The 72,089-nt window shown below is 44.8% G+C and overlaps 5 protein-coding genes across 5 annotated transcripts in view; 3 read left to right on the top strand and 2 right to left on the bottom strand.

Moving 5' to 3' along the window:
• Window positions 1-7,158: 7,158 nt before the first annotated feature.
• On the top strand, window positions 7,159-8,004 carry LOC120018927 (P2Y purinoceptor 13-like). The gene has a single exon (XM_038962140.1). It carries the CDS (start codon window positions 7,159-7,161, stop codon window positions 8,002-8,004), a length of 846 nt encoding a protein of 281 aa, XP_038818068.1.
• Window positions 8,005-32,443: 24,439 nt separating this feature from the next.
• Window positions 32,444-37,021, top strand: LOC120018725 (P2Y purinoceptor 13-like). The gene is made up of 4 exons (XM_038961927.1): window positions 32,444-32,725; window positions 33,566-33,765; window positions 33,869-34,258; window positions 35,857-37,021. Exons 2-4 carry the CDS (start codon window positions 33,583-33,585, stop codon window positions 36,322-36,324), a joined length of 1,041 nt encoding a protein of 346 aa, XP_038817855.1. The 5' UTR covers window positions 32,444-32,725; window positions 33,566-33,582; the 3' UTR covers window positions 36,325-37,021.
• Window positions 37,022-38,946: 1,925 nt separating this feature from the next.
• On the bottom strand, window positions 38,947-46,335 carry neu4 (sialidase 4). Its single transcript, XM_038962139.1, has 4 exons — window positions 46,132-46,335; window positions 40,763-41,018; window positions 39,818-40,640; window positions 38,947-38,953 (listed from the first exon to the last, which is right to left on the bottom strand). The coding sequence occupies exons 1-4, from the start codon at window positions 46,333-46,335 to the stop codon at window positions 38,947-38,949; spliced, it is 1,290 nt and encodes a 429-aa protein (XP_038818067.1).
• A 2,857-nt stretch (window positions 46,336-49,192) lies between these two features.
• On the top strand, window positions 49,193-49,759 carry LOC120018878 (cell wall protein DAN4-like; the record flags this gene model as incomplete). The annotated part of the gene is made up of 1 exon (XM_038962099.1): window positions 49,193-49,759. A coding segment is annotated over one exon (567 nt), but the record flags the coding sequence as incomplete, so codon positions are not given.
• Window positions 49,760-71,804: 22,045 nt separating this feature from the next.
• Window positions 71,805-72,089, bottom strand: part of srprb (SRP receptor subunit beta) — a 2,686-nt gene continuing 2,401 nt past the window's right edge. The window contains exon 7 of the mRNA XM_038961925.1: window positions 71,805-72,089. This exon is cut by the window's right edge and continues 856 nt beyond it. The gene's annotated coding sequence lies outside the window, so the exon portion shown is untranslated.

Here is a 72,089-nt window from a genome sequence, read left to right as displayed (position 1 = left end):
GCATGTTTGGACAGTAGGCCGCAGGGACTGAATATGTGTGCATTAGGAGAAATATTAGCTTTCCGGTGTTTTCCATATTGTATTGCTATGGTGTGTTTATGTTTGTTTGTATGTTGAAATCACAAAATGAATTTCCATGTAAATGGACAAGTAAAGTATACTTCATATCATATACTATTTAAATTACATGCCAATAAAGGAATAAAGTGGTCCTATTAGGTTTCAGATATATTTCTGGTTGTCAGGTTAATCTAAAGTATGTCAAAACAAGACTATATTGTATTAAATAATGTTGGGTAAGTGATACACTGCATTAGAGAGTCACAATAACATTATCACCTGTTCTCACTGTTGCTTTAGTGTCACTCTATTTCCCTGAATTTCCCTGGATTTGCATCTGTCTGGACATGTAGAGCCTTCTTGGGTATTTCAAGGGAAATTCAAGGTGTGAGTCTCATGAATTGTACACTGGCATTGTGGAAGAGTTCCACACCACAGTACTGTCCTGTCTGATCACTGATTCTCTTCAGGTAGGTGGGTAAATCTTTAGTTCCCTTGTGTCTTCTTATCTTTACTCTGAGCTGTGTTATGCATTGCTTCATCAAGGTACACTTAAAATAGATTATGATGGGGTTTATAAGTATAGTTAATAAATTGTTATTTATTTGTTTACTGGTTCTATAGTATCTGACTATTTAATAAAGAGTTATAAAACATTCATGATTATTTGCCTTACACAGATGTGTGGGTTGTCTTCTCTTGTTGTCTCAAGACATTTCTATTCATGGAGAAAAAAGGTTTTATGATTTCATTAGTGCTCAAAAACAGGTATTTGAAGTGAGTTTCGTAACATCCATTCAAATGAAATATGATTCAGATGACACCAACTACATTGACTTGAAAAATTATATTAACTACTAATGCTTAATAATGCTAATGAATTAAAGAGCCTAGACAGAGGAAAACACACATTAGTACTGCTATCTAAACACTACAACTCTCAGCATTCACTCCAGTCTCAGTACTTCAGTCCTACTTCAGCTGGTTGTCACTTCAAATCATTAAAATAACTCCCTATAGCAAATAGTCAGATGATTATATAAGGTATCCTTTATGCTCAATACTCAATTGATGTTGTATTGTACACTAGTTGAAAATGAAAAATAATGAATGTGTCAAGCAACGTACACTCCCTTGTTACTGCCAATGGTTCTCACGGCTTTGGCATCAATTGTTAAAGAAAGAAACTTTGAAAGTCATAAACAAAAATGGCAAGTCTATTATGTATGTAACTTAGATAGAGATATAGGTGGGGATAGTTCAGTGATGTAGATACAGGTCTATAAGCTAATGCTAACTAAATATAGGGATAGAGGTGGGGATAGTTCAGTGAGGATGTAGATACAGGTCTATAAGCTAATGCTAACTAAATATAGGGATAGAGGTGGGGATAGTTCAGTGATGTAGATACAGGTCTATAAGCTAATGCTAACTAAATATAGGGATAGAGGTGGGGATAGTTCAGTGATGTAGATACAGGTCTATAAGCTAATGCTAACTAAATATAGGGATAGAGGTGGGGATAGTTCAGTGATGATGTAGATACAGGTCTATAAGCTAATGCTAACTAAATATAGAGATAGAGGTGGGGATAGTTCAGTGAGGATGTAGATACAGGTCTATAAGCTAATGCTAACTAAATATAGGGATAGAGTTGGGGATAGTTCGGTGATGTAGATACAGGTCTATAAGCTAATGCTAACTAAATATAGGGATAGAGGTGGGGATAGTTCAGTGATAAAGATGCAGGTCTATAAGCTAACGCTAACTGAATATAGGGATAGAGGTGGGGATAGTTCAGTGATGTAGATACAGGTCTATAAGCTAATGCTAACTAAATATAGGGATAGAGGTGGGAATAGTTCAGTGATGTAGATACAGGTCTATAAGCTAATGCTAACTAAATATAGGGACAGAGGTGGGGATAGCTCAGTGAGGATGTAGATACAGGTCTATAAGCTAATGCTAACTAAATATAGGGACAGAGGTGGGGATAGTTCAGTGATGTAGATACAGGTCTATAAGCTAATGCTAACTAAATATAGGGATAGAGGTGGGGATAGTTCAGTGATGTAGATACAGGTCTATAAGCTAATGCTAACTAAATATAGGGACAGAGGTGGGGATAGTTCAGTGATGTAGATACAGGTCTATAAGCTAATGCTAACTAAATATAGGGACAGAGGTGGGGATAGTTCAGTGAGGATGTAGATACAGGTCTATAAGCTAATGCTAACTAAATATAGGGATAGAGGTGGGGATAGTTAAATGAGGATGTAGATACAGGTCTATAAGCTAATGCTAACTAAATATAGGGATAGAGGTGGGGATAGTTCAGTAAGGATGTAGATACAGGTCTATAAGCTAATGCTAACTAAATATAGGGATAGAGGTGGGGATAGTTCAGTGATGTAGATACAGGTCTATAAGCTAATGCTAACTAAATATAGGGATAGAGGTGGGGATAGTTCAGTGATGTAGATACAGGTCTATAAGCTAATGCTAACTAAATATAGGGACAGAGGTGGGGATAGTTCAGTGATGTAGATACAGGTCTATAAGCTAATGCTAACTAAATATAGGGATAGAGGTGGGGATAGTTCAGTGAGGATGTAGATACAGGTCTATAAGCTAATGCTAACTAAATATAGGGATAGAGGTGGGGATAGTTCAGTGAGGATGTAGATACAGGTCTATAAGCTAATGCTAACTAAATATAGGGACAGAGGTGGGGATAGTTCAGTGATGTAGATACAGGTCTATAAGCTAATGCTAACTAAATATAGGGATAGAGGTGGGGATAGTTCAGTGAGGATGTAGATACAGGTCTATAAGCTAATGCTAACTAAATATAGGGACAGAGGTGGGGATAGTTCAGTGATGTAGATACAGGTCTATAAGCTAATGCTAACTAAATATAGGGATAGAGGTGGGGATAGTTCAGTGAGGATGTAGATACAGGTCTATAAGCTAATGCTAACTAAATATAGGGATAGAGGTGGGGATAGTTCAGTGATGTAGATACAGGTCTATAAGCTAATTTATTTGTATTTATTTCACCTTTAATTTAACCAGGTAAGCTAGTTGAGAAAAAGTTTTCACTTACAACTGTGACCTGGCCAAGATAAAGCAAAGCAGTGCGACACAAACAACATCACAGAGGTACACATGGAATAAACAAGTGTACAGTCAATAACACAATAGAAAAAAGAAAGTCTATATACAGTGTGTGCAAATGGCGTGAGGAGGTAAGGCAATAAATAGGCCATAGTAGCAAAGTAATTACAATTTAGCAAATTAACAATGGAGTGATAGATGAGCAGATGATGATGTGCAAGTAGAAATACTGGTGTGCAAAAGAGCAGAAAAGTAAATAAAAACAACATGGGGATGAGGTAGGTAGATTGGGTGGGCTATTTACAGATGGGCTATGTAGAGCTGCAGCAATCGGTTAGCTGCTCAGATAGCTGTTGTTTAAAGTTAGTGAGGGAAATGTAAGTCTCCAGCTTCAGCAATTTTTGCAATTCGTTCCAATCATTGGCAGCAGAGAACTGGAAGGAAAGGCAACCAAAGGAGGTGTTGGCTTTGGGGATGACCAGTGAGATATACCTGCTGGAGCGTGTGCTACGGGTGGGTGTTGTTATCGTGACCAGTGAGCTGAGATAAGGCGGAGCATTACCTAGCATAGATTTATAGATGATCTGGAGCCAGTGGGTTTGGCGACGAATATGCAGCGAGGGCCAGCCGACTAGAGCATACAGGTCGAAGTGGTGGGTGGTATAAGGGGCTTTGGTGACAAAACGGATGGCACTGTGATAGACTGCATCCAGTTTGCTGAGTAGTATTGGAAGCTATTGGAAGCTGAGTAGTATTGGAAGCTATTGGAAGCTATTTTGTAAGTGACATTGCCGAAGTCGAGGATCGGTAGGATAGTCAGTTTTACAAGGGTATGTTTGGCGGCGTGAGTGAAGGAGGCTTTGTTGTGAAATAGGAAGCCGATTCTAGATTTAATTTTTGATCAGAGATGTTTAATATGAGTCTGGAAGGAGAGTTTACAGTCTAGCCAGACACCTAGGTAATTGTAGTTGTCCACATATTCTAAGTCAGAACCGTCCAGAGTAGTGATGCTAGTCGGGCGGGTGGGTGCAGTCAGCGAACAGTTGAAAAGCATGCATTTGGTTTTACTAGCGTTTAAGAGCAGTTGGAGGCCACGTAAGGAGTGTTGTATGGCATTGAAGCTCGTTTGGAGATTAGTTAACAGTCTTTCAAAGAAGGGCCAGATGTATACAGAATGGTGTTGTCTGCGTAGAGGGGGATCACCCGCAGCAAGAGCGACATCGTTGATATATACAGAGAAAAGAGTCGGCCCGAGAATTGAACCCTGTGGTACCCCCATAGAGACTGCCAGAGGTCCGGACAACAGGGCCTCCGATTTGACATACTGAACTCTATCTGGGAAGTAGTTGGTGAACCAGGCGAGGCAGTTATTTGAGAAACCAAGGCTGTTGAGTCTGCCGATAAGAATACGGTAATTGACAGAGTCAAAAGCCTTGGCCAGGTCGATGAAGATGGCAGTTATGATATTGTTTAGTACCTTGAGCGTGGCTGAGATGCACCCGTCACCAGCTCGGAAACCGGATTGCACAGCGGAGAAGGTACGGTGGGATTCGAAATGGTCAGTAATCTGTTTGTTAACTTTGCTTTCGAAGACTTTAGAAAGGCAGGGCAGGATGGATATAGGTCTATAACAGTTTGGGTCGAGAGTGTCACCCCCTTTGAAGAGGTGGATGACCGCGGCAGCTTTCCAATCTTTATGAATCTCAGACGATACGAAAGAGAGGTTGAACAGACTGGTAATAAGGGTTGCAACAATGATGGCGGATAATTTTAGAAAGAGAGGGTCCAGATTTTCTAGCCCAGCTGATTTGTACGGGTCCAGGTTTTGCAGCTCTTTCAGAACATCTGCTATCTGGATTTGGGTGAAGGAGAAGCTGGGGAGGCTTGGGCAAGTAGCTGTGGGGGGTGTGGAGCTGTTGGCCGGGGTTGGGGTAGCCAGGAGGAAAGCATGGCCAGCCGTAGCGAAATGCTAATTGAAATTGTCAATTATCGTGGATTTATCGGTGGTGACAGTGTTTCCTAGCCTCAGTGCAGTGGGCAGCTGGGAGGAGGTGCTCTTATTCTCCATGGTCTTCACAATGTCCCAAAACGTTTTGGAGTTAGAGCTACAGGATGCAAATTTCCATTTGAAAAAGCTAGTCTTTGCTTTCCTGACTATTGGTTCCTGACTTCCATGAAAAGCTGCATATCCCGGGGACTAGTGACAGTGATGAGTGGTGGTCGTTTGACCACAGACCCATAGCGGATGCAGGCAATGAGGCAGTGTTCGCTGAGATCCTGATTGAAAACAGCAGAGGTGTATTTGGAGGGCAAGTTGGTCAGGATAATATCTATGAGGGTGCCCTTGTTTACAGATTTAGGGTTGTACCTGGTGGGTTCCTTGATGATTTGTGTGAGATTGAGGGCATCTAGCTTAGATTGTAGGACTGCCACGGTGTTAAGCATATCCCATTTTTGCTCACCTAACAGAATGAACTCTGAAGATAGCTGGGGGGCAATCAATTCACATATGGTGTCCAGGGCACAGCTGGGAGCTGAGGGGGGTCTATAACAGGCAGCAATAGTGAGAGACTTATTTCTGGAGAGATTAATTTTTTAAATTATAAACTCGAACTGTTTGGGCATAGACCTGGAAAGTATGATAGATGCGGGTACAGTGGAGGTAAACCCAGGCACCGAGTGATGATAAGAGAGGTTACATCTCTGGACACGCTAGTTACGCTGGGTGAGGTCACTGCATGTGTGGGAGGTGGGACAAAGGAGGTGTCTGAGGCATGTTGAGTGGGACTAGGCGCTCCGCAGTAAACTAAAACAATGATAACTATCCTAAACAACAGTGTACAAGGCATATTGACATTTGAGAGAGCCATAAAGCGAGGCATAAAGCAATCACAGGTGTTGATTGGGAGAGCTAGCTAAGACAACAATGGGTAAGACAACAACCGCTAATCAGCTAAGACAACAACAACAGGTAAAATGGCGATGAATGGGCAGAGAGGGTCAGTTAATTACACACAGGGCCTGAGTTCTAGGCTGGAGCCGACAGATAAACAAAAAAATAAACAAAATGGCGTATCGTGACTAATGAACAGTCCAGCAGGCATCAGCTATGTAGCCAAGTGATCATAGGGTCCAGTGAACAGCAATATATGGAACAGGGAAGCCGCGGGGCAGTCTTTACTACACTAGCCCGCGGGAGACACAGCGTTTGAAGTCAGCAGGCCGGGGTAAGTAGAAGCGCCTGCTCCGACGTCCGGCAAAGGCCGGTTGAGGGCACAGCGGATGGAGTTACGTCGGCGGACCAGTCGTGGTGGTACGGCGGGACGCCGTGACGACAAAGGGTCCTGGCCAGATGGCGAAAGAGGTATTGTAGTTGTAGTAATTTTGTTTACTAGCCAGGAGATGTGCCTGGCTCGCGGCTAACTGGTGCTAGCTTCAGGGCAGGGGCGTTAGCCACTATAGCCACTCGGTAGCAGCTAGCTAGCAGCGATGATTCGATGCAAAGGTCCAGAGCTTACGACAAGTATCTGGTGGAGTAGTGGATTCTAGCCGTGTTGGGGTAGAGTCCGGGAGGCATCGGCTGTGTAGCCGATTGATCACAGACTAGGCCGGGAGGTGGGCCTGGCTCAGGGCTAGCTTCGGGGCTGTGTCACTCCGTGGCAGCTAGCTAGCTTGTTAATGCTAACAAAAGCAATGCAAATCATGTTAAATGATGCAAGGGGATTCAAAGGTTTTCCTCAGTGTCTTCATTTTGCATGTTTTCGCATTGACCTAGGAAAGTCCTAGAATAAGTTCCTCATTTGGCAAACAATGGATTTGACTGAGATATTTCCATAACTTTTCTTCTCCCTTTTTTCAGATGCTACAATGACATCTAACCTGACATCCCCCCTGTTTCTTCTGGACTGTGGCTCTTTCAATTATCACGACCTAGATGTGGTTATCCCATGTCTGTACTTTGCAATGTTCCCACTTGCCTTGATGTTGAATGGGGTCGCGTCCTGGGTCTCCCTGCACCTGAGCTCAACCTCCACCTTCATGGTGTATCTGAAGAACCTTGTGGCCGCTGACCTTCTCATGACCCTGACCATGCCTATTGTGGCGGCCAGTAAACTTCCTACGTCATCTGTGGGGATACGACTGTTCTCCTGTCGCTACTCAGGTGTCATCTTCTACACATGCATGTACACAAGCATCACTCTACTGGGCCTCATCAGTCTGGACCGCTTCTTCAAGATCGTCAGGCCCTGTGGCAGGTTGTTGGGTCAGAACCTGGTCTTCGGTAAGGTACTGTCTGTCTCTGTGTGGGTGGCGCTGTTTGGAGCCACTGCTCTCCCTACCATTATCCTGACCAATCAGGGTGCCAGCAACAAGACGGATGCCTCCTGTATGTCCATGAAGAGCCCAGCCGGGGTCAGACTTCACACAGTGGTGGTTGTGTTCATGGATGTCTTGTTCTGGGCCGTGAGCATACTGGTTGTAGTTTGCTACATGTGCATCACCAACAAGGTCCTCCAGTCCTTCAGAAACTCCGGCAGCGAAAACAGCCAGGGCAAGAAAAAGACAAAGGTCCGTGTCTTTCTGGTTCTGGTCGTGTTCTCTGTGTGCTTCATTCCATTCCACATCGTGCGGATCCCACGCACCATTCAGCAGACCGACAATGTCATGGGCTGTTCTCAAGACTCCATCAACATCGCTCAAAAGGTGACCCTGTGGCTGTCCACCGTCAACATCTGCCTGGACCCACTCCTCTACTTCTTCCTGTGCAGGGAGTTCAGGGAGAAACTTATGGGGATGCTGAACAGAGGAGGGATCCTTCACAAATAACATCAGGCACCACAGAGAACCGCTCAACATAGACAGGGAGGAGTATCATCCAATTGGACATTTCTCTAATTGAGACAAAAACATATTGTAGGCTAAATAGGGGATTTGAATAAAATGTCCTGAGGAAAACTAAACAACTTTGTCTTAGATTGGTTTTCTTTTGTTCTATACTTGTTAAAATGTTTCTACCCATATTTGTTGGAGAGCAAGTTGGATTACTGTGATATGTGGTTGTCTCACCTAGCTACCTTAAGATGGATGCACTAACTGTAAGTCACTCTGGATAAGAGTGTCTGATTAATGACTAAAATCTAAATGTAAAATGAATTTGGTCACACAAGCTGTTATTTCACTGTTACTTTAGCTTGTTATCACAGGGCATGTAAAGCCACCCATTGGGTATAAACTGGTTGAATCAATGTTTTAACGTAATTTGTCAACGTATTGTGACGTGGAATCTAGGTGAAAAAATACATTGGATTTGACGACCAGGTGCTTTCGCTCTCTGAGGCTGACATGATGAAAACTCTCAAAAGAGTGAATAATCACCAACTGACCAACTGGCAGATGTCTTCTCAGATATATTCAACCTGTCTCTGTCCCAGGGTGAAGTCCTAATCTGCTTTAAGTAGACCACCATTGTCCCAGTGCCCAAGAAAAACAAGGTGACATGCCCAAATGACTATCGTGCTGTTGCCCTCACCTCAGTCATTTTTTAAATTTTCTTAACCCTTATTTTTCCAGGTAAGTTGACTGAGAACACATTCTCATTTACAGCAATGACCTGGGGAAGAGTTACAGGGGAGAGAAGGGCGGATGAATGAGCCAATTGTAAACTGGGGATGATTAATTGACCATGACATTGTGAGGGCCAGATTGGGAATTTAGCCAGGACACCGGGGTTAACACCTCTTAACTTCTCTGCGCTACGGATCCCTTTAGCGGGATCATTTTCCTAAACAACCGCTGAATTGCAGGGCGCAAAATATTACTAACAATATTTATAATCATGCAATCACAAGTGAAATATACCAAAACACAGCTTAGCTTGTTGTTAACCTGTTTGGGCTGCAGGGGCAGTATTGAGTAGCCTGGATAAAAGGTGCCCATTTCAAACGGCCTCGTACTCAATTCTTGCTCGTACAATATGCATATTATTATTACTATTGGATAGAAAACACTCTCTAGTTTCTAAAACCGTTTGAATTATATCTGTGAGTAAAACAGAACTCATTTTGCAGCAAACTTCCTGACAGGAAGTGGAAAATCTGAAATCGATGCTCTGTTCTAGGGCCTGCCTATAAATGTCCTTGATATATATCAGTATACATGCACTTCATACGTCTTCCACTAGATGTCGACAGGCAGTGAGAGAAGAAATGGAGTGTATAACTTGATCTGGGGTCGAATAAAAGCTCTTTGTATGACGTGACACCAGTTTCCTGTTTTCTGGAGAGTGCGTGAAGGGACCTGGTTTTGCCTTCTGTAAAGCTGTCGTTATAGAAGACTAATATCTCCGGCTTTGATTTTATTTGATACATGTGACAATATCATCGTAAAGTATGTTTTTTCAATATAGTTTTATTAGATTATTGAAAATTTTTCGGGACGTTAGGCGTGTTGCTTTGTCTGCGTATGTTCAGGAAGCAGAGCTTCGCACCACTTTGCTAGCTTTCCGTGCTAATTGACTGGAGAAGAGGACATTCTAAATCCAAACAACGATTGTTCTGGACAAAGGACCCCTTGTACAACATTCTGATGGAAGATCATCAAAAGTAGGACCCATTTTATGATGTTATTTCATATATCTGTCGTACATGTGTACTAGTAGTTTGCGGCCAGGTTTTGGGCACGCTCTCGCCATAACGTAAACTGCATATCGTAATGAAGTTATTTTTAGAATTCTAACACGGCGATTGCATCAAGAACTAGTGTATCTATCATTTCCTATACAACATGTATTTTTTAGTTATGTTTATGAATAGTTATTTGGTCAGAATATGTGAGTGTCAGAAAAATATCCGGACGTTGTGGGAAAAAGATGCTACGTTAGCACAATGTATAACCACTGATTTCAGCTCTAAATATGCACATTTTCGAACAAAACATAAGTGTATGTATAACCTGATGTTATAGGACTGTCATCTGATGAAGCTTATCAAGGTTAGTCAAAAATTATATATCTTTTGCTGGTTTGTTACGATCGCTAACTTTTGCTGCTGGGGAATGGCTTGTGTTTCTGGCTATTGTGGTAAGCTAATATAATGCTATATTGTGTTTTCGCTGTAAAACAAGAAATCGGAAATATTGGCTGGAATCACAAGCTGTCTTTCATCACTGTCTTTCATTTGCTGTACACCATGTATTTTTCAGAAATGTTTTATGATGAGTATTTAGGTATTTGACGTTGGTGTCTGTAATTACTCTGGCTGCTTCGGTGCTATTTCTGACGGTAGCTGTGATGGTAGCTGCAATGTAAAACTGATTTATAGGTCAAATATGCACATTTTTCGAACAAAACATAGATTTATTGAATAACATGTTATAAGACTGTCATCTGATGAAGTTGTTTCTTGGTTAGTTTGGTTGGTTCTTGGTTAGTTAGGTTGGTTTTGTGCATGCTACCTGTGCTGTGAAAAATGTCTGTCCTTTTTTGCATTTGGTGGTGAGCTAACATAAATATACGTGGTGTTTTCGCTGTAAAACATTTAAAAAATCGGACATGTTGGCTGGATTCACAAGATGTTTATCTTTCAAATGCTGTATTGGAATTGTTAATGTGTGAGAGTTAAATATTTCTAAAAAATATATTTTGAATTTCGCGCCCTGCACTTGAGCTGGCTGTTGTCATAAGTGTACCGACCTCGGGCTTGCAGCCAGAAGAAGTTAATCCACCTATCGTGTCAGATTTTGAAAATATGCTTTGCAGCGAAAGCAATCCAAGCTTTTGTGAGTGTATCAATCAATGCTACAACAGCTAGCCCCAAATTAGCATGGTCACGAAAGTCAGAAAAGCATTAAAATTAATCGCTTACTTTTGATAATCTTCGGATGTTTGCACTCACGAGACTCCCAGTTACACAATAAATGTTATTTTTGTTCGATAAATATTACTTTTATAACAAAAAAACGTCATTTGGGTTGCGCTGTCACGCTCTGACCTTAGTTCTTTTGTTATTTCTTTGTTTTAGTATGGTCAGGGCGTGAGTTGGGTGGGTTATCTATGTTCGTTTTCTATGTTGGTTTTTTCGTTTGGCCTGGTATGATTCTCAATCAGAGGCAGGTGTCGTTAGTTGTCTCTGATTGAGAATCATACTTAGGTAGCCTTTTTCCACCTGGGTTGCGTGGGTGTTTATTTTCCGTATCAGTGTTTGTTCCATACGGGACTGTGTTCGGTTTTCATTTATTCTCTTGTTCCTTTTGTTTTTCTGTGTCCAGTGATATTTCATTAAAATATATTATGGACACATACCACGCTGCGCATTGGTCCGACATTTCTTACTCCTCATCAGAGGAGGACGAAGAGAACCGTTACAGAAACACCCACCACCAAAGGACCAAGCAGCGTGGTAACGGGCAGCAGCAGCGATCGCAGGACTCCTGCACCTGGGAGGAGATTCTGGACGGTAAGGGACCCTGGGCACAAGCTGGAGAGTATCGCCGCCCCAAGGCTGAGCTGGAGGCAGCGAAAGCGGAGAGGCGGCGGTATGAGGAGGCTGGAAGCCAGAGAGGCAGCCCCAAAAATGTATTGGGGGGAGGGCACACGGGGAGTGTGGCTAAGTCAGGTAGGAGACCTGAGCCAACTTCCCGTGCTTACCGTGGAGAGAGGTGGTCCGGGCAGGCACTGTGTTATGCGGAGAAGCGCACGATGTCCCCAGTGCGTACGCATAGCCCGGTGCGCTACATTGCCGCTCCTCGTTTCGGCCGGGCTAGAGTGGGTATCGAGCCAGGTGCGATGAAGCCTGCTCAGCGCATCTGGTCTCCAGTGCGTCTCCTCTGTCCGTGTTATATGGCACCAGCCCTACGCACTGTGTCTCCCGTGGGTCTGCACAGCACAGTGCGTCCTGTGCCTGCGCCCCGCAAGTGCCGGGCTAAAATCAACATCCAGCCAGGACGGGTTGTTCAGGCCCTTAGTTCGAGACCTCTAGTGTGCCTCCACGGACCGGTCTATCCTGTGCCTCCTCCAAGGACCAGGCCTCCAGTAGATCTCTCCAGCCTGGTGAGTACTGTGCCTGTTCTAAGAACCAAGTCTCCTGTGTGTCCCTCCAGTCCGGATGCTCCAGAGCCTCCCTCCAGTCCGGACCCTCCAGACCCTCCCTCCAGTCCAGCGCCGCCTGAGCCGCCCATCTGTCCTGAGCCGCCTGAGCCGCCCGTCTGTCCTGAGCCGCCTGAGCCGCCCGTCTGTCCTGAGCCGCCTGAGCCGCCCGTCTGTCCTGAGCCGCCTGAGCCTCCCGTCTGTCCTGAGCCGCCTGAGCCGCCCGTCTGTCCTGAGCCGCCTGAGCCGCCCGTCTGTCCTGAGCCGCCTGAGCCTCCCGTCTGTCCTGAGCCGCCTGAGCCGCCCGTCTGTCCTGAGCCGCCTGAGCCGCCCGTCTGTCAGGAGCCGCCTGAGCCGCCCGTCAGTCCGGAGGCGCCTGAGCCGCCCTTCAGTCCGGATCCGCCAGAGTCTCCCTCCAGTCCGGATCCGCCAGAGTCTCCCTCCAGTCCGGATCCGTCAGAGTCTCCCTCCAGTCCGGATCCGTCAGAGTCTCCCTCCAGTCCGGATCCGTCAGAGTCTCCCTCCAGTCCGGATCCGTCAGAGTCTCCCTCCAGTCCGGATCCGCCAGAGTCTCCCGTCAGTCCAGAGGCGCCCCTCAGTCCAGTGGTGCCCTTTACTAGGGTCTCGAATCCAGGGTCGGTGATGAGGGTCGCCGCTCCTAAGGTATCATAGAAGGGGGCCGAGACTATGGTGGAGTGGGGTCCTCGTCCCGCTCCAGAGCCGCCACCGCGGTAAATGCCCACCCAGACCCTCCCCTATAGGTTCAGGTTTTGCGGCCGGAGTCCGCACCTTTGGGGGGGGGGGGGGTACTGTCACGTTCTGACCTTAGTTCCTTTTTTATGTCTTTATTTTAGTTTGGTCAGAGCGTGAGTTTTTCTATGTTTTGTTCTATGGTTATATTTCTATGTGTTTGGCCTAGTATGGTTCCCAATCAGAGGCAGGTATCAGTCGTTGTCTTTGATCGGGAGCCATATTTAGGTAGCCTGTTTTCCTTTGTGTTTTGTGGGTGGTTGTTTCCTGTGTCTGTGTTTTCACCATACGGGACTGTTTCGTTTTCGTTTTGTATCATTTACGTTGTTATTTTTGTATTCTTAGTGTTCAGTTATTAAATTGAATATGGACACTTACCACGCTGCGCATTGGTCCTCACCTCATTCCAAAGACAAGCATTACACAGTGAGCATTCTGCACTGTGCTCTGGCAGTCATCTTTGCAGGACGGCCACTCCTAGGGAGAGTAGCAACAGTGCTGAACTTTCTCCATTGATAGACAATTTGTCTTACCGTGGACTAATGAACATCAAGGCTTTTAGAGATACTTTTGTAACCCTTTATGTCTTCTGAGATCTCTTTTGTTCGAGGCATGGTTCACATCAGGCAATGCTTCTTGTGAATAGCAAACTCAAATTTTGTGAGTGTTTTTTATAGGGCTGGACAGATCTAACCAAGATCTCCAATCTCGTCTCATTGATTGGACTCCAGGTCAGCTGACTCCTGACTCCAATTAGCTTTCGGAGTCATTACCCTCAGGGTTCACATACTTTTTCCATCCTGCACTGTGAATGTTTGAATGATGTATTCAATATAGACAAGAAAAATACAATAATTGGTGTGTTATTACTGTGTTTGTCTATTGTTGTGACTTAGATGAAGAGCAGATCAAATTGTATGATCAATTTATGCAGAAATTCAGTTGATTCCAAAGGGTTCACATTCTTTTTTTGGCCGCTGTATTTTCTTTCAATTGTTGATATTTGGTTGCACTGACAACCAAACACAATGTAATATTACTTGTGCAATACAGTAAAGAGCAGTAATAGGTTAAGGCCATCTTACAAACTAATGTAACAGTATTTTTTCAACACACTATTGTAACAGTATTTATTCAACAAACTAATGTAAAAGTATTTATTCAACAAACTAATGTAACCGTATTTATGCAGCAAACTAATTTAACAGTATTTATTCCACCTTAAAATCAGTAACACATCCATGGCGACTGAGGTTATTGTAACTATAAATGTCTTATGTAATAATAGAAAACGTGTATGTTCAAGATAGAGTGCAAAGGTCGCAGGTCGGTGGAGATCTTCACAACTGCTGTAATAATCTGTGTAGAATATTGAACAGCGTTGATCACATCGCACCATGTACTTTAATGTAATCTCATTCTCAACTGTAATCCAGGTTATTGGGTTGTGCTATTAGATGAAGCACAGTGATAACACATTGAGTTGATGTATAAATACTAAATATCTGACATTGTGTTCCCATTTGAACTTTGTTGTGCTTTTAGATAGTTGAAAGCATAGTATTAACACATTGAAAATTCAACTAACTTTTGGCTGTCTTTTTGAGTGGGTGATTATTATAAGGGCACAAGACGAGACCCAAATGCAGACACAGGAGGCAGATGATTGAGCTCCGATATTTATTAAACCAAAAGGGATGTCGGGGACAGGCGAGAGTTCATAAACCAGGTCAGAGTCCAAACAGTACCAGGGTTTAGGCAGGCTCGAGGTTAGGACAGGCAGAGTGGTCAGGCATGTGGATACGGTGTTAGGGCAGGCAGAGTGGTCAGGCAGGTGGAAACGGTGTTAGGGCAGGCAGAGTGGTCAGGCAGGTGGAAACGGTGTTAGGGCAGGCAAGGGTCAAAACCAGGAGGGCTAGGAGAAAACAGAGACTTGGGAAAAAAATATAGGAGCTAGGAGAACCGTTGGTTGACTTGGCAAAACAAGACAAACTGGCACAGAGAGACAGGAAACACAGGGATAAATACACCGGGGACTAATGGGGAAAACAAGACAAACTGGCACAGAGGGACAGGAAACACAGGGATAAATACACCGGGGACTAATGGGGAAAACAGGAGACACCTGGAGGTGGGAGGAGACAATCACAAAGACAGGTGAAACAGATCAGGACGTGACTAACCTAAGAACGGCACTTGCCATTGTAGTCACTTGAGTCCATCAAAACAATGATAATAGTAGTGATAGTAAATGGTATTTCATATACAACACACAACTGACCTTTTCAAGCACTTCTGTAAATAACCTTCAATAACTTCAATAACTTCAATGAATGACCATAATAGAAGTTTGTCAGTTGGACTTTTATTTCATACAGGTTCCTCAGTGCTAGAGAAACTATTCTCATTATGGTTTTGCGTGTTTTGTAACAAACAGTTGTTGGATATTTCCAAGGAAAGAAGTGTCACTCACTGCTGGTTCCATTACACATTCTGGCCTTCTTTAAAAAAATACATTTAAAAAAACACTATTACACAGGAAGTCAGATATTTGATAACTAAACTGTGTAGCAAAATAAAATGGCAGCGACATCACAGTGGTGGAAAAAACTCGAGCTTCAGCAAGCTCATTTCTCATAGTAGTGGTATAAAGTCCTTAAGTGAAAAAAAACGTGAAAGTACTAGTTAAGTAGTTTTTGGGGTATCTGCACTTTACTTTACTATTTATATATTTGACAACTTTTACTTCACTACATTCCAAAAGAAAAGAATGTACTTTTTACTCCATACATTTTCCCTGACACCCAAAAGTACTCATTACATTTTGAATGCTTAGCAGGACAGGAAAATGGTCCAATTCACACACTTATCAAGAGAACATCCCTGGTCATCCCTACTGCCTCTGATCTGACTCACTAAACACAAATACTTTGTTTGTAAATTATGTCTGAGTGATGTCTGAGTTTACCAGTGGCTATTCGTGAATTTAAAAAAACACAAACACTTGTGCCGTCTGGTTTGCTTAATAAAAGGAATTTGAAATGATTCATACTTTTACTTTTGATACTTAAGTATATTTAAACCCAAATACTTTTAGACTTTTACTCAAGTAATATTTTACTGGGTGACTTTCACGCATTCTTGAGTAATTTTCTATTAAGGTATCTTTACTTTTACTAAAGTATGACGATTGGGTACTTTTTCCACTAAAGGTTTCAGCCCTTAAACTCTCAGCCACATGTTTCAGCTGCATGTTACACAGAATTATGGTGAGTTTTAGAGATTACACAACAGAACAAACCCTTCAAGTCAAAGAAACACAGAAGCACAACAACACACACACACACACACACACACACACACACACACACACAAACACACAAGCAAATTATAATAGAGGAAAACCGAGGCATTGAGATATCCTGCCTGTTGCATGCTTACTCCGACTCTACATTGCGTGCACGCTGTCATGCACACTACAATGCACACTACCATGCACACCACTCCATGCATACCACCACCATGAACACCACCACCATGAACACCACTACCATGCACACCTCTCCATGCATACCACCGACATGAACACCACCACCATGCACACCACCACCATGAACACCACTACCATGCACACTACCCTGCACACTACCATGCACACTACCATGCACACCACTCCATGCATACCACCACCATGAACACCACTACCATGCACACTACCCTGCACACTACCATGCACACCACTACCCTGCACACCATTACCCTGCACACTACCCTGCACACTACCATGCACAATACCATGCACACCACTCCATGCACACCACCACCATGAACACCATTACCATGCACACTATCCGGCACACTACCATGCACACCATTACCCTGCACACTACCCTGCACACCATTACCGTGCACACTACCCTGCACACTACCATGCACACTACCACCATGCACACTACCACCATGCACACTACCCTGCACACTATCCTGCACACTACCCTGCATACTACCCTGCACACTACCCTTCACACTACCCTGCATACTACCATGCACACTACCATGCACAATACCCTGCATACTACCCTGCACACTACCCTGCACACTACCCTGCACACTACCCTGCACACTACCCTGCACACTACCATGCACACTACCATGCACACTACCCTGCACACTACCCTGCACACTACCCTGCACACTACCCTGCACACTACCCTGCACACTACCATGCACACTACCCTGCACACTACCCTGCACACTACCCTGCACACTACCCTGCACACTACCCTGCACACTACCATGCACACTACCCTGCACACTACCCTGCACACTACCCTGCACACTTTCATTATTATTTTTTTTGTTTAACCTTTATTTAACGAGGCAAGTCAGTTAAGAACAAATTCTTATTTACAATGACGGTCTAGGAACAGTGGGTTAACTGCCTTGTTCAGGGACAGAACGACAGATTTTTATCTTGTCAGCTCTGGGATTCAATCTTGCAACCTTTTCGGTTACAAGTCCAACGCTCTAACCACTAGGCTACCCGCCGCCCCTAACACTACTACCATGCACACTACCATGCACACTACAATGCAACAAAGTAGACAGGGTGCTGAGGACACTGCTCACTCAATCTTTTTATTCTCTGTTTCTCTCTAAAGTACTTCTGGGCGTGAGGATGAACGGCAGCCAATCAAACCTGTCTCTGAAGTGTGTGCGTGACACCAGTGTGACGGCGGTGGTCTTCCCCTGTCTCTACAGTGCCCTCTTCCTCTTTGAGTGCGGCCGTCTGGGCTGTGATGGTTTCTCTGGCTCTGCCCAATGTCATTCTGAGTGACCGCACACCGTTGCTCTCTGGTGGCCGGCTGAAGTGTACATCTCTGAAGGGTCAGGCCGGCATGCTGTGGCACGAGGGCTTCAACTACTTCTGCCAAGCATGAGCAACATTCTTGTACACAACATGCAACAATTTCTAAGATTTTACTGAGTTACAGTTCATATATGAAATCAGTCAATTGAAATAAATTCATTAGGCCCTAATCTATGGATTTCACATGACTGGGAATACAGATATGCATCTGTTGGTCACAGATACCTTAAAAAAATATAGTAGGGGCATCAGTATCTGGTGTGACCACCACTTGCCTCATGCAGTGTGACACATCTCCTTCGCATAGAGTTGATCAGGCTGTTGATTGTGGCCTGTGGAATGTTGTTCCACTCCTCTTCAATGGCTGTGTGAAGTTGCTGGATATTGGAGGGAATTGGAACATGCTGTCGTACATGTCGATCCAGAGCATCCCAAACATGCTCCATCTCTTCAGTAGGTCCAATGATTGAGTGTAATCTGGCCCAGGAGTGTGAAGGTGAACGGAAAGGCACTGGAGCAACGAACCACCCTTGCTGTCTCTGCCTGGCTGGTTCCCCTCTCTCCACTGGGATTCTCTGCCTCTAACCCTATTACAGGGGCTGAGTACCGTCCCTAGGAGGGGTGCGTCACTTGAGTGGGTTGAGTCACTGATGTGATCTTCCTGTCCAGGTTGGCGCCCCCCCTTGGGTTGTGCCGTGGGGGAGATCTTCGTGGGCTATACTCGGCCTTGTCTCAGGATAGTAAGGAGTGGGGGCTGTGCTTTGGCAAAGTGAGTGCGGTCATATCCTGCCTGTTTGGCCCTGTCCGGGGGTATCATCGGATGGGGCCACAGTGTCTCCCGGCCCCTCTTGTCTCAGCCTCCAGTATTTATGCTGCAATAGTTTATGTGTCAGGGGGATAGGGGGTTAGTCTGTTATATCAAGAGTATTTCTTCTGTCTTATCCGGTGTCTTGTGTGAATTTAACCTTAACCTCTATGCTCTCTCTAATTCTCTCTCTTTCTTTCTTTCTCTTGGAGGACCTGAGCCCTAGGACCATGCCTCAGGACTACCTGGCCTGATGGCTCCTTGCTGTCCCCAGTCCACCTGGTCGTGCTGCTGCTCCAGTTTCAACTGTTCTACCTGCGGCTATGGAACCCTGACCTGTTCACCGGACGTGCTACCTAACCCAGACCTGCTGTTTTCAACTCTCTAGAGACAGCAGGAGCGGTAGAGATACTCTGAATGATCGGCTATGAAAAGCCAACTGACATTTACTCCTGAGGTGCTGACCTGTTGCACCCTCTACAACCACTGTGATTATTATTTTCTGATCCTGCTGGGCATCTATGAACGTTTGAACATCTTGGCCATGTTCTGTTATAATCTCCACCTGGCACAGCCTGAAGAGGACTGGCCACCCCTCAGAGCCCGGTTCCTCTCTAGGTTTCTTCCTAGGTTCTGGCCTTTCTAGAGAGTTTTTCCTAGCCACCGTGCTTCTACATTTGCAATCCTTGCTGTTTGGGGTTTTAGGCTGGGTTTCTGTACAGCACTTTGTGACATCGGCTGATGTAAAAAGGGCTTTATAAATACATTTGATTGAAATTTGATCATATTTAGCCTAATTTCAGTTTGTGACAAAATAAGCGAGTATACTGTAATGTAGAGAATCATTGTACCATCTAAACCGCTGTAACATGTATTTTTCATCACCAGAAATATTGTGTTTTCAGCTGTTTGAAGCTGGTGTACAAAACCGAAAGTAAAAGACACAAAAACAAAACTTAAGAACAAGACGCACAGATATAGAGCACATAGAACAGATTGGGTTAAACAAAAACGTACATATTGCAGCTTTAAATAAAGTTGATTTCGTCCTGTTGTTTAACTTTGATTCTTGGTGGAGATGGAGACATGAATCCAACGTTACAATTTTTAATTCGTAGACAAACTGAAATTAAATCCAGACTAAGTAAGTGGCACAAAATATATACGGTGTCAAGGAAAGGTAGGTAAACCCTTTGAAATGACCTAGATTTCTGCATAAATTGGTCATACAATTTGATCTGATCTAAGTCACAACAATAGACAAACACAGTCTGCTTAAACTAATCACACACAAACAATTACACGTTTCCATGTCTTTATTGAACACTGTGTAAACATTCACAGTGCAAGGTGGGAAAAGTATGTGAACCCTTGGATTTAATAACTGGTTGTCCCTCCTTTGGCAGCAATAACCTCAACCAAATGTTTTCTGTAGTTGCGGATCAGACCTGCACAACGGTCAGGAGGAATTTTGGACAATTCCTCTTCACAAAACTGTTTCAGTTCAGCAATATTCTTGGGATGTCTCGTGTGAGCCGCTCTCTTGAGGTCATGCGCCAGCGTCTTCATTGAGTTGAGGTTAGGACTCTAAGTGGGCCACTCCAGAAGGTATATTTTCTTTTGTTGAAGCCATTCTGTTGTTGATTTACTTCTGTGTTTTTGGTCGTTGTCCTGTTGCATCACCCAACTTCTGTTGAGCTTCAATTGGCAGACAGATAGCCTTACATTCTCCTGCAAAATGTCTTGATAGACTTGAATTCATTTTCCCGTCGATGATAGCAAGCTGTCCAGGCGCTGAGGCAGCAAAGCAGCCCCAAACCACAATGCTCCCTCCACCATACTTTACAGTTGGGATGAGGTTTTGATGTTGGTGTGCTGTGCCTTTTTTTTCTCCACACATAGTGTTGTGTGTTCCTTCCAAACAACTCAACTGTAGTTTCAATTTTTTGCCAACAGCACTTTTGGACAGCAGTGGCTTCTTCCATAGTGTCCTCCCATGAACACCATTCTTGTTTAGTGTTTCACGTATCGTAGGCTCGTCAACAGAGATGTTAGCATGTTCTGTAAGTCTTTAGCTGACACTCTAGGATTCTTCTTAACCTCATTGAGCATTCTGCGCTGTGCTCTGGCAGTCATTTTTGCAGGACGGCCACTCCTAGGGAGAGTAGCAAAAGTGCTGAACTTTCTCCATTGATAGACAATTTGTCTTACCGTGGACTAATGAACATCAAGGCTTTTAGAGATACTTTTGTAACCCTTTATGCAAGTCAACAATTAGGTCTTCTGAGATCTCTTTTGTTCGAGGCATGGTTCACATCAGGCAATGCTTCTTGTGAATAGCAAACTCAAATTTTGTGAGTGTTTTTTATAGGGCTGGACAGATCTAACCAACATCTCCAATCTCGTCTCATTGATTGGACTCCAGGTCAGCTGACTCCTGACTCCAATTAGCTTTCGGAGTCATTACCCTCGGGGTTCACATACTTTTTCCATCCCGCACTGTGAATGTTTGAATGATGTATTCAATATAGACAAGAAAAATACAATAATTGGTGTGTTATTAGTTTAAGCAGACTGTGGTTGTCTATTGTTGTGACTTAGATGAAGAGCAGATCAAATTGTATGATCAATTTATGCAGAAATTCAGTTGATTCCAAAGGGTTCACATTCTTTTTTTGGCCGCTGTATTTTCTTTCAATTGTTGATATTTGGTTGCACTGACAACCAAACACAATTTAATATTCCTTGTGCAATACAGTAAAGAGCAGTAATAAATTAAGACTATCTTACAAACTAATTTAACAGTATTTATTCCACCTTAAAATCAGTAACACATCCATGGCGACTGAGGTTATTGTAACTATAAATGTCTTCTTATGTAATAATAGAAAACATGTATGTTCAAGATAGAGTGCAAAGGTCGCAGGTCGGTGGAGATCTTCACAACTGCTGTAATAATCTGTGTAGAATATTGAACAGCGTCGATCACATCGCACCATATACTTTAATGTAATCTCATTCTCAACTGTAATCCAGGTTATTGGGTTGTGCTATTAGATGATAACAATGTGATAACACATTGAGTTGATGTATAAATACAAAATATCTGACAATGTGTTCGCATTTGAACTTTGTTGTGCTTTTAGATAGTTGAAAGCATAGTATTAACACATTGAAAATTCAACTAACTTTTGGCTGTCTTTTTGAGTGGGTGATTATTATAAGGGCACAAGGCGAGACCCAAATGCAGACACAGGAGACAGATGGTTGAGCTCCGATATTTATTAAACCAAAAGGGGTAGGCAAAAGGCAGGTCGGGGACAGGCGAGAGTTCATAAACCAGGTCAGAGTCCAAACAGTACCAGGGGATAGGCAGGCTCGAGGTTAGGACAGGCAGAGTGGTCAGGCAGGTGGATACGGTGTTAGGGCAGGCAGAGTGGTCAGGCAGGTGGATACGGTGTTAGGGCAGGCAAGGGTCAAAACCAGGAGGGCTAGGAAAAAAGAGAGTCTAGGGAAAAAAATAGGAGCTAGGAGAATCGCTGGTTGACTTGGCAAAACAAGACAAACTGGCACAGAGAGACAGGAAACACAGGGATAAATACACCGGGGACTAATGGGGAAAACAAGACAAACTGGCACAGAGGGACAGGAAACACAGTGATAAATACACCGGGGACTAATGGGGAAAACAGGAGACACCTGGAGGTGGGAGGAGACAATCACAAAGACAGGTGAAACAGATCAGGGCGTGACTAACCTAAGAACGGCACTTGCCATTGTAGTCACTTGAGTCCATCAAAACAATGATAATAGTAGTGATAGTAAATGGTATTTCATATACAACACACAACTGACCTTTTCAAGCACTTCTGTAAATAACCTTCAATAACTTCAATGAATGACCATAATAGAAGTTTGTCAGTTGGACTTTTATTTCATACAGGTTCCTCAGTGCTAGAGAAACTATTCTCATTATGGTTTTGCGTGTTTTGTAACAAACAGTTGTTGGATATTTCCAAGGAAAGAAGTGTCACTCACTGCTGGTTCCATTACACATTCTGGCCTTCTTTAAAAAAATACATTTAAAAAAACACTATTACACAGGAAGTCAGATATTTGATAACTAAACTGTGTAGCAAAATAAAATGGCAGCGACATCACAGTGGTGGAAAAAACTCGAGCTTCAGCAAGCTCATTTCTCATAGTAGTGGTATAAAGTCCTTAAGTGAAAAAAAACGTGAAAGTACTAGTTAAGTAGTTTTTGGGGTATCTGCACTTTACTTTACTATTTATATATTTGACAACTTTTACTTCGCTACATTCCAAAAGAAAAGAATGTACTTTTTACTCCATACATTTTCCCTGACACCCAAAAGTACTCATTACATTTTGAATGCTTAGCAGGACAGGAAAATGGTCCAATTCACACAATTATCAAGAGAACATCCCTGGTCATCCCTACTGCCTCTGATCTGACTCACTAAACACAAATACTTTGTTTGTAAATTATGTCTGAGTGATGTCTGAGTTTACCAGTGGCTATTCGTGAATTTAAAAAAACACAAACACTTGTGCCGTCTGGTTTGCTTAATAAAAGGAATTTGAAATGATTCATACTTTTACTTTTGATACTTAAGTATATTTAAACCCAAATACTTTTAGACTTTTACTCAAGTAATATTTTACTGGGTGACTTTCACGCATTCTTGAGTAATTTTCTATTAAGGTATCTTTACTTTTACTAAAGTATGACGATTGGGTACTTTTTCCACTAAAGGTTTCAGCCCTTAAACTCTCAGCCACATGTTTCAGCTGCATGTTACACAGAATTACGGTGAGTTTTAGAGATTACACAACAGAACAAACCCTTCAAGTCAAAGAAACACAGAAGCACAACAACACACACACACACACACACACACACACACACACACACACACACACACACACACACACACACACACAAACACACAAGCAAATTATAATAGAGGAAAACCGAGGCATTGAGATATCCTGCCTGTTGCATGCTTACTCCGACTCTACATTGCGTGCACGCTGTCATGCACACTACAATGCACACTACCATGCACACCACTCCATGCATACCACCACCATGAACACCACCACCATGAACACCACTACCATGCACACCTCTCCATGCATACCACCGACATGAACACCACCACCATGCACACCACCACCATGAACACCACTACCCTGCACACTACCATGCACACTACCATGCACACCACTCCATGCATACCACCACCATGAACACCACTACCATGCACACTACCCTGCACACTACCATGCACACCACTACCCTGCACACCATTACCCTGCACACTACCCTGCACACTACCATGCACAATACCATGCACACCACTCCATGCACACCACCACCATGAACACCATTACCATGCACACTACCCTGCACACTACCATGCACACCATTACCCTGCACACTACCCTGCACACCATTACCGTGCACACTACCCTGCACACTACCATGCACACTACCACCATGCACACTACCACCATGCACACTACCCTGCACACTATCCTGCACACTACCCTGCATACTACCCTGCACACTACCCTTCACACTACCCTGCATACTACCATGCACACTACCATGCACAATACCCTGCATACTACCCTGCACACTACCCTGCACACTACCCTGCACACTACCCTGCACACTACCATGCACACTACCATGCACACTACCCTGCACACTACCCTGCACACTACCCTGCACACTACCCTGCACACTACCCTGCACACTACCCTGCACACTACCCTGCATACTACCCTGCACACTACCCTGCACACTACCCTGCACACTACCATGCACACTACCATGCACACTACCCTGCACACTACCCTGCACACTACCCTGCACACTACCCTGCACACTACCCTGCACACTACCCTGCACACTACCCTGCACACTACCCTGCACACTACCCTGCACACTACCCTGCACACTTTCATTATTTTTTTTTTTGTTTAACCTTTATTTAACGAGGCAAGTCAGTTAAGAACAAATTCTTATTTACAATGACGGTCTAGGAACAGTGGGTTAACTGCCTTGTTCAGGGACAGAACGACAGATTTTTATCTTGTCAGCTCTGGGATTCAATCTTGCAACCTTTTCGGTTACAAGTCCAACGCTCTAACCACTAGGCTACAGTGGGTTAGAGCGCCCCTAACACTACTACCATGCACACTACCATGCACACTACAATGCAACAAAGTAGACAGGGTGCTGAGGACACTGCTCACTCAATCTTTTTATTCTCTGTTTCTCTCTAAAGTACTTCTGGGCGTGAGGATGAACGGCAGCCAATCAAACCTGTCTCTGAAGTGTGTGCGTGACACCAGTGTGACGGCGGTGGTCTTCCCCTGTCTCTACAGTGCCCTCTTCCTCTTTGAGTGCGGCCGTCTGGGCTGTGATGGTTTCTCTGGCTCTGCCCAATGTCATTCTGAGTGACCGCACACCGTTGCTCTCTGGTGGCCGGCTGAAGTGTACATCTCTGAAGGGTCAGGCCGGCATGCTGTGGCACGAGGGCTTCAACTACTTCTGCCAAGCATGAGCAACATTCTTGTACACAACATGCAACAATTTCTAAGATTTTACTGAGTTACAGTTCATATATGAAATCAGTCAATTGAAATAAATTCATTAGGCCCTAATCTATGGATTTCACATGACTGGGAATACAGATATGCATCTGTTGGTCACAGATACCTTAAAAAAATATAGTAGGGGCATCAGTATCTGGTGTGACCACCACTTGCCTCATGCAGTGTGACACATCTCCTTCGCATAGAGTTGATCAGGCTGTTGATTGTGGCCTGTGGAATGTTGTTCCACTCCTCTTCAATGGCTGTGTGAAGTTGCTGGATATTGGAGGGAATTGGAACATGCTGTCGTACATGTCGATCCAGAGCATCCCAAACATGCTCCATCTCTTCAGTAGGTCCAATGATTGAGTGTAATCTGGCCCAGGAGTGTGAAGGTGAACGGAAAGGCACTGGAGCAACGAACCACCCTTGCTGTCTCTGCCTGGCTGGTTCCCCTCTCTCCACTGGGATTCTCTGCCTCTAACCCTATTACAGGGGCTGAGTACCGTCCCTAGGAGGGGTGCGTCACTTGAGTGGGTTGAGTCACTGATGTGATCTTCCTGTCCAGGTTGGCGCCCCCCCTTGGGTTGTGCCGTGGGGGAGATCTTCGTGGGCTATACTCGGCCTTGTCTCAGGATAGTAAGGAGTGGGGGCTGTGCTTTGGCAAAGTGAGTGCGGTCATATCCTGCCTGTTTGGCCCTGTCCGGGGGTATCATCGGATGGGGCCACAGTGTCTCCCGGCCCCTCTTGTCTCAGCCTCCAGTATTTATGCTGCAATAGTTTATGTGTCAGGGGGATAGGGGGTTAGTCTGTTATATCAAGAGTATTTCTTCTGTCTTATCCGGTGTCTTGTGTGAATTTAACCTTAACCTCTATGCTCTCTCTAATTCTCTCTCTTTCTTTCTTTCTCTTGGAGGACCTGAGCCCTAGGACCATGCCTCAGGACTACCTGGCCTGATGGCTCCTTGCTGTCCCCAGTCCACCTGGTCGTGCTGCTGCTCCAGTTTCAACTGTTCTACCTGCGGCTATGGAACCCTGACCTGTTCACCGGACGTGCTACCTAACCCAGACCTGCTGTTTTCAACTCTCTAGAGACAGCAGGAGCGGTAGAGATACTCTGAATGATCGGCTATGAAAAGCCAACTGACATTTACTCCTGAGGTGCTGACCTGTTGCACCCTCTACAACCACTGTGATTATTATTTTCTGATCCTGCTGGGCATCTATGAACGTTTGAACATCTTGGCCATGTTCTGTTATAATCTCCACCTGGCACAGCCTGAAGAGGACTGGCCACCCCTCAGAGCCCGGTTCCTCTCTAGGTTTCTTCCTAGGTTCTGGCCTTTCTAGAGAGTTTTTCCTAGCCACCGTGCTTCTACATTTGCAATCCTTGCTGTTTGGGGTTTTAGGCTGGGTTTCTGTACAGCACTTTGTGACATCGGCTGATGTAAAAAGGGCTTTATAAATACATTTGATTGAAATTTGATCATATTTAGCCTAATTTCAGTTTGTGACAAAATAAGCGAGTATACTGTAATGTAGAGAATCATTGTACCATCTAAACCGCTGTAACATGTATTTTTCATCACCAGAAATATTGTGTTTTCAGCTGTTTGAAGCTGGTGTACAAAACCGAAAGTAAAAGACACAAAAACAAAACTTAAGAACAAGACGCACAGATATAGAGCACATAGAACAGATTGGGTTAAACAAAAACGTACATATTGCAGCTTTAAATAAAGTTGATTTCGTCCTGTTGTTTAACTTTGATTCTTGGTGGAGATGGAGACATGAATCCAACGTTACAATTTTTAATTCGTAGACAAACTGAAATTAAATCCAGACTAAGTAAGTGGCACAAAATATATACGGTGTCAAGGAAAGGTAGGTAAACCCTTTGAAATGACCTAGATTTCTGCATAAATTGGTCATACAATTTGATCTGATCTAAGTCACAACAATAGACAAACACAGTCTGCTTAAACTAATCACACACAAACAATTACACGTTTCCATGTCTTTATTGAACACTGTGTAAACATTCACAGTGCAAGGTGGGAAAAGTATGTGAACCCTTGGATTTAATAACTGGTTGTCCCTCCTTTGGCAGCAATAACCTCAACCAAATGTTTTCTGTAGTTGCGGATCAGACCTGCACAACGGTCAGGAGGAATTTTGGACAATTCCTCTTCACAAAACTGTTTCAGTTCAGCAATATTCTTGGGATGTCTCGTGTGAGCCGCTCTCTTGAGGTCATGCGCCAGCGTCTTCATTGGGTTGAGGTTAGGACTCTAAGTGGGCCACTCCAGAAGGTATATTTTCTTTTGTTGAAGCCATTCTGTTGTTGATTTACTTCTGTGTTTTTGGTCGTTGTCCTGTTGCATCACCCAACTTCTGTTGAGCTTCAATTGGCAGACAGATAGCCTTACATTCTCCTGCAAAATGTCTTGATAGACTTGAATTCATTTTCCCGTCGATGATAGCAAGCTGTCCAGGCGCTGAGGCAGCAAAGCAGCCCCAAACCACAATGCTCCCTCCACCATACTTTACAGTTGGGATGAGGTTTTGATGTTGGTGTGCTGTGCCTTTTTTTTCTCCACACATAGTGTTGTGTGTTCCTTCCAAACAACTCAACTGTAGTTTCAATTTTTTGCCAACAGCACTTTTGGACAGCAGTGGCTTCTTCCATAGTGTCCTCCCATGAACACCATTCTTGTTTAGTGTTTCACGTATCGTAGGCTCGTCAACAGAGATGTTAGCATGTTCTGTAAGTCTTTAGCTGACACTCTAGGATTCTTCTTAACCTCATTGAGCATTCTGCGCTGTGCTCTGGCAGTCATTTTTGCAGGACGGCCACTCCTAGGGAGAGTAGCAAAAGTGCTGAACTTTCTCCATTGATAGACAATTTGTCTTACCGTGGACTAATGAACATCAAGGCTTTTAGAGATACTTTTGTAACCCTTTATGCAAGTCAACAATTAGGTCTTCTGAGATCTCTTTTGTTCGAGGCATGGTTCACATCAGGCAATGCTTCTTGTGAATAGCAAACTCAAATTTTGTGAGTGTTTTTTATAGGGCTGGACAGATCTAACCAACATCTCCAATCTCGTCTCATTGATTGGACTCCAGGTCAGCTGACTCCTGACTCCAATTAGCTTTCGGAGTCATTACCCTCAGGGTTCACATACTTTTTCCATCCTGCACTGTGAATGTTTGAATGATGTATTCAATATAGACAAGAAAAATACAATAATTGGTGTGTTATTAGTTTAAGCAGACTGTGGTTGTCTATTGTTGTGACTTAGATGAAGAGCAGATCAAATTGTATGATCAATTTATGCAGAAATTCAGTTGATTCCAAAGGGTTCACATTCTTTTTTTGGCCGCTGTATTTTCTTTCAATTGTTGATATTTGGTTGCACTGACAACCAAACACAATTTAATATTCCTTGTGCAATACAGTAAAGAGCAGTAATAAATTAAGGCTATCTTACAAACTAATTTAACAGTATTTATTCCACCTTAAAATCAGTAACACATCCATGGCGACTGAGGTTATTGTAACTATAAATGTCTTCTTATGTAATAATAGAAAACATGTATGTTCAAGATAGAGTGCAAAGGTCGCAGGTCGGTGGAGATCTTCACAACTGCTGTAATAATCTGTGTAGAATATTGAACAGCGTCGATCACATCGCACCATATACTTTAATGTAATCTCATTCTCAACTGTAATCCAGGTTATTGGGTTGTGCTATTAGATGAAGCACAGTGATAACACATTGAGTTGATGTATAAATACAAAATATCTGACAATGTGTTCGCATTTGAACTTTGTTGTGCTTTTAGATAGTTGAAAGCATAGTATTAACACATTGAAAATTCAACTAACTTTTGGCTGTCTTTTTGAGTGGGTGATTATTATAAGGGCACAAGGCGAGACCCAAATGCAGACACAGGAGACAGATGGTTGAGCTCCGATATTTATTAAACCAAAAGGGGTAGGCAAAAGGCAGGTCGGGGACAGGCGAGAGTTCATAAACCAGGTCAGAGTCCAAACAGTACCAGGGGATAGGCAGGCTCGAGGTTAGGACAGGCAGAGTGGTCAGGCAGGTGGATACGGTGTTAGGGCAGGCAGAGTGGTCAGGCAGGTGGATACGGTGTTAGGGCAGGCAAGGGTCAAAACCAGGAGGGCTAGGAAAAAAGAGAGTCTAGGGAAAAAAATAGGAGCTAGGAGAATCGCTGGTTGACTTGGCAAAACAAGACAAACTGGCACAGAGAGACAGGAAACACAGGGATAAATACACCGGGGACTAATGGGGAAAACAAGACAAACTGGCACAGAGGGACAGGAAACACAGTGATAAATACACCGGGGACTAATGGGGAAAACAGGAGACACCTGGAGGTGGGAGGAGACAATCACAAAGACAGGTGAAACAGATCAGGGCGTGACTAACCTAAGAACGGCACTTGCCATTGTAGTCACTTGAGTCCATCAAAACAATGATAATAGTAGTGATAGTAAATGGTATTTCATATACAACACACAACTGACCTTTTCAAGCACTTCTGTAAATAACCTTCAATAACTTCAATGAATGACCATAATAGAAGTTTGTCAGTTGGACTTTTATTTCATACAGGTTCCTCAGTGCTAGAGAAACTATTCTCATTATGGTTTTGCGTGTTTTGTAACAAACAGTTGTTGGATATTTCCAAGGAAAGAAGTGTCACTCACTGCTGGTTCCATTACACATTCTGGCCTTCTTTAAAAAAATACATTTAAAAAAACACTATTACACAGGAAGTCAGATATTTGATAACTAAACTGTGTAGCAAAATAAAATGGCAGCGACATCACAGTGGTGGAAAAAACTCGAGCTTCAGCAAGCTCATTTCTCATAGTAGTGGTATAAAGTCCTTAAGTGAAAAAAAACGTGAAAGTACTAGTTAAGTAGTTTTTGGGGTATCTGCACTTTACTTTACTATTTATATATTTGACAACTTTTACTTCGCTACATTCCAAAAGAAAAGAATGTACTTTTTACTCCATACATTTTCCCTGACACCCAAAAGTACTCATTACATTTTGAATGCTTAGCAGGACAGGAAAATGGTCCAATTCACACAATTATCAAGAGAACATCCCTGGTCATCCCTACTGCCTCTGATCTGACTCACTAAACACAAATACTTTGTTTGTAAATTATGTCTGAGTGATGTCTGAGTTTACCAGTGGCTATTCGTGAATTTAAAAAAACACAAACACTTGTGCCGTCTGGTTTGCTTAATAAAAGGAATTTGAAATGATTCATACTTTTACTTTTGATACTTAAGTATATTTAAACGCAAATACTTTTAGACTTTTACTCAAGTAATATTTTACTGGGTGACTTTCACGCATTCTTGAGTAATTTTCTATTAAGGTATCTTTACTTTTACTAAAGTATGACGATTGGGTACTTTTTCCACTAAAGGTTTCAGCCCTTAAACTCTCAGCCACATGTTTCAGCTGCATGTTACACAGAATTACGGTGAGTTTTAGAGATTACACAACAGAACAAACCCTTCAAGTCAAAGAAACACAGAAGCACAACAACACACACACGCACACACACACACACACACACACACACACACACACACACACACACACACACACACACACACACACACACACACACACAAGCAAATTATAATAGAGGAAAACCGAGGCATTGAGATATCCTGCCTGTTGCATGCTTACTCCGACTCTGCATTGTGTGCACGCTGTCATGCACACTACAATGCACACTACCATGCACACCACTCCATGCATACCACCACCATGCACACCACCACCATGAACACCACTACCATGCACACTACCACCATGCACACCACTACCCTGCACACCATTACCCTGCACACTACCATGCACACTACCACCATGCACACCATTACCCTGCACACTACCCTGCACACTACCATGCACGCTACCACCATGCACACCATTACCCTGCACACTACCACCATGCACACCACTACCATGCACACTACCCTGCACACTACCCTGCACACTACCACCATGCACACTACCACCATGCACACTACCCTGCACACTACCCTGCACACTACCATGCACACTACCCTGCACACTACCCTGCACACTACCCTGCATACTACCCTGCACACTACCCTGCACACTACCATGCACACTACCCTGCACACTACCATGCACACTACCCTGCACACTACCCTGCATACTACCCTGCACACTACCATGCACACTACCCTGCACACTACCCTGCATACTACCCTGCATACTACCATGCACACTACCCTGCACACTACCCTGCACACTACCCTGCACACTACCCTGCACACTACCCTGCACACTACCCTGCACACTTTCATTATTATTTTTTTTGTTTAACCTTTATTTAACGAGGCAAGTCAGTTAAGAACAAATTCTTATTTTCAATGACGGCCTAGGAACAGTGGGTTAACTGCCTTGTTCAGGGACAGAACGACAGAGTTTTACCTTGTCAGCTCGGGGATTCAATCTTGCAACCTTTTCGGTTACAAGTCCAACGCTCTAACCACTAGGCTACCTGCCGCCCCTAACACTACTAACATGCACACTACCCTGCACACTACAATGCAACGTAGTAGACAGGGTGCTGAGGACTCTGGGCCCTATTCAATCCAAACCTGTCTGGAGATAAGATGGCCCCACAGATACACAGTTGAAGACAGTAAGCAATCAGCAGAGACAAATGATTTCTGCATGCTCGCCACTACACTGCCGCTTTGCTCTGGTTTGGCATCCTTAAGACAGGGCTTTGAACTTAGTAAAGAGAAATGGGTGAGAGGAGTAGGCCAGGGAGAGTGGATGGGGTGCGGCCCTGGGGGCCTCTTAAGATCACGGTCAGGAAGTGTGTCCTGCCTGCTGCATTCGCCGCTCGCTCACCAACTAGTGAAACTGACGCACACTGGCACAGGGAGACTGGCACCATGCCGTACTAACCTCTCAGTGGACAATTTAACAGGAAGAGAGGAGGTACAGGCTCATTCACACAGGCAAAGTCACTCATTGGCAAAGTCACTCATTGGCAAAGTCATTGGGATTGTGACGACACAGCCACACACGAGCTCTATGTAGAGACCCAGAGACCTCCTACAGAAAATACCATTACACATGCATACAGTACGCTCAAATGGACCGTTTTGTTGGTCGGTGTGAAAACCAATATGACCATTGAAAATAAAGAGAAATTGTTAAGTCTTGGAAAGATTGTAAGGGAAAAAAACAGCTGAATTGGATATTTTACTTTTACATATTGAGTGAAGACTGAGTTTGTCTCTTCATATCGAGTGTTCCCTGTGAATTTCACATCTTCAACATTAAAACTTCAATCAAAGGAGGGTAAGGACATTTTCATTAATGCATTTACTGTAATTTATGATTATGTTTGACAGTGTATAACAATTCTGCATAACAATTGAATATTTTGTAATGTCACAGGGAAGAGTATATATTCAAGCATTTCAATTTAGTTTTTTCAATTAATGGCCTACGTCACAGCACATTCTTCGTGAGCTGTCCAAATCAGACTGAATGAATGCAGATTCGTGTAGGGACATCAAGTGTATTTTCAGGAATTTGGCTCAAATCTCTCAAGTTGTAGAAACATGATTTTAAAGGGATCCATGTCTTCTGAGTATCAGTCTACAAACCCCTGAATGGATCCAACTTTGAAAATGTGCCCCGGTTGCCATAGCACCGGTTACTGCACTGAATGTGATTCTGAGCTGTTTGGCCTCTTTATGTAAAGCAGAAGACCAAGCGGATACAGAGACAGACAGACAGATGGAGGTTGTAGGAAACGACTGACACAGTAAATGTACTGTCTATCATCGGCATAAATTGAACCGCTCTGTACAGAGGACTAACCTACTTGATGTATTTACAATGTCCAAATTAATATTAAATATATTTTATAAACATACATTGTGAAGGGTCTTATGAAAAAGTACATTCTAATTGTGCTGCATATTACTTGTCAATGGTTGGAAACAGACAGGACGTAGGTTAAATATAGAGTATATTTCTGGGTGTTAAATATAGAGTAAATTAACACTGAATCTCTCTCTCTCGCGCTCTCTCTCTCTCTCTCTATATATATATATATATATATATATATATATATATATATATAATATACACTGCTCACTCAATCTTTTTATTCTCTGTTTCTCTCTAAAGTTCTTCTGGGCGTGAGGATGAACGGCAGCCAATCAAACCTGTCTCTGAAGTGTGTGCGTGACACCAGTGTGACGGCGGTGGTCTTCCCCTGTCTCTACAGCGCCCTCTTCCTGTTTGCGCTGGTACTCAACTGCCTGGCTGCATGGATCTTCTTCAACATCCGTAGCACCACCACCTTCGTGGTCTACCTGAAAAACGTAGTAAGGGAACCAGAATTTATTTTCTGTGATAAACCAATTTAGTTGTCCGACTGTCAAGAATAGTTTAACAATATGACTGATGTGATGGCCTGTCTGTCAACAGGTGGTGGCAGACCTGCTGATGACTCTGTCCATCCCGGTGAAGGTCCTCGCGGACGCCGACGTGGGCTCCTGGCGTCTGCGTGCGTTCTACTGTCGCTACTCTGCTGTCCTCTTCTACACCACCATGTACATCAGCATCCTGCTCCTGGGGCTCATCAGCCTGGACCGTTACCTCAAGATAGTCAGGCCCTTTGGGAAGTGCGCCCTCCAGAGGGTCGGAGTGGGACAGGCTTTGAGTGCGGCCGTCTGGGCTGTGATGGTTTCTCTGGCTCTGCCCAATGTCATTCTGAGTGACCGCACGCCGTTGCTCTCTGGTGGCCGGCTGAAGTGTACCTCTCTGAAGGGTCAGGCCGGCATGCTGTGGCACGAGGGCTTCAACTACTTCTGCCAAGTATGGGCAACATTCTTGTACACAACATGCAACAATTTCTAAGATTTTACTGAGTTACAGTTCATATAAGAAATCAGTCAATTTAAATAAATTCATTAGGCCCTAATCTATGGATTTCACATGCCTGGGAATACAGATATGCATCTGTTGGTCACAGATACCTTAAAAAATATAGTAGGGGCATCAGTATCTGGTGTGACCACCACTTGCCTCATGCAGTGTGACACATCTCCTTCACATAGAGTTGATCAGGCTGTTGATTGTGGCCTGTGGAATGTTGTTCCACTCCTCTTCAATGGCTGTGTGAAGTTGCTGGATATTGGAGGGAACTGGAACACGCTGTCGTACATGTCGATCCAGAGCATCCCAAACATGCTCAATGGGTGAGATGTCAGATGAGAATGCAGGCCATGGAAGAAGATACATTTTCAGCTTCCAGGAATTGTGTACAGATCCTTGTGACATGAGGCCGTGCATTATCATGCTGAAACATGAGGTGATGGCGGCGGATGAATGGCACAACAATGGGCCTCAGGATCTCATCACAGTATTTCTGTGCATTCAAATTGCCATCAATAAAATGCATTTGTGTTCATTGTCCGTAGTTTACGCCTGCCCATACCATAACCCCACCGCCACCATTAGGCACTCTCTTCACAACGTTGACATCAGGAAACCGCTCGCCCACACAACGCCATACACGCTGTCTGCCATCTACCCGGTACAGTTGAAACCGGAATTCCCCCATGAAGAGCACACTTCTCCAGCATGCCAGTGGACATCCAAGGTGAGCATTTTCCCACTGAAGTCAGTTACTACCCTAAACTGCAGTCAAGTCAAGACCCTGGTGAGGACGACGAGAATGCAGATGAGCTTCCCTGAGACCGTTTCTGACAGTTTGTGCAGAAATTCTTCGGTTGTGCAAATCCACAGTTTCATCAGCTGTCCGGAGGTTGGTCTCAGAACATCCCGCAGGTGAAGAAGCCGGATGTTGAGGTCCTGGGCTGGCATAGTTACACGTGGTCTGGGGTCGTGAGGCCGGTTGGATGGTGGAGGCGGTTTATGGTAGAGAAATTAACATTCAAATCTCTGGCTAAATCTCAGCCCAGGACCTCCACATCCGGCTTCTTCACCTACGGGATCATCTGAGACCAGCCACCCGGACAGCTGAAGAAACTGAGGAGTATTTATGTCTGTAATAAAGCCCTTTTGTGGGGAAAAACTCATTCTGGTGGTGAGCCTGGCTCCCAAGTGGGTGGGCCTATGCCCTCCCAGGCTGTGCCCCTCCCCGTCATGTGAAATCCATAGATTAGGGAAAATGAACTTATTTCAATTGACTGATTTCCTTACATGATATCAGTAAAATCATTGAAATTGTTGCATTTATACTGATTACATGTTGACACCCTGATGAAGGCGTTGGCCGATAATCGTTGGTGTATTTTAATAATGACTTAGCCAAAGACATTAAAAGCTTTTTAACTTTCGAAAGCACACGAGTGCCTGGACTTAGCACCTATTTGTGATTAAAAATGTTCCTTTAGCTTTTCTGATGATGACGTTTGATGCCTTACGGAGTTTTCTCCTCCTCTTCCCAGGTGGTGTTTTGGGGAACACTAGCTCTGATGCTGTTGTGTTACACCTTCATCAGTCGGAAAGTCTACGAGTCCTACAAAGCCTCGCGTAGTGGCTCCAAAGCGGCCAGCCGCAGGACAAAGGCCAAAGTCTTTGTGGTGGTGGGGGTGTTTTTTGTTTGTTTCGCCCCTTTTCATTTCGCCAGGGTGCCCTACACTCTCACCCAGACCCGAAACATAGACAACCACTGTCGGGCGCAAAACGCACTCTACATTGCCAAGGAGACCACTCTCTGGCTGTCTGCCACTAACGTGTGTCTGGACCCGCTGATCTATGTGTTCCTGTGCAGGGTGTTCCGGAAAAGATTGACTGCCACACTCAACCGCAAGCCCCTCCCCCAGGGCGGTTTGGAGTCGCCCACGGCAACCTCCACTCAGCTGGAGATGTCACAGATGGTACATAACAGAATGTTGGATGTCAGTTCGGCCTAGAAGCACAACGGACATGTTTTTTTTTCTTCAGCTCTATTCAATTGTAAATATATTTTGGCCTGATGTTAACCCCTGGACAGGTTGTGACCAGAGTAAAGCCCTCAAATAATTTGTGGATAAGTGGCTCTGTTACTAAGACAGTGTTGCAGGTCTAATAGGCTATAAACAGCAGTGTTCCCACATCACCTCTGTGATAGCCCATGTGTGACGAGTATTTTGGAACAAAATGGCTGGTGTTACATCAGATAACCAAAGTGCAGCAGGGCTTTCTAAATATAATGTGTACCAGACACAAGAGTCTACCCAGGCTAATGTGTCGGTCTCTAATGATAGCAAAGTCATCCTGGCGTAATTTACTGTCAGCTCTCACTTCCCTTTCCCTAATCTTCTCCAAAAAATACTTTCCTTCTTCTTCATTTCACCAGAAAGGAAAACAACTTGACTGAGTGCTTTTAGATAATGTGAGTGTGACAATGTAACATACACGCTTACGAAATGGTATGTTGTTTGTGTGTATAGTATAGGGTGATGCAGTCTTTACATGTTGTTGGAAAGCAAGACAAAAGCACAGTATCTCAGACATCTCATGCAAATACACCTATATGTACAAAAATATGTGGACACCCCTTCAAATTAATAGATTCAGCTATTTCAGCCACATCCGTTGCTGACAGCCATGCATTCTCCATAGACAAACATTGGCAGTGGAATGGCCTTATTGAAGAGCTCGGTGATTTTCAACGTGGCACCGTCATAGGAGGCCACCTTTCCAACAAATCAGTTCGTCAAGTTTCTGCCCTGTTAGAGCTGCCCCGGTCTACTGTAAATGCTGTTATTGTGAAGTGGAAACGTCTAGGAGCAACAACGGCTCAGCCGCAAAGTGGTAGGATACACAAGCTCACAGGATGGGACCGCCAAGAGCTGAAACACGTAGCGCGTAAAAATCGTCTGTTCTCAGTTGCAACACTCACTACTGAGTTCCAAACTGACTCTGGAAGCAACGTCAGCACAAGAACTGTTCGTCGGGAGCTTCATGAAATGGGTTTCCATGGCCGAGCAGCCGCACATAAGCCTAAGACCAGCCTAGAGCCGGCTGGAGTGATGTAAACCTCGCCACAATTGAACTCTTAAAGCAGTGGAAATGCGTTCTCTGGTGTGATGAATCACGCTTCACCATCTGGCAGTTCGACGGACGAACCTGGGTTTGGCGGATGCCAGGAGAACACTACCTGCCCAAATGCATAGTGCCAACTGTAAAGTTTGGTGGAGGAGGAATAATGGTCTGGGGCTGTTTTTCATGGTTCGGGCCCCTTAGTTCCAGTGAAGGGAAATCTTAACGCTACAGCATACAATGACATTCTAGACGATTCTGTGCTTCCAACTTTGTGGCAACAATTTTGGGAAAGCTATTTTCTGTTTCAGCATGACAATGTCCCCGTGCACAAAGGGAGGTCCATACAGAAATGGTTTGTCGAGATCAGTGTGGAAGAACTTGGCCTGCACGGAGCCCTGACCTCAACCCCATTGAACACCTTTGGGATGAATTGGAACGCTGACTGCGAGCCAGGCCTAATCGCCCAACATCAGTGCCCAACCTCACTAATGCTCTTGTGGCTGTATGGAAGCAAGTCCCCACAGCAATGTTACAACATCTAGTGGAAAGCCTTCCCAGAAGAGTGGAGGCTGTTATAGCAGCAAAGGGGGGACCAACTCCATAGTAATGCCCATGATTTTGGAAGGAGATGTTCGACAAGCAGGTGTCCACATACTTTTGCTCATGTAGTGTACCAATCAGTACACATACTGCAGAGGAAGAATGGTTGGTTTAATAAAGAATGGTTGGTTTAATAAAGGATGGTTGGTTTAATAAAGAATGGTTGGTTTAATAAAGGATGGTTGGTTTAATAAAGGATGGTTGGTTTAATAAAGGATGGTTGGTTTAATAAAGGATGGTTGGTTTAATAAAGGACGGTTGGTTTAATAACGAATGGTTGGTTTAATAGAGGATGGTTGGTTTAATAAATTATGGTTGGTTTAATAACGAATGGTTGGTTTAATAAAGGATGATTCAAAGTTATGTTTGTGAGCATCTAGTGGTGTTCTTGGTCGATTACAACAATCCAGCAGAAAATGCATTTCAACAGAGTTATACAGATGTAGGATCTTCATCTGATCACCCTGTTGCAGGATAACTTTCCTGCAATGCACGACATTTAAAACTTGTAGTGCATTTGAGGTTTAAAAAGGCTTATTTAGTTTGTGATTTACACTTTGTAATTTCAGACTTGATTTCCCTACATGAAAAATGTATCAACCCTTACAAAAATGTCCATTCATTATAATCCACATAATAATTCACATTTCCTATTGCAAACTGGCTCAAATTAAGATCCTATATCTGTAGGCTGCCCCTGGCTAGTATTCAATAAAACGTGGCTACTATAGCAATGTTTCTGCATTATCGTGACACAACCACTACATGTAAACACACAGTATGTGCATTAAGTCGAGGGTTACTAGGCGTGGATGGACTTGATATCAGACAAAACAAATTCATCAACAGACGTAAAACGTCAGAACTCTGTGGACCGCATTTAAATATGACGCTGTTGTACACTTTTCTCATGAGCTTCAGAAGGAAACGAGCAGAAAACACTAGGATGAATGGTTAATTAGCAGTTAGGAAACATTGCAAAGATCACACATATTCCTCGTCCTCCTCTTCCTCGCCTCTGGTCTCTCTTCCTTGGGTTGTGTTGTGTTGTGGAAGCTCTGTGTGTTGCTGCCTGACTTTGTGTTGCTGAGTGGCTGTGTGTTGCTGCCTGACTTTGTGTTGCTGAGTGGCTGTGTGTTGCTGCCTGACTTTGTGTTGCTGAGTGGCTGTGTGTTGCTGCCTGACTTTGTGTTGCTGAGTGGCTGTGTGTTGCTGCCTGACTTTGTGTTGCTGGGTGGCTGTGTGTTGCTGAGTGGCTGTGTGTTGCTGCCTGACTTTGTGTTGCTGGGTGGCTGTGTGTTGCTGAGTGGCTGTGTGTTGCTGCCTGACTTTGTGTTGCTGGGTGGCTGTGTGTTGCTGAGTGGCTGTGTGTTGCTGCCTGACTTTGTGTTGCTGAGTGGCTGTGTGTTGCTGCCTGACTTTGTGTTGCTGAGTGGCTGTGTGTTGCTGCCTGACTTTGTGTTGCTGGGTGGCTGTGTGTTGCTGAGTGGCTGTGTGTTGCTGCCTGACTTTGTGTTGCTGGGTGGCTGTGTGTTGCTGAGTGGCTGTGTGTTGCTGCCTGACTTTGTGTTGCTGGGTGGCTGTGTGTTGCTGAGTGGCTGTGTGTTGCTGAGTGGCTGTGTGTTGCTGAGTGGCTGTGTGTTGCTGAGTGGTTGTGTGTTGCTGAGTGGCTGTGTGTTGCTGAGTGGTTGTGTGTTGCTGCCTGACTTTGTGTTGCTGAGTGGTTGTGTGTTGCTGCCTGCCTTTGTGTTGCTGAGTGGTTGTGTGTGGCTGCCTGACTTTGTGTTGCGTGGCAGGTTGTCAATGAGCTCGTAGAGGGTGAAGATGCTGAAGGAGATCTCATCATAAGCTGTGCTGGTGCCGCACTCAAACAGACAGGCGAAGGCCACGGCCGACGGGGCCCCAGCTGACGGCAGCTCCAGGTAGGCCAGGTCAGAGTAGGCACTGGGGCCCTCGTAGATCACCCACGGGCCAGACCAGCTGTCCGGGTCACGGGGGAACAGGCTGAGGTACACCCCCAGGTTCTTCCTCACGTTATTCCACGTCGGGTGGGAGTACACCACCCAGGTGGGTGTAAGAAAATTCTGTGGGGAGCTGGGAGGGGGAGGGGCGGTGGGTGGGGAGGAGTCACCAGTCTTAGCCTCGAAGGATGTCCAGTGTCTGGCGTGGGTGGGTGGCCGAGGGCAGAGGTTGAGGTGTAGCGGGGCGGGGAACCCCACTACGCTACCGTGGCAACCATTACGTGACTCCGTGAGCCGCTGCACCAGCTGTCCATCCTGGAAGACAGCACCGTCATCCAGACTAAGGGCCTGGACCCTGCAGCCCAGAGGACTCCGGGCGTTACAGTACAGCACGTTGGTCCCATCCTCCTGATCCACAGACACCATCTGGCACTCCACGCTCTCTGGCCCTGGCACCGCCTCCCCAAAACGCCATGTCCGCCCGTGGGTGTCGCTATGGAAACAGAAAGCGTGGGGTGTGGTCAGGCACATCTGGCCAAAGCACTCCTTGCAGTCGATGTGGTAGGCGTACGCTGGCACCAGCAGACGACCTGACTTGAGCTGGATGCCGTGTCCCGGGCCCAGGGCGAAGGTTGCCCAGTCTGAGGAGGGGAAACACAACCAGAGAAATATCACACCATGTGAAATAAACACATACTTCACCATAAAACACAGAACTTTATAACCTCATGAGATCAACCTACCTGCTGTGACCTTGTCTCACCTTTGATGGTGTCTCCTATGACCCTCTTGGTGAGGTCGGTGGCAGGGCTCCAGGTGTTGCCCTGGTCGTTACTGGAGATGAAGCAGAGGCGTGTTACATTCTTACCCGTCACCAGCTGGTAGGACTCGGAGGTGTGGCCCAGCACAGCGATGAAGAACAGGAAGAGGGTGCCTGTGAACTCGTCATACAGCGGACACGGGTTCATCGACCGGTGGCCAGCCAACTGAGCCGTACCCAGAACACTCATGTCCTCCCACTGAGGAAGGAAGGATAGGGACAGGGATGGAGCGTAGGAGGGTAGAGACAGGGATGGAGGGTAGGAGGGTAGAGACAGGGAGGGAGGGTAGGAGGGTAGAGACAGGGATGGAGGGTAGGAGAGTAGAGACAGGGAGGGAGCGTAGGAGGGTAGAGACAGGGAGGGAGCGTAGGAGGGTAGAGACAGGGGTGGAGGGTAGGAGGGTAGAGACAGGGAGGGAGGGTAGGAGGGTAGAGACAGGGAGGGAGGGTAAGAGGGTAGAGACAGGGGTGGAGCGTAGGAGGGTAGAGACAGGGAGGGAGGGTAGGAGGGTAGAGACAGGGAGGGAGCGTAGGAGGGTAGAGACAGGGGTGGAGGGTAGGAGGGTAGAGACAGGGAGGGAGGGTAGGAGGGTAGAGACAGGGAGGGAGGGTAAGAGGGTAGAGACAGGGGTGGAGCGTAGGAGGGTAGAGACAGGGAGGGAGCGTAGGAGGGTAGAGACAGGGGTGGAGCGTAGGAGGGTAGAGACAGGGAGGGAGGGTAGGAGGGTAGAGACAGGGATGGAGGGTAGTAGGGTAGAGACAGGGAGGGAGGGTAGGAGGGTAGAGACAGGGAGGGAGGGTAGAAGGGTAGAGACAGGGATGGAGGGTAGGAGGGTAGAGACAGGGAGGGAGGGTAGGAGGGTAGAGACAGGGATGGAGGGTAGGAGGGTAGAGACAGGGAGGGAGGGTAGGAGCGTAGAGACAGGGATGGAGGGTAGGAGAGTAGAGACAGGGAGGGAGCGTAGGAGGGTAGAGACAGGGAGGGAGCGTAGGAGGGTAGAGACAGGGGTGGAGGGTAGGAGGGTAGAGACAGGGAGGGAGGGTAGGAGGGTAGAGACAGGGAGGGAGGGTAAGAGGGTAGAGACAGGGATGGAGGGTAGTAGGGTAGAGACAGGGAGGGAGGGTAGGAGGGTAGAGACAGGGAGGGAGCGTAGGAGGGTAGAGACAGGGGTGGAGGGTAGGAGGGTAGAGACAGGGAGGGAGGGTAGGAGGGTAGAGACAGGGAGGGAGGGTAAGAGGGTAGAGACAGGGGTGGAGCGTAGGAGGGTAGAGACAGGGAGGGAGCGTAGGAGGGTAGAGACAGGGGTGGAGCGTAGGAGAGTAGAGACAGGGAGGGAGCGTAGGAGGGTAGAGACAGGGAGGGAGCGTAGGAGGGTAGAGACAGGGATGGAGGGTAAGAGGGTAGAGACAGGGGTGGAGCGTAGGAGGGTAGAGACAGGGGTGGAGCGTAGGAGGGTAGAGACAGGGATGGAGGGTAAGAGGGTAGAGACAGGGGTGGAGCGTAGGAGGGTAGAGAAGGGGTGGAGGGTAGGAGGGTAGAGACAGGGAGGGAGCGTAGGAGAGTAGAGACAGGGAGGGAGGGTAGGAGGGTAGAGACAGGGAGGGAGGGTAGGAGGGTAGAGACAGGGGTGGAGCGTAGGAGAGTAGAGACAGGGAGGGAGCGTAGGAGGGTAGAGACAGGGAGGGAGCGTAGGAGGGTAGAGACAGGGATGGAGGGTAGGAGAGTAGAGACAGGGAGGGAGCGTAGGAGGGTAGAGACAGGGATGGAGGGTAGGAGAGTAGAGACAGGGAGGGAGCGTAGGAGGGTAGAGACAGGGAGGGAGGGTAGGAGGGTAGAGACAGGGAGGGAGGGTAGGAGGGTAGAGACAGGGGTGGAGCGTAGGAGAGTAGAGACAGGGAGGGAGCGTAGGAGGGTAGAGACAGGGAGGGAGGGTAGGAGGGTAGAGACAGGGAGGGAGGGTAAGAGGGTAGAGACAGGGATGGAGGGTAGGAGGGTAGAGACAGGGAGGGAGGGTAAGAGGGTAGAGACAGGGGTGGAGCGTAGGAGAGTAGAGACAGGGAGGGAGGGTAAGAGGGTAGAGACAGGGGTGGAGCGTAGGAGAGTAGAGACAGGGAGGGAGGGTAAGAGGGTAGAGACAGGGGTGGAGCGTAGGAGAGTAGAGACAGGGAGGGAGGGTAAGAGGGTAGAGACAGGGAGGGAGGGTAAGAGGGTAGAGACAGGGAGGGAGGGTAGGAGGGTAGAGACAGGGGTGGAGCGTAGGAGAGTAGAGACAGGGAGGGAGGGTAAGAGGGTAGAGACAGGGAGGGAGGGTAGGAGGGTAGAGACAGGGAGGGAGGGTAAGAGGGTAGAGACAGGGAGGGAGGGTAGGAGGGTAGAGACAGGGAGGGAGGGTAAGAGGGTAGAGACAGGGGTGGAGCGTAGGAGAGTAGAGACAGGGAGGGAGGGTAAGAGGGTAGAGACAGGGAGGGAGGGTAGGAGGGTAGAGACAGGGAGGGAGGGTAAGAGGGTAGAGACAGGGGTGGAGCGTAGGAGAGTAGAGACAGGGAGGGAGGGTAAGAGGGTAGAGACAGGGGTGGAGCGTAGGAGGGTAGAGACAGGGAGGGAGGGTAGGAGGGTAGATACAGGGATGGAGGGTAGGAGGGTAGAGACGGGGAGGGAGGGTAGGAGGGTAGAGACAGGGATGGAGGGTAGGAGGGTAGAGACAGGGATGGAGGGTAGGAGGGTAGAGACAGGGAGGGAGGGTAGGAGGGTAGAGACAGGGATGGAGCGTAGGAGGGTAGAAACAGGGATGGAGGGTAGGAGGGTAGAGACAGGGAGGGAGGGTAGGAGGGTAGAGACAGGGAGGGAGGGTAGGAGGGTAGAGACAGGGAGGGAGGGTAGGAGGGTAGAGACAGGGAGGGAGGGTAGGAGGGTAGAGACAGGGATGGAGCGTAGGAGGGTAGAGACAGGGATGGAGGGTAGGAGGGTAGAGACAGGGAGGGAGGGTAGGAGGGTAGAGACAGGGAGGGAGGGTAGGAGGGTAGAGACAGGGATGGAGCGTAGGAGGGTAGAGACAGGGAGGGAGGGTAGGAGGGTAGAGACAGGGAGGGAGGGTAGGAGGGTAGAGACAGGGATGGAGGGTAGGAGGGTAGAGACAGGGATGGAGCGTAGGAGGGTAGAGACAGGGAGGGAGGGTAGGAGGGTAGAGACAGGGAGGGAGGGTAGGAGGGTAGAGACAGGGATGGAGGGTAGGAGGGTAGAGACAGGGATGGAGCGTAGGAGGGTAGAGACAGGGATGGAGGGTAGTAGGGTAGAGACAGGGAGGGAGGGTAGGAGGGTAGAGACAGGGAGGGAGGGTAGGAGGGTAGAGACAGGGATGGAGGGTAGGAGGGTAGAGACAGGGATGGAGCGTAGGAGGGTAGAGACAGGGATGGAGGGTAGTAGGGTAGAGACAGGGAGGGAGGGTAGGAGGGTAGAGACAGGGAGGGAGGGTAGAAGGGTAGAGACAGGGATGGAGGGTAGGAGGGTAGAGACAGGGAGGGAGGGTAGGAGGGTAGAGACAGGGATGGAGCGTAGGAGGGTAGAGACAGGGATGGAGGGTAGGAGGGTAGAGACAGGGATGGAGGGTAGGAGGGTAGAGACAGGGAGGGAGGGTAGGAGGGTAGAGACAGGGAGGGAGGGTAGGAGGGTAGAGACAGTAAGGGAGTGGAGTGGGGGAGGGTAGAGACAAGGAGGGAGGGTAGAGACAGGGAGGGAGGGTAGAGACAGGGATGGAGGGTAGGAGGGTAGAGACAGTGAGGGAGTGTAGAGGGGGAGGGTAGAGACAAGGAGGGAGGGTAGGAGGGTAGAGACAGGGAGGGAGAGTAGTGACAAGGTGGGAGTATAAGAGGGTAGACACAGGGAGGGAGGGTAGGAGGGTAGAGACAGGGATGGAGGATAGGAGGGTAGAGACAGGGATGGAGGGTAGGAGGGTACAGACAGGGAGGGAGAGTAGGAGGGTAGAGACAGGGATGGAGAGCAGTGACAAGGTGGGAGCATATGAGGGTAGAGACAGGGAGGGAGGGTGGAGACAGGGAGGGAGGGTAGAGACAGAGAGGGAGGGCAGAGACAGAGAGGGAGGGTAGAGACAGGGTAGGAGGGTAGAGACAGGGATGGAGAGCAGTGACACGGAGGAAGTATATGAGGTTAGAGACAGGGAGGGAGGGTGGAGACAGGGAGGGAGGGTAAAGACAGAGAGGGAGGGTAGAGACAGGGTATGAGGGTAGGAGGGTAGAGACAGGGTAGGAGGGTGGAGACAGGGAGGGAGGGTAGAGACAGAGAGGGTGGGCAGAGACAGAGAGGGAGGGTAGAGACAGGGTAGGAGGGTAGGAGGGTAGAGACAGGGTAGGAGGGTAGAGACAGAGAGGGTGGGCAGGGACAGGAAGGGAGCAGGGAGGGAGGGTAGGAGGGTAGAGACAGGGAGGGAGGATAGAGACAGGGTAGGAGGGTAGAGACAGGTAGGGAGCAGGGAGGGAGGGTAGGAGGGTAGAGACAGGGTAGAGACAGGGAGGGAGGATAGAGACAGGTAGGGAGGGTAGAGACAGGGTAGGAGGGTAGGGACAGGGTAGGAGGGTAGAGACAGGGTAGGAGAGTAGAGACAGGTAGGGAGGGTAGAGACAGGGAGGGAGGGTAGAGACAGGTAGGGAGGGTAGAGACAGGTAGGGAGGGTAGAGACAGGTAGGGAGGGTAGAGACAGGTAGGGAGGGTAGAGACAGGTAGGGAGGGTAGTGACAGGGTAGGAGGGTAGAGACAAGTAGGGAGGGTAGAGACAGGTAGGGAGGGTAGAGACAGGTAGGGAGGGTAGAGACAGGTAGGGAGGGTAGTGACAGGGTAGGAGGGTAGCGACAAGTAGGGAGGGTAGAGACAGGTAGGGAGGGTAGAGACAGGTAGGGAGGGTAGAGACAGGGAGGGAGGGTAGAGACAGGTAGGGAGGGTAGAGACAGGGAGGGAGGGTAGGAGGGTAGATGTTCGAGAAATATTAAGTATTAGGACACCTGTTATGACTTTGCCTATCTTAAGTCTGTGACCTGTACTGACCTCTATATAAGTTCCTGTAGAATGTGACCTTGTGTCCTAACCTAAGTCTGTGACCTGTACTGACCTCTATATAAGTTCCTGTAGAATGTGACCTTGTGTCCTAACCTAAGTCTGTGACCTGTACTGACCTCTATATAAGTTTGTGTAGAATGTGACCTTGTGTCCTAACCTAAGTCTGTGACCTGTACTGACCTCTATATAAGTTCATGTAGAATGTGCCCTTGTGTCCTAACCTAAGTCTGTGACCTGTACTGACCTCTACATAGTTCCTGTAGAACGTGCCCTTGCGCATGACCAGCAGGTGAGCCTGGGCATCTGAGGGGCTGAGTCTCTCCTCACAGAAGGCAAGGAAGGAGTTGGACATGGACAGGTAGAGCAGGGCAGGGACACGGTACGTCACTCCATTGGCCTCCTTACGGAACAGCGCGGATCGCGCTGGGAAATACGGCGATGAACTCATGTCCTGTGTGTGTGAGTGTGAGTGTGAGTGTGAGTGTGAGTGCGAGTGTGTGTGTGTGTGTGTGTGTGTGTGTGTGTGTGTGTGTGTGTGTGTGTGTGTGTGTGTGTGTGTGTGTGTGTGTGTGTGTGTGTGTGTGTGTGTGTGTGTGTGTGTGTGTGTAGTCCCAGAGAAGTCCACCCCAGAGAGAGTGACACAGTTGAGTTTAGTGAAATTGATCCAATATGCAGAAAGAAAGAGTTGTCCTTCAGATGGTCAACAGAAAGTCTTGTTGGTTCATTCATAAAGAGCAGCCCAGTCCCAGATTGTGTGACAGAGTAATCACTTTAGCAGGGAATGAATAAATCCTGCAATCCATTGTCCAATAACATCCAGAAGTTCTCTTCTTTTCTAAAATGATATTATCCGATGTGGTAGGAAGATAGCACCCTGCACCAATTTAGAAAAGGAAATGTATTGCTGCTACTGCCACTGTTACCTCTACTATCACTGCTACTATCACCACTACTACCACTACTATCACTGCTACTACTATCACTGCTACTATCACCACTACTATCACTGCTACTACCACTACTATCACTGCTACTACTATCACTGCTACTATCACCACTACTATCACTGCTACTACCACTGCTACTATCACTGCTACTATCACTGCTACTATCACTGCTACTATCACTGCTACTAGCACTGCTAATATCACCACTACTATCACCACTACTAGCACTGCTAATATCACTACTACTATCACCGCTACTATCACTGCTACTATCACCACTACTATCACCGCTACTATCACTACTACTATCACCGCTACTATCACTGCTACTATCACCACTACTATCACTACTACTATCACCACTACTATCACCGCTACTATCACCGCTACTATCACTACTACTACCACTACTATCACTGCTACTATCACCACTACTATCACAGCTACTATCACCGCTACTATCACTACTACTACTATCACCGCTACTATCACTACTACTATCACTACAACTACCACTACTACTATCACCACTGATATCACTACTACTATCACCACTGATATCACCGCTACTATCACAACTACTATCACTACTACTATCACCACTGATATCACCACTGATATCACCACTGATATCACCTCTACTATCACCTCTACTATCACCGCTACTATCACCGCTACTAGTACTACAACTATCACTACTACTATCACTACTACTACTATCACCTCTACTATCACCACTACTATCACCGCTGCTATCACCGCTACTAGTACTACAACTATCACTACTACTATCACCGCTACTATCACTACTACTATCACCGCTACTATCACTGCTACTACTATCACCGCTACTATCACCGCTACTATCACCACTACTATCACCACTACTATCAACTCTAGTATCACCACTACTATCACTACTACTAGCATCATTACTACTATCACTACTACTTCTACTATCACTACTACTACTACTACTATCACCACTACTACTACTGCTATTACTACTACCACTACAACTACTATTATTACTACTACTACCACTGCTAACACTACTACTATCACAACTACCACGACCACTATTAGTACTACTACCACCACTACTACTACTGCTATAATTACTACTACTACTACTGCTATTGCTACTATCACCACTACTATCACTACTACTATAACATCTAATATCACTACTACTATCACTACTACTATCACCACTACTGCTATTACTACTACTACTACTACTACTACTACTACTACTACTACTGCTGCTACTACTACTACCACTATTACTACTACCACAACCGATATTATTACTACTTCCACTACTACTACTACCACTACTACTACTACTACTACTACTACTACTGATATTACTACTACTACCACTACTACTACTACTACTACTAATACCACTACTGATATTACTACTACTACCACTACTACTACTGCTTCTGCTGCTTTTATTAATACTACCACTACTACTACTGCTATTACTACTACCACTGCTATTACTATCACTACTACTACTACTACCACCACTACTGACATTACTACTACTACTACTACTAATACTACCACTACTATTACTACGTATATTACTACTACGACTACTACTACTACTTCTACGACTACTACTACTACTAATACTACTACTACTACTACTACTACTACTACTACTACTACTGCTGTTCCTAGGCCATCATTAAAAATAAGAATTTGTTCTTAACCGACTTGCCTAGTTAAATAGGGTTAAATTGACTTGCCTAGTTAAACTGACTTGCCTAGTTAAATAGGGTTATATTACCACTACTATTACCACTACTATTACCACTACTATCACTAATAATATCACTACTACTACTACTAATATCACTCCTACTATTACTACTACTATCACTACTACTACCACTATCACTACTACTACTACTACTACTACCACTACTGACATTACTACTACTACTAATACTACTACTACAACTACCACTACTATTACCACTTATATTACTACTACGACTACTACTACTACTTCTACTAGTACTACTACTACTACTGCTGCTACTACTACTACTACTGCTGTTCCTAGGCCATCATTAAAAATAAGAATTTGTTCTTAACCGACTTGCCTAGTTAAATAGGGTTAAATTGACTTGCCTAGTTAAACTGACTTGCCTAGTTAAATAGGGTTATATTACTCCTAGTATTACCACTACTATCACTAATAATATCACTACTACTACTACTACTAATATTACTACTACTATCACTCCTACTATTACTACTACTATCACTACTACTACCACTATCACTACTACTATTACTACTACTACCACTACTACTATTACTGCTATTACTACTACTACTACTACTGCTGCTATTACTCCTACAATTACAACTACTATCACTACTACTACCACTACTACTACCACTACTACTACCACTACTACTGCTATTACTACAACTACTACCACTAGTACTACCACCACTAATACAACTATTACTAGTACTGCTATTTCTCCTACAAAAATGACTACTATTACTACTACACCTATTACTACTACTACTACTACTGATATTACTATTACTACCACTACTACTACTACAGCTATTACTCCTACAACCACTACTACCAATACTACTACTTCCAATATTACCATCACTACTACTATCACTACTACCAATACTACTACTTCCAATATTACCAGCACTACTACCACTACTGTCACCATTACTACTTCTGCTATTACTCCTACTAGTACTACTACCACCACTACTGCAATTACTACTACTACCACGACTACCAATACTACTATTACTATCACTAGTACTACTACTGCCACAACTACTACTACCACTATTACTACTACATCTACTACTACTACCACTACTAGGACTACTACTACTGCTATTACTACTACCACTACTACTACCACTACTGATATTACTACTACTACTGATATTACTACTACCACTACTACTGCTGCTACTACTACTACTACTACTACTGTTCCTAGGCCGTCATTGAAAATATGAATTTGTTCTTAACTGACTTGCCTAGTTAAAAAGGGTTAAATTGACTTGCCCAGTTAGATAGGGTAAATAGGGTAAAAAAATAAAAAAATAAATGACTACTACTTCTATTACTCCTACTATTACCACTACTATCACAAATACTACTATTACTACTAATATCACTAATACTACCAGCACCACTACTATTGCTACTAATATCACTAATACTACTATTACCACTACTGTCACTAATAATACTAGTACTACTCATATCGCTAATGCTTCCATTTCCAATACTATCGATAATACTTATGTTACCACTAATATCACTAATACTACTATTACTACTAATATCACTAATACTACTATTGCCACCGCTATCACTGATACGACTATTACAGCTACGATCACTAATACTAATATTACCACTGCTATCACTAATACTGATATTACTACTAATATCACTAATACTACTATTACCACTACTGTCACTAATGCTAATATTACTACTAATATCACTAATACTACTATTACCACTACTATCACCTAAAATAATATTACTACTAATATCACTAATACTACTATTGCCACTGCTATCTCTAACACTACTATTACTACTACTATCACTAATAATATCGCTACTACAACCCCTAATACTACAACTAATATCACTTCTGCTAATACTACTGCCATCACTACTACTATCCCTACTATTATCACTGCTACTACTACTATCACTACTATTACTACTATTACCACTAATATCACTACTACAATAGTGCTAATACTCCTACTATTACTACAATCACCACTACTACTGCTACTACTTCTTCTACTACTATCACTACTACTACTACTGCTATTACTCATACTATCACCACTACCATCACCACTACTACTACCACTGCTATTAATCCTAAAACCACTACTACTACTGATATTACTACTACTACAACTACTACTACTACAACTGTTTTTACTACTAGTACTTATATTACCACTACTACTACTACTACTACTAGTACTGCTATTACAACTACGACCACTACTACAACTACTACTAATATTACTACTGCTACAACTATCACCACAACTACTACTGCTACTACCACTACTGCTATTACTCCTACTATTACTACTATCACTACTATTACAACCACTATTACTACCATCACTACTGATATCACTACTACAAGCACTACTAGTACTACTATTATCACTACTATCACTACTACAATACTGATATTACTCATACTACTACTACTACTACTACTACTACTACTATCACCACTAATACTACTGCTATTACTACTATCAACACTACTATCAACACTACCATCAGCCCTACGACTACTGATATTACTCCTACTACCACTACTACTACTGCTATTACTGCTACTACTACTAATGATATTACTACTACTACTGTTATTAATACTATTACCACTACTAATACTATTACTAGTACCGCTATTACTACTACTACTAGCACTGCTACTACTTCCACTAATACTACTACTAATACTACCACTACTACTACTGCTATTACTACTACTTCCACCATCACTACTACTTGTACCACTACTACTAACCACTACTACTACTTCCACTAATACTACTACTACTACTACCACTACTACTACTAACTCAACAATTACCGCTACCAATACTACTACCACTACCACTACTACCACAACTACTACTACTTCTCCTACTACTACTTCTACTGCTGCTGCTGCTACAACTACTACTACTACTTCTACTGGTATTAATCCTACCATCACTACTAGTATCAACACTACTACGATTACTACTTCTACTACTGTTATTAATACTATTACCACTACTAATACTATTACTAGTACCGCTATTACTACTACTACTAGCACTGCTACTACTTCCACTAATACTACTACTAATACTACCACTACTACTACTGCTATTACTACTACTTCCACCATCACTACTACTTGTACCACTACTACTAACCACTACTACTACTTCCACTAATACTACTACTACTACTACTACTACCACTACTACTACTAACTCAACAATTACCGCTACCAATACTACTACCACTACCACTACTACCACAACTACTACTACTTCTCCTACTACTACTTCTACTGCTGCTGCTGCTACAACTACTACTACTACTTCTACTGGTATTAATCCTACCATCACTACTAGTATCAACACTACTACGATTACTACTTCTACTACTACTACTACCGCTGCTACAACTAGTGCTACTACTTCTACTGTTATTAATCCTACTATCACTACTAGTATCAACACTCCTACGATTACTACTACTACTACTACTGCTGCTGCTACTACTAGTGCTACTACTACTACTATAATCTCTACTAATATCACTACTATCATAATTACTATCACTACCACTACTACACTACTGCTATTACTCCTACTATTAAAACTACCAACACTACTATAACCACTACCATCACCACTACCACTACTACTACTACTACTGCTATTACTCCTATTACCTCTACTACTACTGCTGTTACTACAACTACTGCTATTACTACTACAACTATTACTAATACTACTACTGCTATTACACTACTATCACCACTACTACTACCACTACTACTACTACTACTACTACTACTAATATCACTGCAACTACTACTACTGCTACTACTACTACTACTGCTACCACTCAAACATGTACTAATATCACTACTACCATCACTGCTATTACTACTATTACCACTTCTATCAATACAACAATACTGCTATTACTACTACTATTACTACAATCACCACTACTACTACTAATATCACTACTACTGCTATTACTCCTGCTATTACTAGTATCAACACTACTATCACCACTACCATCACCACTACTACTACTGGTATTACTCCTACTACCACTACAAGTACTGCAATTACTACTAGTACCACTACTGCTATCACTACTACTACAGTTATTACTAATATTAACACTACTACTGCTATTAATACTGCTACTAGTACTACTATTACCACTACTACTACTACTACTATCACTATATTTACTACTACTGCTATTACTCCAACTACCACTACTATTGCTGTATATATTACTACTACTACTACTACTACCACCACCACTACTACTACTACTAGCACCCCTACTATTACCACTACTACTACTACCACTAATACTACTACTGCTACTATTACTACCACTACTACTACCACTACAATTACCACCACCAATATTACTAATACTATTACTACAACTACTACTACTACCACAACTACCACTACTTCTCCTACTACTAATACTACTGCTGCTACTACTAGTGCTACTACTACTACTGTTATTACTCCTACTATTACTACTAGTATCAACACTAATACTACTACTACTTCACCTGTACCACTACTGCGATCACTACTACAACAGATATTACTAATATTAACACTACTGCTACTACTGCTATTAATACTGCTACTACTACTACTACTATCACAACTATCACTACTACTACTATCACGACTATTACTACTGCTATTACTCCTACTATTACTACAAACAACACTACCATCACCACTTCTAATACAGATATTACTCCTAATACCACTACTACTACTGATATTGATAATACTACTACTACTGTAATTACTACTACTACTACTGATATTACTACTATTACCACTACTACTACTACTACTACTACTACTATTACTACTACTAACACTGCTATTACACTATTGTGACTACTACTACTACTATGACTAGTACTACTATCACTACAACTGCTACTACTACTACTACTACTACTATCACTACTACTTTCACCACTACTACTAGTGATATTACTCCTAATACCTCGACTACTACTGCTATTACTACTACTACCACCATTATTACTACTACTACTACCACTAATACTACTATTATTACTACTACTACTACCACTACTACCACACCTACTGCTGCTACTACTAGTACCACTACAACTACTACCACTACTACTACTGCTACTACTACTACCGCTACTACTACTATTGCTATTACTTCTACTATTACCACTACTATCACCACTGCTATCACTGCTACTATCACTACTACTATCACTTCAACAGCTTTCACTACTACTACCACAACTACTACTACTACTATTACCACTACTATCACTACCGCTACAACTGCTATTAATCCTACTATCACTACTACAACTACTGATATTACTACTACTACTACTAATTTGGCTGCTATTACTAATACTACCACTGCTATTACTCATACTACTACTACCACTACTACTACTGCTATTACTCCTACTACTACGACCACTACTACTACTACTACTACTACTGCTACACATGCCACTACTAATACTACTACTATTACTACTACTAGGTGTACTGCTATTATTACTACAACTACTATAAGTACTACTACTTCTGTTACTCCAACTACCACTACTACTGCTATTACTACTACTACTACTACTACTACTACTACTGCTATTACTACTACTACCGCCACAACTACTACTACTAACACTACTACCACAACAATTACCACTACCAATACTACTACTACTACCACTACTAAAACTACCACAACTACTACTACTTCTCCTACTACTACTACTGGTATTACTCCTACTATTACTACTAGTATCAACACTACCACTACTACTACCTCTCCTACTACTACTACTACAATCACTACTACTATCCCTACTACTATCACCACTACAATCACTACTACTATCACTACTACTATCACCACTACTATCACTATTACTATTTTTACTACTACCACTATCACTACTATCACTACTACTTGCACTACTATTACCACTACTATCAATACTACACTACTGCTATTACTCCTACTATTACTACTTTCACCACTACCATCACCACTACTACTACTGCTATTTCTCCTATTACATCTACTACTACTGCTATTACTACTACCACTACTACTACTACTACTACTACTACTACTACTACTACTACTGCTATTACTACTACTACTACTTCTGCTATTACTACTATTACTACTACTACTACTACTGTTATTACTCCTACTATTAGTACTATCACGACTACTACTTCTGCTATTAATCCTACCATTACTACTATCACCACTACCATCACCACTACTACTACTGCTATTACATCTACTACTACTGATATTACTACTACTACTACTACTTCTACTACTACTACTACTGCTATTACTACTATTACTACTGCTATTACTGGTATTGCTAATATTACTACAACTACTGCTGCTACTACTGCTGTTACTAATACTGCTTCTGCTGCTACTACTAATCCTGCTGCTACTACTGCTGCTGCTACTAATACCGCTGCTGCTGCTGCTACTACTGCTGCTGCTACTAATACTGCTAATGCTACTACTGCTGCTACTACTGCTTCCATTACTACTGCTACTACTGCTGCTATTGCTGCTACTGCTGCCTGTGGTCAGAGCAGATAGAGATAGAATAAATGACCTGTATGTCCACAGACAGTAGCTAGAAGCAGAGACAGCTGTGATCACACAGACAGTAGCTAGATGCAGAGACAGCTGTGATCACACAGACAGTAGCTAGATGCAGAGACAGATGTGATCACACAGACAGTAGCAGAGACAGCTGTGATCACACAGACAGTAGCTTGTAACAGAGACAGCTGTGATCACACAGACAGTAGCTAGAAGCAGAGACAGTTGTGATCACACAGACAGTAACTAGTAACAGAGACAGCTGTCCACAGACAGTAGCTCGTAGCAGAGACAGCTGTGATCACACAGACAGTAGCTAGATGCAGAGAGAGCTGTGATCACACAGACAGTAGCTTGTAACAGAGACAGCTGTGATCACACAGACAGTAGCTTGTAAAAGAGACAGCTGTGATCACATAGACAGTAGCTTGTAACAGAGACAGCTGTGATCACACAGACACTAGCTTGTAACAGAGACAGCTGTGATCACACAGACAGTAGCTTGTAACAGAGACAGCTGTGATCACACAGACAGTAGCTAGAAGCAGAGACAGCTGTGATCACACAGACAGTAGCTAGAAGCAGAGACAGCTGTGATCACACAGACAGTAGCTAGAAGCAGAGACAGCTGTGATAACACAGACAGTAGCTAGAAGCAGAGACAGCTGTGATCACACAGACAGTAGCTAGAAGCAGAGACAGCTGTGATAACACTCGACAAGGGCTTCAACAGTAAAATGCCTTTCATCTTTTCCCACTGTCAGCATTCTTTCAAAGGCCTCAGGCTTTAAGGACCATTGTGGCCTGAAATATGACATGCATTTCTCCCCATTTACTCCTTTTCCACTCTTCGGTTCTGTCCCAAGTTTCATTGATAATAATTTATTTCTCATCATCCCATCACTCAAACTGTCTCACCCATAGTCCTCTGAAGCAAAGCGAAAATGTATTCAATCCCTATTGAATTCTCAGTTTAACCCAAGTATTTCAGCTAAATCATAATGTGGACATATCTTCTTAAAAGGCTTTGAATATAACAGTACTAAAACACATCATGTGGCCTAAGGGCCCTACAACAGAGCGATGGAGCATCGTATACTGTAAATTCCAACATTTTAGCCACACAAAAGTTTGTAGAACTATGTTAGAAAAGGACGTTCCGTCACCGCGTTTAGGTCAAGTGTGTCACAGCCTACAGCTAACATCTGAAGACAGCACAGCCTGCGACCGTTAGATTTCCCACACTGCTCAGCTCTTCACAACTTCACCATTTTACAGCAAGACCATTTCTGACGTGTGATACAGTACGAACTGCAAATAAACCATTGTATTATTTCGCATGTGAAAGAATAAAACATGTCTATTTGTACAAACAGTCAGTAAATGTTTTTAAAAAAAACAATAGATGCATAGTAGAGAGTAGGCTGAAAAGTAAACACAAAATATACTTACTGTGAAATCTTTCGACAGGGAGTGTGAGTTTAGGTTTGTGAGAATCTGTGTCAGCATATGAATGCACTTTTGGTTGAGAGCGTGAGTGCGTGTGTTTGTGCGTGCACGTGTGTGTGTGTATGTTTTATAGCCTTGGTGTGCCCTGTCTGTTCCCCATTCAGTGTGTCAGGTGCCATTTTGTTCACTGACCCAGAAATGGGCCACACTCATCAGAACTGCAGCTTTGGATGAATCAGCGGACAGCAACCATTGTGTACCCCATTTTCAGCCTTACCGCTCTACAAAGAGAGAGAGAGAGAGAGAGAGAGAGAGAGAGAGAGAGAGAGAGAGAGAGAGAGAGAGAGAGAGAGAGAAAGAGACCTATTTTAGCTCAAGTGTGCTCTCTCAAGCCCATCCCTTGGCACAAGAGGTTATAGAGTTTGAATACCCGAGTATCTCTACTGTGTCCCTAATCTGCTGTTGAAGCCAACTGAATTACTTCTGCTGAATAGTCTTGTGTTTAGTCTGTAGAAGTTCATTACTGTTTAGTTATCTCAGAAGAAAAACAGAATTCCGCAGCATCGACCAACACAGACTTCTAACAGCAGAGCTGGACACAAAGTGTTTAGTTGAGCATGAAAAATTTAAAATATATTACTTTCCATGTACATTTATCAAAAACAGGGAGGTTCTGTGAACTGTACTTTGTACCTGCATGACCTTAGAAGTTCACTGTAGCTATATTTAATTTGGATAGGTAACCTAACCTGACAAAATCTGTCAGCAGGCATAGATAGGTGTACTGTAAATACTGCTAAAGGCATAATACCCATTACCCTAATTTAATATAAATCAGTTTGAGGATGATACTGGAGATAAAAATGTATTAAGCTAATACTGTCTAGTAGAAATGATAGCATTTTCATAGAAAAATAGGCTTTAGGGATTTTTTCATGCAGATGGACCTGTCAGTTACCTACCCTCTGATGTCATCAATGTGCGACTTTGCAAGTCGTTTTTCGAACAAGGGAAACTAATGTGCTTGTGAAAGGTAAAGTCAAAGATTTTTTTATAACTAAGATAGACCACAGCCTGTTATTTCCAATGGGGACAAATGAGTCATAGAGGGCAGAACAAGGAAGGAGGTGAGCAGAGCCAATCACGAGCTAGTGAGATTCCTCGTGTTGGGGTTCTAGCAAACATTTACATCTGCATATCCACTAGGGAACGCCTACTCTGTGACGTGTGCATGTGCAGTAACTCAATTCACCTTTTGCACTCCTTATAAACAATGCCATTTTTTAAAACATTGGCAAAGGGTAAAGTCTACAAAGTTCTGTTTCATTAATGAGAAAATGTTCAGAACTTTGCCCAAAATCCATCTCGTTCCATCTTCTCTTTGGTAGTGAGTGGAAATGCCAAGCGGGTTGTTTCACATTTATACGTCCAGTGAAATATCTGTCTCATTGTTCTATCTGTGGTAAACTGGAAACATCCCATATAAACTTAACATTTAGTGGTGATGTGTTAAGCTATGCTATGTCCTGACAGCTTTGACTTCATATGCATTATTAGCAAAGATTTCACCATTGACTTCAAGCTAAAGTCTTTTCGACAGTTGAGTTGACATGCTAACTTAGCTAGCATAGCGTTGCTTCAGTGTTCTATGGCAAACATACATGGTTAGCGCTTCGCTTCTGTCCCATTAAAATAAGACACTATATAAACAAGACACTAATATAAATGTTTATTATTAATATCATGACTTTAGCGTACGTGATAACCCGACAAGTTACTGGTATCAAAACCTGTACGGCGAACTATTTATAGAACTACCAGTTACTGTTGCTACAGATCGTTAATGCGATATAATATTTTTGGTATCCATTACTGTGAGTTACAGGTTAAGTACTGTTTTGTGTAACTACAGATTGCAACACCAGATAATGTTATTTAACCAATACGTTTTGGTATCGATTAGACTGGGAGTTAGGTAAGATGGGTTAGGTTGCCTGGCAACCCAACGTTGAATTGCATTGAATCGGGAAAGTTTCCTCTCACGACCTCTACAAGTCAGAATTTTGAACACAATTATATTTTAAAAGTTATTTACCGGTTGTCCGTGCGGTTGGTCCTTTTTGAGATAGGAATGTGAGACAATATTTATCAATATATCCACAGGAAAGTATAATTACATCAACTTTTCAAAGCGCTAGCAGTGCGTTCAGATTTCTAGCACAAGACACATGCTCACTAGCCGAGCTCGTACAGGTGTTTACATACTAGACGAGCTCGTATTGGTGTTTACATACTAGCCGAGCTCGTACGGGTGTTTACATACTAGACGAGCTCGTACAGGTGTTTACATACTAGCCGAGCTCGTACAGGTGTTTACATACTAGCCGAGCTCGTACAGGTGTTTACATACTAGACGAGCTCGTACAGGTGTTTACATACTAGACGAGCTCGTACAGGTGTTTACATACTAGACGAGCTCGTACAGGTGTTTACATAATAGCCGAGCTCGTACAGGTGTTTACATACTAGCCGAGCTCGTACAGGTGTTTACATACTAGACGAGCTCGTACAGGTGTTTACATACTAGACGAACTCGAACAGGTGTTTACATACTAGACGAGCTCGTACAGGTGTTTACATACTAGACGAGCTCGTACAGGTGTTTACATACTAGACGAGCTCGTACAGGTGTTTACATACTAGACGAGCTCGTACAGGTGTTTACATACTAGCCGAGCTCGTACAGGTGTTTACATACTAGCCGAGCTCGTACAGGTGTTTACATACAAGCCAAACTCGTACAGGTGTTTACATACAAGCCGAACTCGTACAGGTGTTTACATACTAGACGAACTCGTACAGGTGTTTACATACAAGCCGAGCTCGTACAGGTGTTTACATACAAGCCGAACTCGTACAGGTGTTTACATACAAGCCAAACTCGTACAGGTGTTTACATACTAGACGAGCTCGTACAGGTGTTTACATACTAGCCGAGCTCGTACAGGTGTTTACATACTAGCCGAGCTCGTACAGGTGTTTACATACAAGCCGAACTCGTACAGGTGTTTACATACAAGCCAAACTCGTACAGGTGTTTACATACAAGCCGAGCTCGTACAGGTGTTTACATACTAGCCGAGCTCGTACAGGTGTTTACATACAAGCCAAACTCGTACAGGTGTTTACATACAAGCCGAACTCGTACAGGTGTTTACATACAAGCCAAACTCGTACAGGTGTTTACATACTAGACGAACTCGTACAGGCGTTTACATACAAGCGGAACTTCTACAGGTGTTTACATACAAGCCGAACTTGTACAGGTGTTTACATGGTTCTGAGTATTTAGTCACATTTTATATGTTGTGTCCGGTTTCCTAGAAACAAGGGTGGTTCAATTTACCCTTTAGCTCAACTTACCCCACTCTCCCCTAACGTCCAGTCACCCCACTCTCCCCTAACGTCCAGTCACCCCACTCTCCCCTAACTTCCAGTCATGGATTCTGAAAATCCTTGGGTAAATCATATTATCTGGTGTAATAATCTGTAACTACCAGTTACTTCTACTGTATCAAAACTGTCTGCACTGTTGTATCATTTTTTAAATTGTATTTAACTAGGCAAGTCAGTTAAGAACAAATTCTTATTTATAACGACGGCCTAGGAACAGTGGGTTAACTGCCTTGTCAGCTCGGGGATTCGATCTAGCAACCTTTCGGTTACTGGCCCAACGCTCTAACCACTAGGCTACCTGCCGTCCCTCCACTCTAACCACTAGGCTACCTGCCGTCCCTCCACTCTAACCACTAGGCTACCTGCCGCCCGTTGTAGCTGTATTCCTTTAAAGCTAGCTATGTACAGGATCATGACACTGTTAGCAAAAGATACCAGCTTGACTAAAACTCACTTATGTAGTATGTATTCTGCTTTAGCCCAGGTGTGCCAATGTGATCATGTCCAGCAGGCAGTGGTGTGAGGGCCACTCCACCCCTGTGCTGTATGTGGGGGGGGGGGGGTTCTGGGGGTCCAGAGTGTCTCCTAGCCTCTGGCTCCGAGGAGGGTGAGGTAACAATGTGGAACCAGAAGGGAGCGGTGTTAGCTAGTCTCCGTCTTCTCGCCGGCGGCTCCACGCCTGTTGTATGTGTACCACATGGAGATGGTGAGCGTACTGAACCCCAGGAGCCTAAAGGGGGCGGTAGAGGAGCTGCAGGGTGAGGGAGAGGAGGAGATCAACTCAATTCAAGGGGCTTTATCGTCATGGGAAACATATGTTAACATTGCCAAAGCAAGTGAGGTAGATAATATACAAAAGTTAAATAAACAATAAAAATGAACAGTAAACATTACACTCACAGAAGTTCCAAAAGAATAAAAACATTACAAATGTTGTATTATGTATACAGTGGGGCAAAAAAGTATTTAGTCAGCCACCAATTGTGCAAGTTCTCCCTTCAACTATGACAGACAAAATGAGGGGAAAAAATCCAGAAAATCACATTGTAGGATTTTTAATGAATTTATTTGCAAATTATGGTGGAAAATAAGTATTTGGTCACCTACAAACAAGCAAGATTTCTGGCTCTCACAGACCTGTAACTTCTTCTTTAAGAGGCTCCTCTGTCCTCCACTCGTTACCTGTATTAATGGCACCTGTTTGAACTTGTTATCAGTATAAAAGACACCTGTCCACAACCTCAAACAGTCACACTCCAAAATCCACTATGGCCTAGACCAAAGAGCTGTCAAAGGACACCAGAAACAAAATTGTAGACCTGCACCAGGCTGGGAAGACTGAATCTGCAATAGGTAAGCAGCTTGGTTTGAAGAAATCAACTGTGGGAGCAATTATTAGGAAATGGAAGACATACAAGACCACTGATAATCTCCCTCGATCTGGGGCTCCACGCAAGATCTCACCCCGTGGGGTCAAAATGATCACAAGAACGGTGAGCAAAAATCCCAGAACCACACGGGGGGACCTAGTGAATGACCTGCAGAGAGCTGGGACCAAAGTAACAAAGCCTACCATCAGTAACACACTACGCCGCCAGGGACTCAAATCCTGCAGTGCCAGACGTGTCCCCCCGCTTAAGCCAGTACATGTCCAGGCCCGTCTGAAGTTTGCTAGAGAGCATTTGGATGATCCAGAAGAAGATTGGGAGAATGTCATATGGTCAGATGAAACCAAAATATAACTTTTTGGTAAAAACTCAACTCGTCGTGTTTGAAGGACAAAGAATGCTGAGTTGCATCCAAAGAACACCATACCTACTGTGAAGCATGGGGGTGGAAACATCATGCTTTGGGGCTGTTTTTCAGCAAAGGGACCAGGACGACTGATCCGTGTAAAGGAAAGAATGAATGGGGCCATGTATCGTGAGATTTTGAGTGAAAACCTCCTTCCATCAGCAAGGGCATTGAAGATGAAACGTGGCTGGGTCTTTCAGCATGACCGCCCGGGCAATGAAGGAGTGGCTTCGTAAGAAGCATTTCAAGGTCTTGGAGTGGCCTAGCCAGTCTCCAGATCTCAACCCCATAGAAAATCTTTGGAGGGAGTTGAAAGTCCGTGTTGCCCAGGAACAGCCCCAAAACATCACTGCTCTAGAGGAGATCTGCATGGAGGAATGGGCCAAAATACCAGCAACAGTGTGTGAAAACCTTGTGAAGACTTACAGAAAACGTTTGACCTCTGTCATTGCCAACAAAGGGTATATAACAAAGTATTGAGATAAACTTTTGTTATTGACCAAATACTTATTTTCCACCATAATTTGCAAATAAATTCATTAAAAATCCTACAATGTGATTTTCTGGATTTTTTTTCTCATTATGTCTGTCATAGTTGAAGTGTACCTATGATGACAATTACAGGCCTCTCTCATCTTTTTAAGTGGGAGAACGTGCACAATTGGTGGCTGACTAAATACTTTTTTGCCCCACTGTATATACAGTGTTGTAAAGATGTGCCAACTCTCTGGCTCTGAATAAGACAGGCTGTGCTGGCTGTGGCTGATGACTCGGGAGCGATGAGGGTGCTAGAGCTGCCGGTGGGGCTTAGTAAACAGGAGCTCCACAGACACATCAACATCGTCTCATCTGTGGCTTCCCATCCTCTCAGGGCCAACAATTTGGTCTCAGCCGGGCTCGACATGCAGGTGAGACGACTGGAGAAACAAATGGGAGGCTTGAGAGCGCCCTGTTTGACTAACTAAGCATGTTTTGACCCCTTCCGTCCCCAATCCCTTGCAGGTGGGCTCCCGAGTGGCACAGCGGTCTAAGGCACTGCATCTCAGTGCAAAAGGCATCACTACAGGACCTGGTTCGAATCCAGGCTGTAACACATCCAGCCGTGATTGGGAGTCCCATAGGGCGGTGCAAAATTGACCCAGCAGCGTCCAGGTTTGGCCGGGGTAGGCTGCCATTGTAAATAATAATTTGTTCTTAACTGATTTGCCTAGTTAAATTGAACCTACTGGAAGAGGAGGGGCATCAGCAGAAGGCCAGTCAGCTCTTCAAACCGCCTGGTGGCCCTCTAGGACCCTACGGTCGAGGATAAGGATAAGGCCAGCCCACCACAGGAGACCCAACGCCAGAACTAAAACCAAACTCCAGTCCCAGGCCAACATGCTGACCACGGACGTGCATCACGCGCATGTTGATTTTATCTACCAACACCAGACGCGATCAGGACACGCAGGTTGAAATATCAAAACGAACTCTGAACCAACTATATTCATTTGGGGACAGGTCGAAAAGCATTAAACATCTATGGCAATTTAGTTAGCTAGCTTGCTGTTGCTCTAAAATATATATATATTATTAACCCCTCACCAACCCCCCTCTTCAGAGGACAAATATATATTTTTTTACAGCTTTTCTGATACATATATTTTACATATAGATTTTACATATACAGCTAGCTTACTGTTGCTAGCTAATTTTCTCCTGGGATATAAACATTGGGTTGTTATTTTACCTCAAATGCACAAGGTCCTCTACTCTACAATTAATCCACAGATAAAAGGGAAACCGAGTTTGTTTCTAGTAATCTCACCTCCTTCAGGCTTCTTCTTCTTCTTTGGACTTTATATGGTGGTTGGCAACCAACTTTAAGGTACATTACCACTACCAACTGGACTGGAGTGTGAACCTCCAGTTCATCTTTCACCCACGTGGGTCTATGCTCCTAAAAACCAATGAGGAGAAGGGAGAGGAAGGACTTGCAGCGCGTCAATCATCACAAATAGAACCAAGTTCTATTTTAGCGCCTGGCTACGCTGATGCGGGTGAGCAGTGTGGATGCAATGACTGAATAACAAAGTCGGAAGTTTACATACACTTAAGTTGTAGTCATTAAAACTTGTTTTTCAACCACTCCACAAATTTCTTGTTAACAAACTATAGTTTTGCAAGTCGGTTAGGACATCTACTTTGTGCATGACAAGTAATTTTTCCAACAGTTGTTTACAGGCAGATTATTTCACTGTATCACAACTCCAGTGGGTCAGAAGTTTACATACACTAAGTTGACTGTGCCTTTTAACAGCTTGGAAAATTCCAGAAAATGATGTCATGGCTTTAGAAGCTTCTGATAGGCTAATTGACATTATTTGAGTCAATTGGAAGTGTACCTGTGGATGTATTTCAAGGCCTACCTTCAAACTCATTGCGTCTTTGCTTGACATCATGGGAAAATCAAAAGAAATCAGCTAAGACCTCCACAAGTTGTAGACCTCCACAAGTCTGGTTCATCCTTGGGAGCAATTTCCAAACGTCTGAAGGTACTACGTTCATCTGTACAAACAATAGTACGCAAGTATAAACACCATCGGACCACGCAGCCAACATACCGCTCAGGAAGGAGACGCGTTCTGTCTCCTAGAGATAAACTTACTTTGATGTGGAAAGTGCAAATCAATCCCAGAACAGCAAAGGACCTTGTGAAGATAATGGAGGAAACGGGTACAAAAGTATCTATATCCACAGTAAAACGAGTCCTATATTGACATAACCTGAAAGGCCGCTCAGCAAGGAAGAAGCCACTGCTCCAAAACCGCCATAAAAAAGCCAGACTACGGTTTGCAACTGCAAATGGGAATAAAGATCGTACTTTTTGTAGAAATGTTCTCTGGTCTGAAAAAGGGGGCGGCTTGCAAGCCGAAGAACACTATCCCAACCGTGAAGCACGGGGGTGGCAGCATCATGTTGTGCTTTGCTGCAGGAGGGACTGGTGCACTTCACAAAATAGATGTCATCATGAGGAAGAAAAATTATGCGGATATATTGAAGCAACATCTCAAGACATCAGTCAGCAAGTTAAAGCTTGGTCGCAAATGGGTCTTCCAAATGGACGATGACCCAAAGCATACTTCCAAAGTTGTGTCAAAATGGCTTAAGGACAACGATGTCAAGGTATTGGAGTGGCCATCACAAAGCCCTGACCTCAATCTTCTAGAAAATTTGTGGGCAGAACTGAAAAAGCGTGTGCGAGCAAGGAGGCCTACAAACCTGACTCAGTTACACCAGCTCTGTCAGGAGCAATGGGCCAAAATTCACCCAACTTATTGTGGGAAGCTTGTGGAAGGCTACCCGAAACGTTTGACACAAGTTAACCATTTTAAAGGCAACGCTGCCAAATACTAATTGAGTGTATGTAAACTTCTGACCCGCTGGGAATGTGATGAAAGAAATAAAAGCTGAAATAAATCACTCTCTCTACTATTATTCTGACATTTCACATTCTTAAAATAAAGTGGTGATCCTAACTGACCTAAGACAGGGAATTTTTACTAGTTTTAAATGTCAGGAATTGTGAAAAACTGAGTTTAAATGTATTTGGCTAAGGTGTATGTAAACTTCCGACTCGAGCAACGCTCGAGCACGCAACGCGGGTGGTGTGGTCCGCATGTAAGGCCCAGCCTAAAGCCCAGCAGGCAAAAGAGGAGACTAGGAAGGAGAGGGAGGAGGAGGAGGAAGAGGAAGGGGGGGCAGGCAGCAGCGCAGATCAGTCACCAGGCAGCAGTGCAGATCAGTCACCAGACAGCAGTACAGATCAGTCACCAGACAACAGTACAGATCAGTCACCAGACAGCAGTGCAGATCAGTCACCAGGCAGCAGTGCAGATCAGTCACAAGGCAGCAGTGCAGATCAGTCACCAGGCAGCAGTGCAGATCAGTCACCAGGCAGCAGTGCAGATCAGTCACCAGACAGCAGTGCAGATCAGTCACCAGGCAGCAGTGCAGATCAGTCACCAGGCAACAGTGCAGATCAGTCACCAGACAGCAGTGCAGATCAGTCACCAGGCAGCAGTGCAGATCAGTCACCAGGCAGCAGTACAGATCAGTCACCAGACAGCAGTACAGATCAGTCACCAGACAGCAGTACAGATCAGTCACCAGGCAGCAGTGCAGATCAGTCACCAGGCAGCAGTGCAGATCAGTCACCAGACAGCAGTGCAGATCAGTCACCAGGCAGCAGTGCAGATCAGTCACCAGACAGCAGTGCAGATCAGTCACCAGGCAGCAGTGCAGATCAGTCACCAGGCAGCAGTACAGATCAGTCACCAGACAGCAGTGCAGATCAGTCACCAGACAACAGTACAGATCAGTCACCAGACAGCAGTGCAGATCAGTCACCATGCAGCAGTACAGATCAGTCACCAGGCAGCAGTGCAGATCAGTCACCAGGCAACAGTGCAGATCAGTCACCAGGCAGCAGTACAGATCAGTCACCAGGCAGCAGTGCAGATCAGTCACCAGGCAACAGTGCAGATCAGTCACCAGACAGCAGTGCAGATCAGTCACCAGGCAGCAGTGCAGATCAGTCACCAGGCAGCAGTGCAGATCAGTCACCAGGCAACAGTGCAGATCAGTCACCAGGCAACAGTGCAGATCAGTCACCAGACAGCAGTGCAGATCAGTCACCAGGCAGCAGTGCAGATCAGTCACCAGGCAACAGTACAGATCAGTCACCAGGCAGCAGTGCAGATCAGTCACCAGACAACAGTGCAGATCAGTCACCAGGCAACAGTACAGATCAGTCACCAGGCAGCAGTGCAGATCAGTCACCAGACAGCAGTGCAGATCAGTCACCAGGCAACAGTGCAGATCAGTCACCAGGCAGCAGTGCAGATCAGTCACCAGGCAGCAGTGCAGATCAGTCACCAGGCAGCAGTGCAGATCAGTCACCAGACAGCAGTACAGATCAGTCACCAGACAGCAGTACAGATCAGTCACCAGACAGCAGTGCAGATCAGTCACCAGACAACAGTACAGATCAGTCACCAGACAGCAGTGCAGATCAGTCACCAGACAGCAGTACAGATCAGTCACCAGACAGCAGTACAGATCAGTCACCAGACAGCAGTACAGATCAGTCACCAGACAGCAGTGCAGATCAGTCACCAGACAACAGTACAGATCAGTCACCAGACAGCAGTACAGATCAGTCACCAGGCAGCAGTACAGATCAGTCACCAGGCAGCAGTGCAGATCAGTCACCAGACAGCAGTGCAGATCAGTCACCAGGCAGCAGTGCAGATCAGTCACCAGGCAGCAGTACAGATCAGTCACCAGGCAGCAGTGCAGATCAGTCACCAGACAGCAGTACAGATCAGTCACCAGGCAGCAGTGCAGATCAGTCACCAGGCAGCAGTGCAGATCAGTCACCAGGCAGCAGTGCAGATCAGTCACCAGACAGCAGTGCAGATCAGTCACCAGGCAGCAGTGCAGATCAGTCACCAGGCAGCAGTGCAGATCAGTCACCAGGCAACAGTACAGATCAGTCACCAGGCAGCAGTGCAGATCAGTCACCAGGCAGCAGTGCAGATCAGTCACCAGGCAGCAGTGCAGATCAGTCACCAGGCAGCAGTGCAGATCAGTCACCAGGCAGCAGTGCAGATCAGTCACCAGGCAACAGTACAGATCAGTCACCAGGCAGCAGTGCAGATCAGTCACCAGACAGCAGTGCAGATCAGTCACCAGGCAGCAGTGCAGATCAGTCACCAGGCAGCAGTGCAGATCAGTCACCAGGCAACAGTACAGATCAGTCACCAGGCAGCAGTGCAGATCAGTCACCAGGCAGCAGTGCAGATCAGTCACCAGGCAACAGTGCAGATCAGTCACCAGGCAACAGTGCAGATCAGTCACCAGGCAACAGTGCAGATCAGTCACCAGGCAGCAGTGCAGATCAGTCACCAGGCAGCAGTGCAGATCAGTCACCAGGCAGCAGTGCAGATCAGTCACCAGGCAGCAGTGCAGATCAGTCACCAGGCAGCAGTGCAGATCAGTCACCAGGCAACAGTACAGATCAGTCACCAGGCAGCAGTGCAGATCAGTCACCAGGCAGCAGTACAGATCAGTCACCAGGCAGCAGTGCAGATCAGTCACCAGACAACAGTACAGATCAGTCACCAGGCAGCAGTACAGATCAGTCACCAGGCAGCAGTGCAGATCAGTCACCAGGCAGCAGTGCAGATCAGTCACCAGACACAGAGGAAGCCCTGAAGATCAAACTCAGCCATGGGGACAAGGTGAACTAGGTGTGTCCCACTCTGCTGAGAGGGGAGCCCAACCTGGTGGTGGCTGACCAGAGCCCTAACCTGTCTGTCTACTGTCTGACCAGAGCCCTAACCTGTCTGTCTACTGTCTGGATGGTCTATAGTCCTAACCTGTCTGTCTACTCTCTGGTCTATAGTCCTAACCTGTCTGTCTACTGTCTGGCTGACCAGAGCCCTAACCTGTCTGTCTACTGTCTGGCTGACCAGAGCCCTAACCTGTCTGTCTACTGTCTGGCTGACCAGAGCCCTAACCTGTCTGCCTACTGTCTGGCTGACCAGAGCCCTAACCTGTCTGTCTACTGTCTGGCTGACCAGAGCCCTAACCTGTCTGTCTACTGTCTGGCTGACCAGAGCCCTAACCTGTCTGTCTACTGTCTGGATGGTCTATAGTCCTAACCTGTCTGTCTACTGTCTGGCTGACCAGAGCCCTAACCTGTCTGTCTACTGTCTGGCTGACCAGAGCCCTAACCTGTCTGTCTACTGTCTGGCTGACCAGAGCCCTAACCTGTCTGTCTACTGTCTGGCTGACCAGAGCCCTAACCTGTCTGTCTACTGTCTGGCTGACCAGAGCCCTAACCTGTCTGTCTACTGTCTGGCTGACCAGAGCCCTAACCTGTCTGCCTACTGTCTGGCTGACCAGAGCCCTAACCTGTCTGTCTACTGTCTGGCTGACCAGAGCCCTAACCTGTCTGTCTACTGTCTGGCTGACCAGAGCCCTAACCTGTCTGTCTACTGTCTGGCTGACCAGAGCCCTAACCCGTCTGCCTACTGTCTGGCTGACCAGAGCCCTAACCTGTCTGTCTACTGTCTGGCTGACCAGAGCCCTAACCTGTCTGCCTACTGTCTGGATGGTCTATAGTCCTAACCTGTCTGTCTACTCTCTGTTCTATAGTCCTAACCTGTCTGTCTACTGTCTGGATGGTCTATAGTCCTAACCTGTCTGTCTACTCTCTGGTCTATAGTCCTAACCTGTCTGTCTACTCTCTGGTCTATAGTCCTCACCTGTCTGTCTACTCTCTGTCTGGTCTATAGTCCTAACCTGTCTGTCTACTCTCTGGTCTATAGTCCTATCCTGTCTGTCTACTCTCTGGTCTATAGTCCTAACATGTCTGTCTACTCTCTGGTCTATAGTCCTCACCTGTCTGTCTACTCTCTGTCTGGTCTATAGTCCTCACCTGTCTGTCTACTCTCTGGTCTATAGTCCTAACCTGTCTGTCTACTCTCTGGTCTATAGTCCTCACCTGTCTGTCTACTCTCTGGTCTATAGTCCTCACCTGTCTGTTTACTCTCTGTCTGGTCTATAGTGCTACCCTGTCTGTTTACTCTCTGTCTGGTCTATAGTGCTACCCTGTCTGTTTACTCTCTGTCTGGTCTATAGTGCTACCCTGTCTGTTTACTCTCTGGTCTATAGTCCTCACCTGTCTGTTTACTCTCTGTCTGGTCTATAGTCCTAACCTGTCTGTCTACTCTCTGGTCTATAGTGCTACCCTGTCTGTCTACTCTCTGTCTGGTCTATAGTGCTACCCTGTCTGTTTACTCTCTGGTCTATAGTCCTATCCTGTCTGTCTACTCTCTGGTCTATAGTGCTATCCTGTCTGTCTACTCTCTGGTCTATAGTGCTATCCTGTCTGTCTACTCTCTGTCTGGTCTATAGTGCTACCCTGTCTGTTTACTCTCTGGTCTATAGTCCTATCCTGTCTGTCTACTCTCTGGTCTATAGTGCTATCCTGTCTGTCTACTCTCTGGTCTATAGTCCTATCCTGTCTGTCTACTCTCTGGTCTATAGTGCTATCCTGTCTGTCTACTCTCTGGTCTATAGTCCTCACCTGTCTGTCTACTCTCTGGTCTATAGTCCTCACCTGTCTGTCTACTCTCTGGTCTATAGTCCTAACCTGTCTGTTTACTCTCTGGTCTATAGTCCTAACCTGTCTGTCTACTCTCTGTCTGGTCTATAGTGCTACCCTGTCTGTTTACTCTCTGTCTGGTCTATAGTGCTACCCTGTCTGTCTACTCTCTGGTCTATAGTCCTAACCTGTCTGTCTACTCTCTGGTCTATAGTCCTAACCTGTCTGTCTACTCTCTGGTCTATAGTCCTAACCTGTCTGTCTACTCTCTGTCTGGTCTATAGTCCTCACCTGTCTGTCTACTCTCTGTTCTATAGTCTTAACCTGTCTGTCTACTCTCTGTCTGGTCTATAGTCCTAACCTGTCTGTCTACTCTCTGGTCTATAGTCCTAACCTGTCTGTGTACTCTCTGGCTGTAGCAGTATAGAATGCTTTACATTGTATTACTTGGTCATTTAAGGGGCCATCTTTCCACTGAGTTTGCTTACTGAGGGATTTTATCAGCAGCCTGTCTGTGTACTCTCTAGCTGGTCTATAGTCCTAACCTGTCTGTGTACTCTCTAGCTGGTCTATAGATACAGTGCATTCGGAAATTATTCAGACCCCTTCCCTTTTTCCATAATTTTTTACGTTACAGCCTTTTTTCTAAAATGGATATAAATTGGTAAAACATCCTATTCAATCTTACCCAATAATGACAAAGCGAAAAACAGGTTTAGGAATTTTTGCAAAAAAAACATTCAAAAAGATTACAGAAGTATTCAGACCCTTTGCTATGAGACTCGAAATTTAACTCAGGTCTATCCCGTTTCCATTGATCACCCTTCAGATGTTTCTACAATTTGATTGGAGGCCACATGTGGTAAATTCAATTGATTGGACATGATTTGGATAGGCACACACCTGTGCAGTTGACAGTGCATGTCAGAGCAAAAACCAAGCCATGAGGTCGAAGGAATTGTCCGTAGAGCTCCGAGACAGGATTGTGTCGAGGCACAGATCTGGGTAAGGGTACCAAAACATTTCTGCAGCATTGAAGGTCCCCAAGAACACAGTGGTCTCCATCATTCTTAAATGGAAGAAGTTTGGAACTAGCAAGACTTCTTAGAGCTGGTCGCCTGACCAAACTGAGCAATCGGAGGAGAAAGGCCTTGGTCAGGATGTGCCCAAGAACCCGATGGTCACTCTGAGAGAGCCCCAGAGTTCTGTGGAGATGGGAGAAACTTCCAGAAGGACAACCATCTCTGCAGCACTCCACCTATCAGTCCTTTATGGTAGAGTGGCCAGTACAGCCAACGCGACTCTAGCCACAACCACTTGGTTGGCAGTCCTCAACACCGGAGCCATTGCAGTTGACTTTAAAAAACCCGGCATAAGGGACGCTCAAAATCTCACTGTATTTTTCAGTCGTCAATATCACTCAACATATCAGCAGCTAGGAAAAGATATGAGTGAGTTATAACAGGTAAAAATCAAACAAACTAATTCTTGATTTTTGCCAATTAAAGTTTTGCCATGTGTATGACTCAAACCTGTCAGTAGGCTATTCTTCTACAGCTTTGGTGTCACAATGGGTAGCATGATGTTGCACTCACCAACCACCACAAATATCCCCATATCTGTAAACACATTTTATTTACAAGCTGAATAACATAACATTCCTATTTGGCTAACACAGTGGTACAGATTCAGATTACTCTCTCAAGAAGGGTGGTTTTAAGTGCTAGAAGTCTGACAAAGCTAATTTAACACAAATAATATAAGTAGGCAGATGTTCACACTGTTTCATAGGAGTAGGTGAGTATCCACTATGAAAGGGACAGGTCATTTGCTAGACATGCTGTTTTCCCCTAAGATTTTTTTTCAGCAGCGGTAGCAAAGTTCCTGGCAATTCTACACAT

This window comes from Salvelinus namaycush, chromosome 23 (assembly GCF_016432855.1).
Source record: "Salvelinus namaycush isolate Seneca chromosome 23, SaNama_1.0, whole genome shotgun sequence".
In the NCBI taxonomy this organism is placed as follows: Eukaryota; Metazoa; Chordata; class Actinopteri; order Salmoniformes; family Salmonidae; genus Salvelinus; species Salvelinus namaycush.
The sequence above is the reverse complement of the archived record's forward strand: the minus strand, read 5'-3'. Positions and strand labels throughout refer to the sequence as shown.

What these genes read in the sequence shown, in the direction of transcription:
- neu4 (XM_038962139.1), bottom strand. Translation starts at nt 46,335, where the DNA reads ATGAGTTCATCGCCGTATTTCCCAGCGCGATCCGCGCTGTTCCGTAAG. An exon ending in TCTACAGGAACTATGTAGAG is followed by an intron (nt 41,019 to 46,131) that starts GTCAGTACAGGT and finishes TTCCTTCCTCAG; the next exon opens with TGGGAGGACATGAGTGTTCT. An exon ending in CATAGGAGACACCATCAAAG is followed by an intron (nt 40,641 to 40,762) that starts GTGAGACAAGGT and finishes TCCCCTCCTCAG; the next exon opens with ACTGGGCAACCTTCGCCCTG.
- LOC120018725 (XM_038961927.1), top strand. Translation starts at nt 33,583, where the DNA reads ATGAACGGCAGCCAATCAAACCTGTCTCTGAAGTGTGTGCGTGACACC. An exon ending in TGGTCTACCTGAAAAACGTA is followed by an intron (nt 33,766 to 33,868) that starts GTAAGGGAACCA and finishes GTCTGTCAACAG; the next exon opens with GTGGTGGCAGACCTGCTGAT. An exon ending in GCTTCAACTACTTCTGCCAA is followed by an intron (nt 34,259 to 35,856) that starts GTATGGGCAACA and finishes TCCTCTTCCCAG; the next exon opens with GTGGTGTTTTGGGGAACACT.
- LOC120018927 (XM_038962140.1), top strand. Translation starts at nt 7,159, where the DNA reads ATGTTGAATGGGGTCGCGTCCTGGGTCTCCCTGCACCTGAGCTCAACC.